This window comes from Anser anser, assembly GCF_964211835.1.
Source record: "Anser anser genome assembly, chromosome: 1".
Lineage (NCBI taxonomy): Eukaryota > Metazoa > Chordata > Aves > Anseriformes > Anatidae > Anser > Anser anser.
Window position 1 is genome coordinate 153,365,056 of NC_139720.1, and position 72,089 is coordinate 153,437,144.

At 36.9% G+C, this 72,089-nt stretch overlaps 1 long non-coding RNA gene across 1 annotated transcript; it reads right to left on the reverse strand.

Moving 5' to 3' along the window:
* Window positions 1–13,640: 13,640 nt before the first annotated feature.
* On the reverse strand, window positions 13,641–56,669 carry LOC310892446. The gene is made up of 3 exons (XR_014578141.1): window positions 56,415–56,669; window positions 42,730–42,832; window positions 13,641–13,655 (listed from the first exon to the last, which is right to left on the reverse strand). It is a non-coding gene; the product is annotated as an uncharacterized lncRNA (long non-coding RNA).
* Between the last annotated feature and the right edge of the window lie 15,420 nt (window positions 56,670–72,089).

Below are 72,089 nucleotides of genomic sequence, written 5' to 3' on the forward strand. Positions count from 1 at the left end.
TCAATGTCACATCATTTAAAATGAAAAATTTTGTTAGTCATATGTCAACTGTTAAGCTTTATATCTGTCATAGATACATAACATTTTAAGAAGCTCTTCAAGCAATGAGATACATATGTTGCTGGAAATGAAGGTTAAAAGTAGCCATCTCCTATATGATCAGATTAGAAATTCAGTGTATGAATCATGGTAATTCAAGGTTAAATATGCCTTGCAATACCAGACAATTGATCACTTTGCATTTCATTTTGGTAACTGTTCCAGAGGACTTAAAATAAGAAAGAAAAAAGTAATAAATAAAAAATGGACACAGACATGCTTTGACACTTTTTGACAAAAACAGAGATACAGGAAAGTTCCCTGTGTTTGTTTTGTTATTGTTGCTTTTAAAGTGTCAATGTTCATAGCCTTCCCAGGTCAATCTGTCTCTTAAATTCTCAGCTTGCTGCATAGATAGGGTCAAGCATCAAGTGGAGTCATTCGTAATTTTCTAAATTAAATGACCATCTCTGCAAGTGTTCTCACTCCTTTAACAGCACGTAGTTAATGGATTACTGGGGCATTACTGCAGTAGACAAGCAAAGTCTACGTATCAACTCCAATAGCAGAACCTTATGGAAATACTCGTTTCAGCAGTAAGCCGTACGGGTCACGTATCAGGTAAGTAAACCCAAAAAATCCTTTCAAGGCAAGTGTTTCCCTCAGCACTCTTCTACAGGTTCTGAAACTGAGATTAGTAAAATGGTGTATTTTATGGAATCCCTAGAGTGCCATCATTTAATAGTATTTCACAGCTACCGTATATCATCACATTACATTATACTCTCACTGTCACTGTGCAAACTACAATACCATGAAGTGATAACATAGTGTAATGAGACATACCATCCAGTGTAATGTGATATACAAGAAAGTCAATGCAGCATATCTCTAATATTACCCTCATTTAAAGGGAAACGCAGTAAATATTTCATTTAAATGTACAGGTTGTTCATTTTCTCTATTTTTTTAGTTTTTTTTAATCTCAGTGCATCTTGATATTTCCACAGAGAACTTTAACATTATAGTTACAGGTAAACATATTTTGCTAAGAAAGCTGAAATCATAAAATGAAAACCATTCCATTTGCAACTTTCTGAAAGGCCTTTAAAAGTCTTTGAAATAAATGCTTTTGCAAATAAAGAGCTAAAGCTATCATATAGGAAATTTGTGTCTTTAAGAGTTTGTGTAAGCACCAATTAAATGTGTTGTGTCTACAGAACTGAACCCAGATCTGAGCTTTGAGTTCTATATCCCCTCTCCAAGAACTGGTGGCACTGAATGTATCTTGCAATCCAAGTAGCACGGGCAGTGCAGCTCCTTGCGTTGTATGGCAACTATATTAAGACATGAATTGAGTCATATATGAAGACATATTAAATCAAGTTAAGATGCAACTTGAAGATGAAAAATCTGCTAGTTTCCTCCACAAACACGCACATGCTAATATCCCTTAAATTTTGTTATCCTATGAATGTGTTTAAGGACAGATTATCTTATCTCTCCTAACTGATGTCAGAGCTGTAAGAAAATGATTTTTTGTCTTTGTAACAGCAAGAGGTAGTAAAAGTAATAAATAATAATAATAATAATAATAATAATTAAAAAATAATAATCAAGAAATAACTAGTATGGAGAAACTTATTTTCAGATGCATTTCTCTATACTCAGCAACCTTCTCCAAAGGAAAACATTTAAGTATAGCCAAATTAGAGAAATATTTCACTAACATCATATTCTTATGGAAGTATAGTTATCACTTAAGAGAAAACATAGATGAGATGAGGCCCATATAACACTTACTCATCAGATCTCTCCAACAAATGGATAAGACAGAAAATTTTGTTGTATCAAAATGAATGATTTGCATTGGCACTTCTTAAAATCTGTAGTAAGACTGTCTGCCCAGTGATCTTGGAAAAAATGGTTTTCTCTCACATTCCTCCTCATTTCTCTTTGGGAATGTGTGAATCTGCAGCATATCCTTTTCCAGCTTACACAGCTAGGTGTTTGTCACCTTCTGTCAGCTGAGAAAGGAAGATATACATAGAAACAAGGAAAGAAATCTGTGCACCCATCCACCCTACAGCCGCCCCCCGACTTCACACATGTACACATAAGCAAAATTTCCTTTGGCAAGTGTTGTTTCAGTGAGAATCAGAAGGTCAACTGTAGGACAGCAGGAAATGGAAGTTAGCCTGAGGAAACTTGTTCTGTGCCTCTTGAAAACTTACTTAACGTTCATATTAAAATACAGATTAAGTTAGAATATGTTTCAGGCAAAATAAATAAATATAAAAATAAATATATGTATTTAAATAAAAACAAAAATCAAACATGCATCCAAATAGTCTTCAAACCCTGTAAAATAAATATTCATCGTCTTTGAACACACAAAGTAGTATTTTCATAGCATTTTCACATTTCAACTTAGTCTTTTAACAGCTCCTAATTATATTTTTCCTAATTTGAAATCATGACGTGATGTGCTAATTCTTACTGTTCTGCAAAACCTGTCTAAATAGAACTAAATTTAAACCAGATTTTATGAACCTTGGTGAAAATTATTAATGTTGTATTATTATTGTCAAGAGTGAAATGTGCTCTTAAACATACTGTATCACATCACAAAACTTCACAGCCGAACTGGCATTCCATAACATCAAACCAGAGAAGTTATCTGCAATTTAAAATGATCAGTAAAAATGACTATTTTTATGGAACCTAAAACTGCCTGTTCTCAATTAGAATCACCTCAGAACACTTGAAAAACCCTCCACGTGCCCTGCACCAGAAAATGCAGAGTGACTATAAACAGAATTTTCTCCTTTACTAATCATTTTTCAGAAGTCAGAAAGAGAATGCTATTTAAAAGAAAAATCCACTTACCAAAAAATTTTGATCCATTTATTTGCAGTTATTAGCAGGTTTTCTTTTTTCTTTTTTTTTTCCTTTTTTTTTTTTTTCCTTTCCTTCATAGGATAGCAGCCTAATAAAATGAAATTATTTGCATATGTAGGTATTCAAAATAAAATATATTGAAATATATTGATGAGAAGCTCAACATGAGCCAACAATGTGCGCTTGCAGCCCAGAAAGCCAACCATATCTTGGGCTACATCAAAAGCAGCCTGGCCGTCAGGTTGAGGGAGGTGATTCTCCCCCTCTACTCTGCTCTCATGAGACTCCACTTGGAGTACTGCATTCAGCTTTGGGGCCCCCAGCACGAGAAGGACATGGACCTATTAGAACAGGTCCAAAGATGGTCAGAGGTCTGGAGAATCTTTCCTAGGAAAAGAGGTTGAGGGAGTTGGGATTGCTCAGGAGGAAATTCTTTATTCAAAGATTAGTGAGGCACTGGAACTGGTTGCCCAGAGAAATGCGATGCCCCATTCCTGAACGTGTTCAAGGCTGGGTTGGAAGAGGCTTTGAGCAACCTGGTCTAGTAGGAGTTGTCCCTGCCAATGGCAGGAGGGTGGAATTAGATGGTGTTTAAGGTCCCTTCCAACCCAAACTATTCTATGATTCTATGAAATATAAAATTGTGGGGAAAAAAAATATATCAGCTGCCAGATGGTGCCACTCCAGGGCTCGCTCACCTGACACAGAGTTCACGGATAGTTCTCTGCCTTATGAAAAAGAGGTTCTCTAACACTCATAAAGACCTCGACATCAGTTCTGGAAATAAAAAAAAAATGCAAATAAATAATTAATTAAACTAAGAACAATCAACTTTATGCTGTCAATTTGAATGAATGAATGAATGAATGAATGAATAAATAAATAAATAAATAAAATGAGACATGTCTGTTGGAAGCTAATTCTACAGTGAGCAGGTTATTTCATCTTTCATTTTGGAGCTATTCATAAATGATCACTGTCCTAGGGTTTATGGAGCTTCATGTGCACACTGCCACTCCTGGTCTCAGGACATCTCATTTTATTGCAGATGGCCAAGTTTCTGAAGTGAAACTGAGGTGGAGAGCCTGTGGTCACTGTTCCTTGGGAGTTTTTTTCCACTGGCAGTGAAACAGTAGAAAGTTATTTCTATGAAAATATTCTGTATGAATGTTTCTAAAGCAAAAATTAGTAGTTTGTTAAAACAACAAACCTTAATGATTTTTAACACTACTAAAGGAACTGGTGCAGACAAACACAATACTGTTTACAAACTGGCAGGACCTCTACCATCATCATGAAACAGAAGAAGTTTTCTTTAGCTTTAGCTGTCCTTTATATCTCCCACAGGATTAATCCTCAGAGATGAACATGGCCAAAGACATTGGACAGAAAACATAGTTATTTTTTCTGTCAGGTTGTTAAACTCTTTATTTGTAATCTAACATTGTCTCTGTAGTTAGAAGGAAAACTGTTCAACATCCTTGTAGTATTTCTTCTGTTCCAGTTTCCTGGCATATAGCCCATTTGTAAGAACTTTAGAGGCTAGCGTCAGAGCTAAAAAAAAAAAAAAAAAAGGCTGTTTTATGTTTGCAATACGATCTTTCTGCCTAGAGATGTGCTAAGAAGGGGAAAGATATGCGCTGCAAAATTCTAGCAGTGCTAAGGGGGTTTATTCTTCTCTATATCCATATAGTTGGGTGGATTTTCCTCTGCATTTCTGTTTCCTTTGGAGGCACTCCCAATACATTTCCTGAAGGCAATCTAGGAGACCTGATAGTTATGTCTGTAGGGCAAACTGAAGTAGGAAGAAAAGAGGAAGGATGAGACTGTAGAAACATGAAAAAAATTTATTGATATGAAGTTATGCAATGTACTCAACTGTGGACATTCACATCCTTGAAGGCAATATTAAGTTACAATGAACAAATTAAAAAGCTATCTACTGGTTTACTTTTTAGTTTTCACAGAGAGAGCAGGACAACATTTCTTACATGGTCAGTGTAGGATGTCTTAGTCTGTACTTTTTAAACTAATACAGTTTTTGTTGTTTCCCTTTACTGTACTCTTTCATGCATGTGCTAAAAATCCTCCTGACAAAGTGGAAACAGAAATTTTAATATATAAACCATTACTAATTTCCAACATTTATATAAAACAAAGGTGTTCCTTTTTAAGCTGCAGGGTCTTTTATCGGATGAATGACAGCAGATGTGAAAAGAGTGGAACCTATCTTTGTCTGCCTGTCTGCAGCTGAAGTAATGGCATAGAGCATTAAACCAATGTCTCTTAAGAGACCAAATATATTTTCTTTCAGGATTAATGGTTCACTGTTAGTTTGAAGATTAAAACTAGAAGTGAAAAGAAAAGAGAGTCCAGGATAGGCCCTCTGTTCATTTCTGTGCGACTTGTTAGTGAACAGAGCCAAAAAGTCAAGCATTTGAATAAACGGTTCAACACAAAATTACTTACTGAATGCTATCTGATGTTATGGTCAAATACATCTGCTGCAGTTAGGCAGTAGATAGAGTGATTTAACACTGCATATAAATCACTGGGATTCAGTGAGTTGGTACCAACTGAAAGGCTGGCAACCATAAGAAGAATGCCAGTCTCCAAGTGTCACTTCTTCATTTACATCACATTGGTATTCAGACAGTGGCAAGCAACCCCAAAAGTGAATTTATTGCTACAAGAAAGTCAATATTTTACAATAACCGTAGGAATTTTGAAACAGTGATTTAAAAGACTATTTTGTGCAAACCATTTACTACTTTATACACATGTATATTGCTATTCATTCCCACAGATACCTACAACCATGGTAATTCTGCAAAGCTTCTTAATTTTAAACACTTGCTGTTTTATACAGTAAACTGCTAGTGTTTAGTTTAGTTAGTAAAACTGAGTTATTAGAGACCTCCTTGACTTTCCTAAAGCAATTATTTACTGTACATGGTTCATTTGTCTCTCTCTTTTTAATTTTCTTGGAACAACATTTCATTAGCTTTTTTTTCCCCTGAAATGTGCCATCAAGCACTCAAATCCAACCATCCTATTTTCTGTGAAAGTATCAGTCTTTCAAAGTACTACCCTTTTGAAAGTATAAGCAGGTTATACCAATAGAATGAAAAGGAAAGAACATTCAATTTTTTTTCCAGTTTCTTTGTAGTATGTGAAAAACAACAGATTTAAAATTTAAATACCTTTTTATACTTTCTAATTATCAGAATTAAGAAAGATTCTACTGAACACAAACACAAATTATATACAGAGGATTTCTTTACCATCAAGGTTTTTTTCTTCAGAAGAACCAGATTTCCTACATATGGCAAATACACTGATGATACTTAGCATTCTTGTAATTCAGACTTTACCAGATTATGTGTCTGTGACACTTAAACCATGATGAGTTGCCCTTATTTACTTAATTTGTCTTCTCAGGCTATGGATGGACCGAGCCTTCTACTGGCCTTTTGTATACATATCGATCAAATTTATTTAACTGTGTCCTTATAGATTTGTGACAGTATTCAGGACATGAGAACATATGCTTTTATTTGGTATTTGGGGAAAGAAAATCTTCATCAAAGGCACAAATCTATTCAGCAAAATTTGAACTCTATCCCATAGAAATATGTCTTACCTGACGGTATTTTTTGTCTTCGTTTTTTCTCAACCTATATTTCAGTAGATATTTCTGTAGCTGCAATATAGCAGCAGTAAAAGACAGCAATAATCCTTGTTTTTAGTAAAACAAAGTTTGCGATTTGTAAGAGGGTATATTAATTTTGGACAGAGAAGGGAGCATTTCTCAGCAGCTAATAATGGCAGCTCACAAGTCTGATTATGTCAGTGCTGGCTCCTTGAAAAGACCAACCAATATAATTGATCTTGTAACATTTAAAGGCTCTTCACTTCAAGCATATTTTATTGCTGTCTGGCTACAATTATGTTGACCAGAAGTGAGGCCAGCACTGGGGTTCAGAACTCTGAGGAAAATCAGTTCAGCATGTAACCACTTCACTCCTAATGGCAGAAGTTGCATGGGAAATTAATTTTCAGGATCACATTAAGTCAGACTGCAGAAACTATTGTGGGATTCACTTGGATAAAATTGCTTTAGCTACTGGAAAGATGAGTGTCAGTAATGATATTTATTAAGCAAAATGAATAGCGTTTGGAAGCCATGGAAACCAGAGGACTAAAATTGGGTAGGTGCACTAAGTGCAAGAGGGCACCAAGAGCTTTTAAGACAATCAAAGGATTTAAAGTACAAGGTCAGATTAGATAAATTAATAAGCATTTTTATCCATCTTCTTTCTCATAGAAGACAGCAAAGTAAAATTAACACAGAAAATACCATACTGTATAATCAAGGGGAAAAAAAAAAAAAAAAAAAAAACTCCAGTCCTACTATTTCCATCCTTTTAATATCAGAGTCAGTTAAGGTTCCAATATTTGTATGATTGAAAGCCCAAGTTATAATATAGATAGATACAGAAATATAGATATCAGAACAGAGACACAGAAGAAAAAAAAAAAAAAAGGTGAAAAAAAATGTGGAAAGGGAGAGGAGTGAGAGGGGGTAAATTAAAATAACCTGGCTAGAATTAGATTTTGGAAAAAAAAAAAAAAGTATAGAAATAGAACAAATATACAGAGCTACTTTATAGAGGTGTATAACATCTAAGTAAAAAAAAAACACTTGACAGAAATCAAATTAGCATAGATAATGGAATAAAAAAGATTTACAAAGACACTGGGCTTTGAATGACAGGTTTTTGTGTTGTTGGCTTTTTTTTATTATTTTCCTTTGGAAGACTACTTTACCCTAAATTTTTCAAAACTTATATCCATGTTTACCTTTATAACATGCTATTACTTCAGTTGACCATTGGAACTATTTGCACTGTGCAGTGTTAAAACCTTTAAAATACAAGTGAGAGAGATATAGAAGAAGGAAGAGACAAAAAAAAGTATATTTTTGAAAGGTCAACCAAGGCTACTGCTTTTGAAATGCAGCATTTTTTTATATTTTCTATTATGCTCAAATAATCATTTAACAACAACAACCACAAAGGCTGTATTACAATTGTTACTAAACAATTTTAAAATACATTTCATATACTTTGTACAGCGCAAAAGGAATAAATGGACAAATGCATGCACATAGCTTTTCTTCAAGCACTTGTATAGCATGTTTTAACTTGGAAATGAGTTATCAGTTTCTTTCACAGTGCATTTTATATTTTTTTATGGGCAATATAGTACTTACTGGATTCAATCTACTGTATTATTGGTCATATTATCTATAGGTATAATGGTGACATACCTTGCTTTCAAAATATGTGTTTAAATTCTACTTTATGAATTGATATGACTAAGTAGATAAGGAGCTTACAGATTTAAAAAAACAAACAAAAACAAATCAAAGTAAAAAAAAAAACAAACCAACTATTAATCCATTCAGATTTCCTCTGTAGCAAAAGAACAAAAAAAATAATCTTAATTCCAGCATGAGCAGTCAAAGTTAAAATGTCATTTACCTGTGTTTCATTTGAGGCCATATTACTCTATAAGGTGCAAATACAGTGAGAGTTAATCAAGCATACCTAGTATCTAATGCAGCTGACAGCTCTCTAAGATAATAGAAGTGGTTCATTTTACCCATTAGTGGGAACATTGTAAGGGTGAAATTGTCCTTTAATACTCAACTTCCATAAATAGGCCATCTGTTTTCCATTAGATCAATATGAATAAGTACTGAAATAAAGCCACACTCTTTCTCATTGGTTAACAAGAACATCCTTTACTATCCCCAGAATTTGTTAGCTAGTTCACCTTCAAAAACTCAGAGCATATCCCACTTTTATATGGCATATCCCCTTTCCTGGAACACCTGTATAGTGCAGCATATTCACATATTACCAGATTATAAACAACTCTGTTCAAAATGACAGCAAAAAATTAATATGTATGTGTGCATGCAGGTAGGGAAGAAAGATGCCTTCATCTGAGATATCCAATACTCATTAAAAAAATCACAGAATCACAGAATCATCTAGGTTGGAAGAAACCTCCAAGATCACCTAGTCCAACCTCTGACCTAACACTAACAAGTCCTCCACTTAACCATATCACTAAGCTCTACATCTAAACATCTTTTAAATAACACAGTACATTCTCAATGGCACAGTGACACTTTTCTCAACAGTTTGCCTCCAGGATTTTCTACCAGCTCCTAAAAGTCTTTAGATAATTTGGATGGGCAGGACTGGATAAGACATTTTTCTTCCATACCTTTCACACTATGACACCAGTAAGATTACACTATACAGAAGAGTCACCACTCCCATGACAGTTCATTAAGAGAACATATCTTGCAGTCAGAGTTGGCTGACTCTCTTCTCAAGCTCCCAAACTTTCAGTGCTCCCTGGACTAGTGTAAATGCTCCCATTAACTGGATATTATACTAATCAGGTCATTTATTGTTGTTGTTTTTTATATTTTTATTTATTTTCTTAATTTCTCTTTAAGGAATTGAACAGGTCCAGTGAACAAATTAGATCCCTGCGAGAAAGGTAGAAAAACATAGTTCTTATGTATGTATGTACGTACACATACATAAGTATAAATGCATATATATATATGTATAAGAGGTCACAAAGTATAATTAACTGTAGAGAAGAGGACTGGAAAAAAATAAAAAAGAGGAGATGGGGAGAATAAGGGAAGATATAAAATAAGTGGGTCTCTCTTCATTATTTGTGAAGGTATGTTCAGGTTTTGGCTGAGATAGAATTAATGTTCTTCATAGAGACTAATATGATGCTATGTTTTGGACTTACAATAAAAATAGTGTTGATAACATGCTGATGTTTTAGTTTTTGCAAAGCAGTTCTTGCACGGAGCCAAGGTCTTTTCATCTTCTCATGCCAGCGAGGAGGCTGGGGGCAGGAGGGGACAGAATCAGCACAGCTGACCCAAACTGGCCAAGGGGATATCCTGTACCATATGGCATCATGTTTAGCATTAAAATCTCAAGTAAACAAGGAGGAGGAAAAGGAGACATCTGGAGTGATGGCATTTGACTTCCCAAGTAACTGTTAATGCGATGTATCCTGCTTTCCTGGAACTGGCTGAACACCTGCCTGCCAATAGGTAGTAGTGAGTGAATTACTTGTTTTGTTTGCTTTCGTGCACTACTTTTACTTTATTTATTAAACTGTCTTTCTTTCAACCCATGGGTTTTCTCATTTACCTTTCCATTTCTTTCCCCCCATCCCGCTGTGGGGGAAGTGAGTAAATGGCTGTGTGTTGTGCACAGCTGCCTGCCGTGGTTAACTCACAACAAGATGTATTCAGACACATTGTCTTTTTCTTCTCCTATGGAGGAGAATCCTCGTGAACTAATGAAAGAAGTAATTAATTTTGTAATTTGTTTTAGCCACAAACCAGCACTGTGACCTCCAATGTCCTTTTCCACTGGCCAAGTTATGAAGGCTTCATCTGATTCATTCTGTGGTAACCTTCCAGACTGGCATCTACCTTTGTGACAATGAAGCCTGATTATTGCCACTGCCTGCTCTCAACCTTGCAGCTTGTTCAGGGTGCTATAATGTGATCGCTAAGTGACTTAGGCAAACCTGAATCTAATGCCAGCATCCCTTGCTCTTACTACTATTTCTCTGAAGATTTATTGACATTTGTTAATGTCAAATAAAACCCATACTGCAGCACTCTGTAAAGCCCTTGCTGCACAGAATAAGGAAGAGCTTGTCTTCCCTTCCATCTCAAAAGTACACAAATTCTACTTTTTCTAATTTGCCTTTCCTCCCCACTCTAGCTTCCTTCTTGGATACTTTGAATGAGGCAGACCTTAGATACAACACACAGCTTTAAACTTTGTCTGACAGGAAGCAGCTGAAGTAATTATTATACATGCCTTCTAATTATATTTCAATATGGAACTGATAAATTTCGTGGGGCAGCTCTTCAGCTGGTATAAGTCATCATAGCATCTTTAGTTTCAATGAACATTTTTAATTTTACAGTAGATGGCTCTTCTGTTATTTACCATATTTAGTACTGCTATTCAGCAACTCAAGTACTGCTTTTGAAGCTCTGATTGAAATTACTGCTCATTACAGTCTCTGCCATTTCTTAAATACAATCATCCACATAAAATGCACAAACAGTAACATGCACAAATATTTTATCATTTTATCTCTTTCAATATTATTATTTTTTTTTTCCCCAGTAAGATTCCATATGACCTGGTGCATCTAATTCTATATGGTTTAGCTATTTGGCCAATTCTCCTCACTGTTCTGCATTTCACAGCTCAGGTTTCTGTGTTTTTAGAGGAACTTTTTCCTCCTTTTCATTCTTGTAATTTTTAACCTCAGGAAGATCAATTCAGAAATATTAAATTATACCCATCTTACTACCCATCTTTATTCAGATAAAACTGATATTTTCCCTAGATTGCTGTCCTTTAGTGTGAGAACCATCTCAGTTAACTTTGCCAACTGAAGTTTAGATGTCCACTCTAATTAAGGCATCCAGCTCCTCTTGTCACCAATGGAAGGAGACAAATTGACATAAATAACCTTTCAGAGCCATCTTTCCCTCTCCATAGATTACAGGGCAAAGAGATCTAGGCAAAGGTACAATTTATAATAATAATAATTATTATTATTATTATTATTAATAATATAATAAACCACAGCGAAAGAACGGAGTAAATGTCTCTACTGTTGCCCTGCAGCACAATGGTCAGTGTTTTTAATCAGGAGGGCTTTGTTCTCATCTCTCCAAATCCACTCAGCTGAAGTACTCCATTTTACATAGAAGACTTCAATTCAAGTTGGAGAAGGTGATACACACTGCCTCATTCAACAGCCCTAATCAGTCAGTATCTGAGACACTCTCATTTTCATTAGTGCAGCCTTAAGGGAGTACTTAAATATGCTAAGCAAAACAAGAGAACTTCACCTGAACAGATTTTAACCTTTAATACAGTATTCCATAAGATTCAGTCCTTTCAGGGAGCAAATACAACAAAGCCGTGTGTCATCAGTCATGACTGCTGCATTCACTGGTACAGGGGAGAAAAACGATACGACATTTTGTGAATGAAGCATTTTTCTAAACTGAGGCTGCATGGCTATTTCGTAACAAGCTACAAAATAATCTAAAGTATTATCTTTATGAATATACATTTAAAAATACATAAAACAAAGGATCCACTTCTAATGTCTTTCTATCATTGGTGAGAATCCCTCCCTTTGATCAATAAAAGTAAAATCCATTCCCACTGAAATGACAGTGGGAAATCTCCAAAATAAACAACATTACATGCAAATGAATTCTGAAGAAAATGTAGTCAGTAACTGCTCAAAAAGTTGACCTGTTGATCAGCAACATCATTTTTCTAATTTGACTTTTCATATGGTTTCAGATTGCCTTTATCCACTGTAAAATGCTTTTGCCAGAAGAATGTAGATTTTGATAGACAGTAGAAACTCAGTGCTACAATAGATATTATGATTTTAATAAGCTAGTCCTTTTCAAAGCAAACAAAATAACCAAGTTCTTTCTGACAACTGAAAAAAATGTCAGATGCAAAAAGGAATCTCCAGCTTCAGAACACACCAGCTAGAGATCTAGCCTCACTTAACAAAAAATCAGCACCATTACCACAGAATAGGCTCATAATTGTAAATTTAATTCATTTTCTTTCTACTTTCTAGACCAATGTGTTTATCAGATAGTAGGGAGAAAATACAGCTAAATTTAAAATACAGCATAAGGAGAAGGCAAAGAGAAAGCAGAAGGTCTTAGTACAAAAAGTAATGCCTTACAACAGTTCTTGGCCTAGCTTTTTAATCTGTTATTCAGTTCTGACCATATATAATCTTACATTTTAATATATTTAATTTAAATAATTTAATATAAAATATCTGTACTTTTCGTATAATATAAAGATAAGTATGGAAAATACAAAAATGGAATGTTTTAAATTAAATTCTGCAAATACAATTTGTCTAGTAGTGATACCAGATAGCTCACATTTGTATCATATCTCTTCTTAGATAACTACCACACATTTAATATCCTATGGCCATAGACAACAAAAAATTAAAGGCTCAATCTTTATGTAATTAAATAACAAAATCCCTATACATATCAGAACAGAAACTCCTAGGCCTGAAAGGACATTTATCCTACTTACTGCAGGTCCTACTTACCTTGTCATGGTATGATATGAATTACTGTTATCCCTGCAGTAAGCTGAATTTGTGTTAGTAAGATAGAAAGTTTGTATCAATTACACAACCAACTCCGTACAGTGCATTACAGGATCAAGGCTTCAGCATTTTAGTGTGTAGGATAGATAAACATTACTCTTTTTAAACATGCAGCACAAGCATTTATGACCCTAAGAATTTTTCATCATGACTGCAGATAGCCAGTTAAAACAGCAATGGTGCTAGAAGGAGAATTTTGTCTTTCCTTTACCATAAATTCTAGATTTGTACAGCAAATTGAGATGACATCTGCCCAGATCCCTAATGCAAAGACTCTTTTTCTACCAAGACAGCTTGTAGATGGTTCCTTGTTTTGCTTCCATCAGACACCTCACAGGCTACTTCCTTAGCCTCCTCCAAGGCAGGATCTTTGCCATTTCCTGTTTTGTCCTTCTTCACCCCTGTTTCAAAAAAGAACAACACAAGCTCATTATTAGCCTTTCTCACAAAAGAGAAATGCCTGCAGCCCATTTCCAGCCTTGCTCTCAATCTTATAATACTTAGCTTTACATCTGAAAACTGCTTCAGCAGCATCCTGGGCATGTACTGTAACAGCAAGAAGGCTCAGAAACACTCGGTTGAGAAACACTCAACCGAGAAACACGCTATCAGAAACACTCCTTACTATGAGCTCTTTTTCACAGAGCTTATGAAATATAGCATTTGCAATTATCTTGTGCCTTCTGTTTCTGAAGTAACTCAACAGAAATATGAAAGAAAGAGTGCCACTGATTTAGTTGTGTGATTTTTTTTGTTTGTTTGTTTTAACTACATTTTCACTGAGATACTAGACATGGTCCTGTTCTCCATCACATTTTAGCATATACATCTATTTTCTGATACTTTTGTTTTGTTTTGTTTTGTTTTGTTTTGTTTTGTTTTGGCAGACACTGAAACTAAATTCTTTCTAATATGTCATCCATGTAGTGTGGAATACAATATGCATGTCCCAGTGTTTTGGTCCCTCTTCAACTTTCTGCTGTCACAGAGGCATTGTACATATTTAGAGATTTTCTTCTACACTACTAGTTCTGTCTTCTTGACATAAAATTGATTTTTGTCATCCTGATACATGAACCAGAATAGTTCTCTTGCTCCACTGCTCTAGAGTTTACAATGCCATCAGCCACAGTTTCAGAAGAGCATGACTTTTAGGGACATTAGAATAACCATGACAGAAGCAGTTTCATTATATAATAATAATATTTAATAATAATATTTAATAATAATAATAATAAATAATTCTGCTAAGTTACAGATATCTATTCTTTGCTGCATTTAGTGTACACTGTCCAAGGAAGTATAAACCTTATAAACCTTATTGCTGTTTGTAATAAATAGATTTCTGCTAAGTTACAGATATTACAGACATCTTTTTTTTTTTTTTAGCCCTTCTTGCGTACACCAAATTTTGGTTTATATAACAAAATAGATCAATTCCTGTGAATAAACCTTTTTCCTTATTTCTCAAAATCCCAAGTCAACAATCAATCTCTATTAACCTTTTTTTTTTTTTTTTGTATACAAAAATATTTAGGATATCTAAAGCAATCGAGAAGAAAACAATGTTGATTCACCTAATAGGTGTAGTTTCATAGCTATTTGCCTTGTTTTTAATCACTAAATGGGGAAAATTTGGTTTAATATTGTCTCCTATGTCTGTTTTAATCTACATATTTTTTCCAACAATATACATTAATGTTGTGATAAAGTCTGTGTTTAATGTCCAAAAACATCTGAAAGCTAGAAAACACATTACTGAGTCCAACATAATTCTCCACTTTAAAGACGGTTATGAGGAATGGGGTAGGGATATCACACTATTTTTTCTGTAGTTTTTTCAGCCCAGAAATTTTTTGAAGTAACATTGGTCATGTCTTTATAAGGAGAAAAAAAAAAAAAAAAAAAAAAGTAACCCAGTACACTGGTTCTTTGCTTGAAGTTGGTACCTAAGGAAGAGTAAAATTCTAAAAACCAACACAGTTCTCATGGCTGTGCCCAAATGAAAATTTACTAATCTCAGATGAACTCCACTCCAAGTATGTAATTGGAGAACCATATACACTGAATGCTGTTTAGATGCATAAACAGTTAAACACTCGAATAAACATTTACCAGCATCTAAATGTTTGGAATGACAAAAATAGTTTTACAATTATAAAAAATAACTCAGGTTGCCCATTTAATGTCATGTGCTAACAAGGTTATTTTTTAGAAGGTAGCACTGTTTACAGATATTGTCCCAGATTAAAAATCTGCCCAACAAATCTGGTGGCCTTTTGTGATGGGGTTACAACATTGGTGGATAGGAGGAGAGCAACTGACATCACCTACCTGGACTTGTGAAAAACTTTTGACACTCTCCCCCATATAATATCTTTGTCTCTAAACTGGAGAGGCACATATTTGATGGATGGACCACTCGATGGATAAGGAATTGTCTGAATGATTGCACTCTGAGATGTGGTCAACAGCTCAATGTCCAAGTGGAGATCAGTGATGAGTGGTGTTCTTCAGGGGTTGATATTGGGACCCTCAGCAAATTTTCCAATGACAGCAATCTGTATGGTGCAGTCAACACACTGAAAGGAAGGGATGCCATCCAGAGGGATGTGGACAGGGACAGGCTTGAGAGGTGGGCCTGTGCAAACTTGATGAGGTTCTGGGTGATGAGGCATCAGGGTCAGCACAATCCTGAGCACAAATACAGGCTGGGTGGAGAACATGTTGAGAGTAGCCCTGAGGAGGACCTGTGAGTGTTGGTTGATGAGAAGTTCAACATGAGCTTGCAAAGTGCGCTTGCAGCTCACAAAGCCAACTGTATCCTGGATTACATCAAAAGAAGCATGGCCAGCAATGCAAGGGAGGTGATTCTCCTCCTCTACTCTGCTCTCATGAGACCCGACCTGGAGTGTTGCATTGAGCTCTGGGGCCCCCAGCACAAGAAGGACATGAACAAGTCCAGAGGAGGGCTATGAGCATGATCACATGGTTGGAGTACCTCTCCTATGGAGACATGAGTTATTCAACTTGGAGAAGAGAAGTAGGGAGTGTAGTGATAGGAGAAACAGTAATGATTTTAAACTAAAAGAGGTTAGATTTAGATTAGGTATAAGGAAGAAATTGGTTACTGTGAGGGTGGTGAGACACTTGGACAGATTGCTTATAGAAGCTGTGGATGCCACACCCTTGGAAGTGTTCAAGACCAGTTTGGATGGGCCTTTGAGCAATCTGGTCTAGTGGGAGGTGTCCCTGCCCATGGCAGAGGGGTTGGAATTAGACGTTCTTTAAGGTCCCTTCCAACCCAAGCCATTCTATGATTCTATGATTCTGTAAGACTAATCACATTTACTCAGCTCTTTTATGTTATCAATTATTTTAGTATCTTTACCCCTGAAACCATGTTAGACCTGACTATAATATTCGATCTTGTAAATGGAAGATGAAGTCTGTTTTCTTCTAGTAAAGTCTATCCAAATAGGACTGGCTTTTCTTTAGAGAACAAGTACAAACCTTGCCCCAGGTGTTCCTTGACCACAAACATCTATGGGATTTTAATTTGAGTTATTTATGCATCGTTCTATTTTCCTAGTATAACATAAACCAGCAATAGAACATTTAATTTATACTGCATATCCATACATGTAGAATTGCAGTGTATTTTTTGATTCAGAGTTCTGATGAAGATTTAGCAGTCAAAATATTTCTTACACATTTCTAGACAAAAACTGCACATCTGCATATATAACACAGGAACAACTCCAATGAGTTTTATGTATAAATCAGGACAGCAAAACAGGTCTTGCAACAGGAACACGTTTGCAGCCTCATTTTAACAAGGCAATAAGACCATTATTAATTAATATGGTTGCTAAGTGTTTTTTCTGAGGAAGAGAAGCAAAGTGATGTAAAAGGTTTGGTAATACTGGGGAGGCATACACCTTATCTGGGCATATTTAAACAACAATGAAGACTAGTTTAGTCAATTGTCCTGGCTGATCAACAAACAGATGAGGCCTTGAAAGCTAAAAGACAGGGCATGCATGCCCTTTTTGAACTGATCTGCAAAGCCATTACTGTCTTCTTAGGCATATTTCTCTTACAGGCCCACATCAAGCAAGACACATATCAGATGTCAATCAAACAGGATCCTTCTATATGTAAAAGAGTGCTGGCAGGGCATTCTCAGTGAAGTGTCCTTAATCTGAAACAGCCCAAATCTAATGCCCTTGAGGGCATGCTGCAGACATATCTTTTTCATAGACCTGCTGAAGCAGCAAACTTGAGCCAGGGGTGATATATTGTGAAAATGGAGAAACTTTCATCTTCATTATTTTCTTCTTAAATGGTGATTGAATATTACGAGATGTTGTAGATTGCCATTAAGTTCAGCACACTGATTGACTGTGGTTGTTTTTTTGTTGGGGGTGGTGGTGGTTGGTTGGTTGGTTGGTTTTTCACTTATCAAGAATATCTAATATGTTAAATTGAAGTTTTTTGTCATTTTATAATTTTAAATCAGTGATAAATGTGTACTTTCTTGGAAGATTATGGTTGAAGTGTTGGTATAGGAAAATAAATTATATACCTGTAACATGAAAAAAAATGTTACTAGCATATCATACAGCACAATGTGGCAATATAAAATATATTTTTATTTTCCATTTCATTTTCTGTCCTTTACCTATCTTTTGATACTGCAAATATCAAAACTTTTTACAAATATCAAAACTTTTTGCAAATATCGAAACAAAGCTACTTTTCTAAAGCTATGTTTATTCTACTAAATTGAGAAACATTCCCGGGTTCCCTTGTGAGTGTACAATTTAGCCTCCTCAAAGTCCATGTTGTGAGAAGGGAAGAGAGCAGTAGCATGAGCAGTCACACATACAGAGTAGCTACCACAGTAAGAAAACATGAATGAACTTGACTTGCAGTCACTCTGTACTCTTCCTGGCTACTGTGCTGTGAAAATGAGGTCACACAGCAAATGAGGATGGACTCAGCCTGGAAGTGTTTGCATGACCAGAGTTAAGCACATATGTTTTCTGTGTTTTCGGAACTAGAGGTTTAGTTTGTGAACATTAGGCTGTTACAGTCTTTAAAGCCATTAGTGTTCTTTTCCCACTTTCACCCTAAGGCAAATTTTGCATGAGAACCACAATTTCCTTTCTCTTGGTATAGTGAGTTAGTGCCCAACATATTGAGAGTTACCATAAAGAAATAATAACATAACTTTCAACTACAGATACTCATAAAGATTTTCTTTAAAAAGTCCACTTTCACCTTTCCCCAAAAAACTTTCCCAGAGGACTGCAGTAGGATTTGGCAAATTATTTTTGTGAAAAGGAAAATTAAATAAATTATTCAGAGAAGGTATCAGAATGGTATGTTACATGTTTAAGACATTGCTGTCAAAAAGTAATGTACATCTGTACATAGAGCTTATTTCTGCCTGATTATCTGTTTTACTAAAAATCCCACTGAAAGTGATATTTGAAAAGAGGAGAGGAGAGGAGAGGAGAGGAGAGGAGAGGAGAGGAGAGGAGAGGAGAGGAGAGGAGAGGAGAGGAGAGGAGAGGAGAGGAGAGGAGAGGAGAGGAGAGGAGAGGAGAGGAGAGGAGAGGAGAGGAGAGGAGAGGAGAGGAGAGGAGAGGAGAGGAGAGGAGAGGAGAGGAGAGGAGAGGAGAGGAGAGGAGAGGAGAGGAGAGGAGAGGAGAGGAGAGGAGAGAAAAAAGAAAAGAAAAGAAAGGAAAAGAAAAGAAAGGAAAAAAGAAAGGAAAAGAAAGGAAAAAAGAAAGGAAAAAAAGGAAAAGAAAGGAAAAGAAAGGAAAAGAAAGGAAAGGAAAAGAAAGGAAAAGGAAAGGAAAGGAAAGGAAAGGAAAGGAAAGGAAAGGAAAGGAAAGGAAAGGAAAGGAAAGGAAAGGAAAGGAAAGGAAAGGAAAGGAAAGGAAAGGAAAGGAAAGGAAAGGAAAGGAAAGGAAAGGAAAGGAAAGGAAAGGAAAGGAAAGGAAAGGAAAGGAAAGGAAAGGAAAGGAAAGGAAAGGAAAGGAAAGGAAAGGAAAGGAAAGGAAAGGAAAGGAAAGGAAAGGAAAGGAAAGGAAAGGAAAGGAAAGGAAAGGAAAGAAAAGAAAGAAAAGAAAAGAAAAGAAAAGAAAAGAAAAGAAAAGAAAAGAAAAGAAAAGAAAAGAAAAGAAAAGAAAAGAAAAGAAAAGAAAAGAAAAGAAAAGAAAAGAAAAGAAAAGAAAAGAAAAGAAAAGAAAAGAAAAGAAAAGGAAAGGAAAGGAAAGGAAAGGAAAGGAAAGGAAAGGAAAGGAAAGGAAAGGAAAGGAAAGGAAAGGAAAGGAAAGGAAAGGAAAGGAAAGGAAAGGAAAGGAAAGGAAAGGAAAAGAAAAGAAAAGAAAAGAAAAGAAAAGAAAAGAAAAGAAAAGAAAAGAAAAGAAAAGAAAAGAAAAGAAAAGAAAAGAAAAGAAAAGAAAAGAAAAGAAAAGAAAAGAAAAGAAAAGAAAAGAAAAGAAAAGAAAAGAAAAGAAAAGAAAAGAAAAGAAAAGAAAAGAAAAGAAAAGAAAAGAAAAGAAAAGAAAAGAAAAGAAAAGAAAAGAAAAGAAAAGAAAAGAAAAGAAAAGAAAAGAAAAGAAAAGAAAAGAAAAGAAAAGAAAAAAGAAAGCATATTCCTTAATATTGCAAAACTACTTAGCCATTTTTGCTGTTATTTTCCAAAATGATTCAACCCAGAGTAGACATCTGGCATGGAGCACATCAGCATGAACAGTTTAAATATGGCAATTACAAGGAATTCAAAACAGGGTCTCAAAGGGAAAGTTTTTGGTCAACCTTAGCTAAAAGCATTTAGTGGAACTAAAATAATAAGAATCTGTAAAATTAAAATCTGTATCACATATAGTTGAAGAGACCCGTACGGTTTCCTCAAGGCCTATTCATGTGTACATAATTAGAGTACTCGTTTAGAAAAATCTTTGAAAAAAAAATAAATCTTTAGGCAAAAGGTTTAAAAAAAAACAACTGTGAAAGCTGTCACTTTTTAGAGCATAGCATATCTACTCCTTCTAAACTTATTTTCAGAGTTCAAAAGACTATCTTTGGCTAATTACCTGCCAAATGCAATACTATTGTTTGAATTGTAGTTATCTTTATTTAGTTGAAAAAAAACTTTTTTTTTTCTAAATGGTTTCTCTAAACTTCATTATTTTGTGACATTTTGTAACATGCTACATAAGAGCTCCTGGATACAATTAGAAAAAAAAAAAAAATTCCATTTATCTTAGGAGTCAAAAGAATTTTAAACTTTAACACAGGAATGCTATGAACTAATTTCCGATGGAGGGAATTTTTCTCTGAATTTTTATTAATTGTAAAAGCTGAGAGTAAGGATTTGGAGCCATAATGCACATCATTTTCAAGGCAATCTCATTCCCTTTCATTGAGTTATTTCCAAAATCTCTTCATAAGGACACAGAGATATCTTCTGGACATTTAGACTGCACCTGCAAGCACTCTTCTGGCAAGGAGCATCAACATTTGCATGAACTTACTTCATTAATGTTATTGTTATTTTCAGAACCTTCACAAAATGGTCATTTTTGCAAACTTGAAACATTTGCAGTTACAAGCGGCCTTCAATTCCCCTGTGTCTCTTTCTGTCATACTAATCACACGTATTTAGGCTTTGGGAATGTCTTTTAGATCAGTTCTGGAATAGATGTAATCTTTTACCCTTTCTAACTTCATATTTTTTAGAAAAATATAAAGCTACTAAACAGCTGCTGTTTATTTTGATATCCAGTTCTTGTAGACTTGGAATAATGCATGTGTTTGTTCAGCCCAGAAGATTTATTTGGAATGCCACAGATAATTTGTCAATTTGCAATATATTGATCTGCAGCTGAAGCTGGTTACTTCTAGTGTCCAGGATAATGTCTTTTTCACAATATATTGAGACAATCCCGAAAGACAGACTAAAAAGCTCCAGCAGTATTATCATCTTAACCAGAAAAACACTATTAAAAATAATAACTGATTTGTCCACACCTAAGGTCTCTTGGCAAAAAAATAAAAAAAGAAATATTAATAATAATTAATAATAATAATAATAATAAATCAGTACTTTTTTTTTTTTACCCTGGATTAGAAAGAAAATATTTGTAAAGAAAAGTGGGGCTTTCTGTTTTGGTTTGATTTGGTTTTACCTTGTAGATACTTATGAAATATTTTCACTATGAAATAATTACCTAAATGTGTCTCTCAAGTCCTCAGCACTTTTGCTCAGTTGGTATTAGGGCTCTTAAAATGAAAGAACTAGGATGACTGCTTCTCCCAATTTAAAAATGGGAAACATCAACAGAAAAAGCTATTTACTGGGCTATACTAAACCAGCACACTATACTGTGCAGAAAATGAATTTTAATTTTCACAAAATTGCTTAGTAGGTTGGTTTGCTCAGCCAAGTAATTCTCTTGGTTAATAGCTTTTGGGGAGATTTTGCCATTACAGATATATTGGAATTCATATTCTGCAATAAAAATACAAATGTTTTTTAATTCAAGACCTGGTTAAAGCAATTTTGTTATAGACATAACTATTGCAGCTCTTTTTTCAGTGTTAAGGTGTTAGTTGGATCCCTTAAGATTTAAAATAGATCCAAAATATTCAAGATACAATTCCACAAGAAAAGTAGTTAGGCATTTTCCATCTTAATCCATTGATATTTAAATATTTCATGACATCCTCTACTTTTCACAGAAGTACATTATATTTTCAAGGTGCTATTAAATCATCTGTGAAACATTCTAGTGGAAGGCTTTGCAGAATCTTAACTATGGAAAACTAAGAAATAATTGTTGTGGCAAATTTTCACCTTTAAGTGAGTATAAAAAGAAACAATTTATTATTAATTATTATTACACATCAAGACATCTGAACAGCTTTCATACCAGCATCTGAATTTTTGAATGCTAACTTCCCAAAACTTTCTTAATAACTTTAAGCATTGGGAAAATTTTCTGTCTTCCAGGGATATAATCACAGTGTGCACTTACATCTTCAAATGCTTTTTTGGATTTAGGTTCAGATTTCTTTTCATTGTAAATAGACATCTAATATGGGTCAGATAAATGTTAAATGTGCCTAAGGTCATTTTCTCAGATGTGGACTTCGGTGCTATAAATGTTTAAAGTTAGATGAGATGAATACTTCCCTGCAACAGGCTTTCTGGTTTCTCAGATTCGATTAAGAATTTTTTTTTTCCTGTGATTTCTGGCTACTTAAACAATTACAGAATTACTTCATCTGACCTTTGTGATATACCATTATAAGTATGTATATATATATAATGCACGTATTAGCATATGCTGGTTTTCTGCAGTAAAATTAAAGCATCCAAGATATTTTTACCTTATGTTTTAAATTAGAACACTACATGTATACATATATTTATTCCTTCATCTTCATTATGCTGACAGTGATGTCAATAGTATTTTGGAATGTAAGAATTTTTTAAGCAAATTGTGATAACCCATATTTTATAGGAATTCAAACTATTTACGAATCTGTCCCAGCAAAATGGCCTTTAAAAGATGCACAAGCTGGCAAAACTTCCCTTGCTTTTCCTAGAACATTTTAATATGCCTTCAATTTTCCCAGCTCCTTCTCCCGTCCCATGCATTTCTGATTAAATTTAAACCATTCAGTAATTATAAATGACTGAAGTCAGGTGTTCTCTATTCATACATTTCTTCATAAATTTGCTGATCTGGGCACTTCTGGGTTATTAATGCCTGTTTTCTTTCCATGTACATGAAATGAGTGGTCTTTTTTTCCTACCAATTTCTTTAATATTTTTTGCTTCAAAAGTCTGAGCTTACCTTTCTCACTTTCTCAATATATATATATATATATTTATAATGCTGTCCTTCTTTATAACATTTTTCCTCATATTCTGTCATTTTCACTTGTAAAAAGTCTTGAACAATATTTCACTGTTTTCCCATTTCAGTAGTACAGTAAAATTTCAGTCAATCTGTTTGCATGAATTATTGCTTACCAAGGGAACAGAAAATCAGTCACTTACTAACTGCTGAAATCACTCAGGTTATGTAATATAATTTTATTATGACTAGGAGACACAAAGTGTTTCAAGACATAGATGCCCTACCAAAAACGTCTCCAAACTTTTTCAAGATTTTGTAATTTCCCTAGTGATCATTATTGTAACCTTGTTTGACTTCAGCTAATGCACTTCAAATCAGGTTTCAGTTTTTCTATCCGTGTGATGACAAAAACGTCTCCCCTTGTAAAGCATTCTACACGCAATTTGTTGAAAGTCAGCCAAGAAAGCTAACTAGCTAACTAGCAGGCATGAATTGTTATCAACAGTTGTCTTCCCCACAAATTGATAAAAAAAATAAAATAATAAAAAAAAACTATGATTTTTTTCACAGAAAAAAAATTCAGAAGGGTTGATTTAGAAATTTCTAAATGCTTTGTTAGAACAAAATAAAGCAAATTGTCTGGCAATAGGTTTTCTCTCTTGGAACTGCTACAGCACCTCAGGTATCCTTGATATTTAATGATGTCCCTTTTAACACAATTTTACTGGCCAGGATTACATCTTCCCAGAAAATGTTCTCATTAATCCATTATGAGCCTGAAGGTCCAATTCAGCCTGAAGGTCCTCAGGTATATCTATATTGAAATGCCTGCAGTTCATCTGCAGGGGCAGTGGCAAACAACTCCTTCATCTCCTTCCCCAAACCGTGTGAGGTCTACCAGTCTATATTGTTCAGTTAGACACAGCCTGAAATGAAGAATTCTATACTTTTCTTCTTCCAATGTGAACTAAAAAAGCTGTTTAGGAAATTGTATTTTTTATAACTATTCCCTAATTTACTCTTGTACTTTCCAAAGTCCATAGAAGGGCTACTGAAATTCTGCAACAAAAATTGCTATCAGAATGCTAAGGTTGAATTTCCAATTTATGCAGTCCTACTTCAGAGCATTTTTAAAATGTTAGGTACTGTGAGAGAATTAGGTGAATGAATACCTGGTTGCTAATCCTTGGTTTATTAATTTTAAGTGAAGAATTAGATGTCTATTACTACCAAGAATGGCAGAATTTTGTCTTCTACAGAGCTTTCCTACAGAATTTAGTCTCCTCTTTGCCTTAACGATACTCCAACAGGACTTTGTATATGTAAAATGACCCACCTAAAATGACAGTCTTGCAACCTAATTTTGGGCATCTAACTTATGCACTAACTCATCTGCCCCAGCTTTTGTCATTTAAAAGATGTCCATCTAAATGATCCACTGCATCAGCAGGTGGGGAGGAGGAACTGAAGTGATGCATCTAAAACTATCTAAAGCATTTGTCTGAGGGTGGGGAATAACTAGCCTAGACTAAGAACAGTTAGATTGCATATAAAATTAGGTCCTTAGTTGTTCCAGTTCAGGCATTCTGAATCATCCTCTGAATCACGATGTTTTTCAACATTGGCCATGTACCGTTTTATAGAGAAAATAGCTAAAAATTAAGTGTTCAGCTTTTAAATGCCTGAAGTCATGGCAAATAAGTCCACATTTGAGTAATCTCTTGTAAAGAGCATTTAGTCATGTTGATTAACTGCCAAAATTTGCAAAAAAAAATCTTTTGTTACAAAAAAAATTCTTTTGAAGTGTAATTCTTATCCTATACCACATGTTATTCCCTCTGATATGAAAGTGCTTTTACTTACTTTCCCATAGAGGTCATGGCTTTGACAGTATTGGCAAGGAAGGATGTGACTAGGAGTAAAGGAAACATAATGCTACTTCACATCTATTTGAGGTCCCTAACAGATTTGCACCTTCCAGGCAGAGGACATCTGAGAGGTGGTTTCAGCCTGCCAGTGGTACCCGTGACTCTAGGGCTATAGTGACAGGAACAATCCACAAAAAGATACAGGACTAGCTGCATGGATTTACTGTGACTACACAGTGCATTCCTGTGGCACTGACACCTGCACTGTTTTTGTAAGCACTTAAGTGATGACATTAACACTTAAGTGGATGACATAATTGCATTTTTTTTCATATTTTCAGTGTCATTGGCTGCATTTTAGCTTTTCATAAAGCATGAGTTTCAGTCCATTATGCATATTTGCAGTAAAAAAGGAATAAACCTCAGTCACGAATACTATCAATAACTAAAATATCTAGCTAGTGAGGCTTCCCTATGTGAAACATCTGAAACAAATCAGCTCTTTGATTACTACTGTGTTAGCAATCCATTATGAAAAAGATGAAACTCTCTTTAGCACCATCACTTCAAAGGCACTGTGAACTGAGTATGCTATAGAGAATTACTTAATTTTCCTTTTGTTCAAGTGGCATAGCTAATATGACAAGAACTGCATCCTAATAAAATCCACAGAACTGAATTCAGATAAATCATTATGAAAATAAAAACTTTCTATTCATACTGGACAAAGCTCTTAAGTCTTGAAGCTGTTTGAAACATTGATGGACATTGAATTTTAAAAGCCCGTAGCAGTGAGTCAATTAAAATAAAAGTTAGATATGTGTATGTGTGATTTCATGGCTGCATTAGATGCAAGTCTTATTAATGATTTAGACTTTTTTTTTTTAATAGTAGATGTCATGCATAGTTAATTGGAAATAGAAAACAAAAATTGGAATAATAATAATAGGTTGTTCATTACATTGTCAATTTTGTTGGCCTCAGCAAGTCTCTCACTCACATGGATGCACTGTCTATTCTGTGGCACATGCATATAGTCTTTTGTTATCTCTCATAATATTAGTCGGTGGAAAACTATGAACAATCCTATCCCGTGGGAAAAAAAAAAACTGTTTTAAATGGAAGAAAAGCATAAAAGTATGTTTTAGGTAAGAATTTTAGAACATTGCCAAATGACCATGTATCTGTATCTAGGACAGCACTGAAATCCCTTATTTGCTCAGAAAAATGGGCAGGGAGACAAGGGTGAAATTCAGTAGTATATCTTTCCGCTTCAGTTTGAAGATGTTTAGAAAATAGTTCATGCTATAAACAATGAACATCAAAGCATCGAAGTATTTTAACACAATAGGCCTTTTTTTACATCCTGGGAGACTAACATTCACTTCTGATTTATGATACACATTAAATTAGTCTGGTAGTGATCTCAATTTATTCCCTTATCTATAAATGTCCACATCCCAAAACCACTAAGTAATTTTGTGTGATTGGCAAGCTTTGCTCAAGGGAAACTCCGGACAGGAAAAGTGCATTCCGGGTCACTACTAGCCTGAACTGGAAGGACTTAATAGAGAAAGCTCAGAGTTTGCTTGTACTTAACATGAGACTAAGCATAAACACTAGTCACTTATCAGAAGCCCCTGAGTTCAACACAGGGCTTTTTGACCATAACTCACTATATTTTTTCCTATTTTTCATCTTCTGTTCCAGTAGATTTCAGTAAACTCATGCTAACATAATAACACAGTCAGAAAATCAGTGTACTTCTACTCTTTTTTCAGTTTTGTAACTTTTGATACTGGCATAGATTTTATTTTGCCATTTATAAAATAAATACAGCAGAAGTTACCTAGTGTTATAGTGAGGCTGTTTTCTTATTTTTATTCTTGATTGTAACCATTATATCTTTAATGTATCTGTAGTCTTCCAAGTTTTATTTCATTTTCCAGTACTAGGAAAGCATGCTCTGAAGAGTTGCAAGTTTTCTCTTGCAAGCTTATGACAGAGCTCAGGAGAACAGAGTTTCTGTCTCCATTACCTGAGACTTTTTGAAATAGTTTCTCTTGACTTAAAATTTTAAGTTCAACTAAGTTTAAATATGAACTATTTACTAGTTTGTAAAGTTCAAGCAGCTTTTGCAAACAGCAAATGACCTCTGAATGACCTCAGAAGAAATCAAGAACTCAGGGCTACTTACAATCTAAAGAACTTGGGCCAGTTCTACTTTTCTGTATGTCTTGTTCATCTTTCTGAAAAGGTTTGTCTCTTTTAAGTGTTTGCCAGTATAAAAGATGTTAATCTCTAGACTGGCAGAGCTTTTCTGTTCTTCGAGCAGATCCCTTAATCTTATTACACAGGTGAAGAAGCCATTACCAGAGAAGTGGCAGTTTCAGGAAATGCGTGCTTGAGCAGTGTGTTCAAAGCAGCTACTGAGCATGCAGGCTTTCTCATTGCAATGTGCTGCTGATTGGCAGACAACTTGCATGGTTTGAATGTCTTTCTCTTAATTACATGGCCATAGTCAACCTCTGATCTTGAGTATGTTTTAACTGTATAAAATATTGCATTCTCTGCATTAAAATATATATATAATAAATTACAGAATACATTAAGCTAGTCTCACAGTCAATTTATGACACAGAAAACATCTGTCTTTTATATTTTATTTTATTTTATTTATTTTTTCTGTTAGGACAGTAGTTAATTTATGCAACATCATCACGTTGTTTTGTATACTGGGAATATGACTCTAAGGGAATACCAGTCAAGATTCTCCTTTAAGACTAACTAAAAATATCTTGTCAGAAAGATCTGGTTGGGTTACCTGTTTGGGCTTTGTCACAAGCAGGCAATATAGCAGAGGGTGCAATAATGTAACAAGCACTTCCTTCACTCTCTTCTCTTGGAGGTGAGGTTATCATTAAAGGAGTGTGCAGAACAAAGGCTTTGAGGAATACTAAATGTGAGAAATAATGTGAGAAATACTTATTTGTATATGAGAAAAACCTGCCTTCTATATTTCTTTTTTATTATTAAGCAGTCAAAAGACCTTTTCAAAAGACTGAATGATATTTTCTGGAGCATCTACAACTTTGTGCTGTACAAAATGGGTAATTTTTAAGGTAAGATTTTTTTTTTCTATTTACTTAATTTAAAGAAGAAGGTCTTGTTAGCCAGCAAAAACTTCCAGTCATATTACATAAAAGAAAAAAAAAAGTTTTTTATGTATACAAATTAAACATTTGTCAAAGAATGAAGATTTAGAATAATGTGAATTACCATGATTCTTCAAAATACTTATAGGTGAAGTAAAACAAAAAACAAAGGTAAAACTCTTTAACAGGTAGCAGTATGGGGATAGCTTAAAGCTCTATAAAGTACACAGACATACCTACAACAGTTGAAAATATGTCCCTTTTCACATATCTTTATAATATAATCAACTGCAATTCTCTTCTTAAGTCAGTTTAATCAGAAATGATTTTTCATAGCCTAAAGTATAAAAGAAATCATCATACCAACTGCTGAGTTTTCTAAAGTGCAACTGGACAGCCTAAGGGGTGGAAGAATAATGTGCTCCAGTGGAGCAAGTTCTAAAATATTCTGTAGCAGATGGAGCTTTCTTTTCTGACACATCTAGATTACCAATTACATTTTATTTTCAATGTGTGTTGTGCCTTTTTTATTTTTTTTTAATGTCTGAAATCCTCCCTTATAAAAAAAAGGATGTTGAAAAAATTTTAACTGGATGTTAGAAAGCACAATATAACATCACTTATTACAGGTAGAGAAAGCAGCAATTTCTAGAGTTAAGACTACCTGATGATTTCTATTTTAAAACCTCATTTTCTATTCCATTTCATAGATCTCTGGCAAAATATAGCCTTGGGCTGAAAACATCATTATTATCAGAATTTCTAGCAGCATTATTATTATCAATATTATGAGAAAAAGAATTTCAGGAGTTCAGCCCTTTGTTTTTTTTGGAAGAGGGGGCACATGTTGCTAAGATGTTTCAGTGTCTGCCTCTACAACAAGAAGATCACCTTATTCCATTCCCATCAAAATCTTCCTAGAAATGATTTCCTTCTCTGTGCTAAATATACCATGAGGTAACATCAAAAATATTGGTTTGCACATTTGCAGAGTTTTGGGTCAGTCTTCACTGTAACAGTTCCTGGAATTTAAATGCTTAAATATGAAAACAGTCATGAAATATACTTTCTTGCATATAATTACACAAAATAGCCTAGGGAAAAAAAAAAAAGTAAATGATCTTGTAATATTTTCACCTTGTACATAGTTTTTGCTTTTCTACTCTATGGGTTAACTTTCTCCAGTGACTTATGGTCTGGATTTATTGAAATGCACTTTATTTATTCATATTGCATACCAACATTCTTCACACCATTGTAAACGAGGATTTAATAGAGTTGTGGGACCACCAGTTCAGATAGCCTATTCCCAAGGATACGAGGCCAGAGAATACCCTATCCAGAGAATTACTGCAGAAACAGCTAAGCACAGCCTGCCAACTGCCCAGTGGGGTTCCCACAGGAAGGAAGCATAGGAGCTTCAAGGCACCATGGTGTCAGTGTTTCTCCATAGGACTTGGAGAGGCAGAAAACACCCATGCAGGATTTCCGCTGTGTGATTCAGATTAGTGTAATCATGTACTTTGTAATGTAATATTACCACTAGTAGTCATAAGCAGTAGGATTTCTACTGATTTTGTGAGGCCTTGGTGCTGATGCTTGTCACATCTTCTATGTCTCAGCTTTCATTGACCTGCTTGCTGATCTGTCAGACTTGATTTAACTGTGACAACAATTTTTCTAGTTGACCAAATGCCAAAGACTAATTTGTTTTACTTTTGTCTATCTTTGTGTGTTACAAAACTCATAATTGTATACAGATAGCAGCAATGTGCAAATGTTCTATGTAGAATGAGGTGTTTACATGATGCAGCATAGACAAAGGCAAGCCTGGCACAACAACAGAGGCCTTCAGAAGTAAAGAATAGGGGAGTAGAGGCAAGGGATCATAAAAAGGGGTGCACAGGCTTGGCATGGGAAACCCCTCAGGTGTAAAAAACTAACCAAAGTTCAGTTAAAGAAATGCAGATCTACAGGTGAACAAAACTGGTTTTAGAGGTAATAAAGAAGGCAAAGAAATTGTATCTATCGAGCATGAAAAGAACCATACAAAACAAGGTGTAATTTAACTTATATAACACCCTGATGCCAGCACCCCGTTCTCATTGCATGCTCAGACATGGCACTGAGCACCCTGGAGTGCAAGGGGTTGGGGAAGGGATGGGCCAAGAGGACCAGAGAAATGAGAGGTCTCCACCCAACGCCCCCATCCCACTGCAGGCCAAGCGGAGCTGGAGCGTGGGAAGGGAGCGGGACAGAAGAAGGCAAAGAAATGGTATCTATTGAGCATGAAAAGAACCACAAAAAACAAGTTAAGGTGTAATTTACAAATGTAAGTCTTCAGACCAGTGATCAAAGAAAAAGATATAAAAACATGTTAGCAAACAAACAAACAAACAAAGTAAGCTGGTGATGATGACAAGGAAACCATTGACATGGACATCATATTCCTCACACCAAAGGCCTCCAGCTGCTGACAAATCATTGTGACACCTCCCACTGCCACCACCAGAGTGAAACTGTGAAACCACCTACCTTAGGACCTGTAGTAGCATGGGAAGGATAAGAAAAACACTAGTAAAAGGTGAATAAATTTAGTGTATGCATAACAAATTTTACTCAATTATTATCTTTTACTTTTCTATAACAAATAGATTTGGACTAATAATGATCAGACACTTGAAATTTCACTTTTGATAACAAATTATTGGTTTACTTGTATATAAAGTGACCAATATTCAGAGTGCAGCTCTAGAGACATATTGAATGTGGTGATGGATACATGAAAAATAGTCTAATTTCTCTTATTCAAATGTCCAATAGCTGCTCCTCGAACTCTATGCTATATGTAGTTTCTTGCCTTTCATATGCTTGTGAAAAGGAAAAAATTGGACACGAGTCCATCCTGGTACACTTCTAGTAAACTATACAAGAAATGTAATTTAGGATGGTAATGAAATTAATATTTTCTTTACTGTTTCTCAGCTTGAGCGCAAATCAAAAGTAAAATGGAGTCCTCCAGGTTAGTGATCCTTCCCAGGGACAAAATTCACTATAGGTACTTAACAGCCAGGTAATTATGCTTGAAAAAGTATTAAATGAATTTCAATCCTCAGTTCAACAGTAAGTCCCAGAGCAAAACTACAGCCCTGGTGCTATCTTAATCTATAGCCCAAGGAGCTCTTGCAGTCTCTTCCATGGCACTTAAGAAGTTTTTCCTTTTCTTGTCCTTTCCTGTGAAACTACAAAATTGGCAATTTCCTCTCTTTCTCCTAGTAAGCCCAAAACTAGCTATGAACTAGCATGATAAAATATGTACTACGTCTGATGTTTGAATGTAAATTTTCTGAATAAATACAACATCTTGTAAGAGGGGGGATAATGTTCCAATGAAACTGAATCTAAAATGTTCTAGGTGGGATTTATTAAACAAAACTGCAAAACTGGAGAAAAAAAAAAAAAAGAAAAAAGAGTGGCTTTTTTTTTGTTGGTGGTAGTGTTGTGTTTTTTTTTTTTTGAGATAAGACTGTTTTTTGGTTTTTGTTTTTTTAATAAAGCTCTGCCATATTGGGCAGTATTTTGATTAATTTTAATCAATGCTCTCTAATTTGGCTCCTGTTGCCACTTCTCTTGATTGACTTGATTGACTGTATTGGAACTCCAAATCCATCAGCCCTAGATAGAAGGCAGTCTGAAGCAATCATCCTCCTCTCAAACTTTTGTGAATAACATATTTGACATAAATAACAACTAAGCTGAATATAAGCCAAAGTGACTACCTTTGAGATTTTTATGAATAGCAATAAATAAATGTCTGTAAATTTAAAAATATTAAAAGGTATTAAGTGTGCTGAAAAAAGAGAGGAAATATATGTTACTGTTGAATTATTGTGTCAATATTTCTACAGAACACAGTTTTTTAAGTCATAAAATTCATTTAGAATAATTGCCCCTAAGTAGGTTATCAAAGAGTAATAATTATTCTCTCACCAGTGCCATATGTTAGACTTCTAACTATCCACAATGCAGCAGGCTGAAAATAGACAGTTATAAATATCCTGCAGAGTATCTCATTTCTTTGTTGCCTCTCTAAATGAAGGACAGAACTCTTATAATTGGGGAAAGTAACCTCTAGAAAAAGAAGTAAAACACATCTCCTCAGGTGACTCTGACCCCTTTATTCAATCACTGAAATGAGGCAATATAAATTTCTAAGCACCTTTGCACCTGGCAACCACAGTATCAGCTTCTATCTGGAAAAATGCTTTAAAATGTAATCACAGAATCGTAGAATATCCAAGTTGGAAGGGACCCACAAGGATTACTGCGTCCAACTCCTTGGTCCCCAAATGTCATATAGATGGACAAATTAGCATGAAATGAAGCTTGTGAAAGAGATGATAGTAACTTGAAAGACATGGCCATTTTTAATACAAACTTATCACACTGCCTCCATAACACCAGACCTTGTGAAATGATGCCATTTTCCTATACAGATCACAACAGAGAAATACAAACTAATTCCTTTTGCAGAGAAAAGCTGTCACCTCTGAACTGGAAAAGCAGACATATTTACCACTGAAATAACGAGAAATCAAGGACAGAAATGCTTTGTTTCGACTAAACTAAACAAGGGGATATCTCAAACAGTGAGATAGCCATCTATATCTATGCCTTGATGTGGCCAATGAAGGTCAGCTTTGTATGTCCTTCTTCAGCTTTATCTCAGACAGTGCTGAGGTTAAAACAAGCTGTACCTTGTCTTTGTTAGGATTTTACATGGAGATCACAATCTTGATTTAGTTTCCTTGAAGTAAAAGCATCACCATTTTTTCACTAAACACTCTGAAGCGGTATTTTTCATTTACAGGAGACGCCTATTAAATCTTTAATAGCCACGCAGAAAACTGGCACTATGAATTGTAGTTCTTCATCTAATGGCCATAGATTAGATTGCATTAGTCACATCAAATCACTCAGCAGTAGGAAGATCAGATCCCAAACCAGGGATCATGCTTAGTGCCAGATGACTGAAGACTCTAAATGATAGGGAATGGCAGGGACATATATTCTTTCCCTGATCATATAGAATCACAGAATCATAGAATTGTTTGTATGGGAAGGGACCTTAAAGATCCAAACACCCTCATGGGCAGGGACATCTACCACTAGACCAGCTTGCTCAAAGCCCCATCCAACTTGGTCTTAAACATTTCCAAGGACGAGGCATTCACAGCTTCTCTGGGCAACCTTTTCCAGTGCCTCTCTACCCTCATAGCAAAGAATTTCTTCCTAATATCTAATTTAAATCTATCTTTTTTTTAAGTTTAAAACCCTTACTCTTTGTCTTATCACTTCGCTTCCTGACAAAGAATCCCTCTCCTAAAATATGTTCTTTCCTAGGCAAGCACTACTGGCCATTGATTGAAGACCTACAGTATAAACCAGAATAGTCATTCTTACTTTTCTTCTTACAAAGAAGAAAATGCACAAAGTTAGGTATGGACTTAATCTGATCTGAATCTAGCCATTTGAAAGTTAGGCTTATAGGTGGCTGTCTAGACTTCCTCTACAGTCAGTGGGAAGAGAGAATCAACTCCAGAAGTGCCTTATTATGAATATTGAGGATAAATGGGCCCAGACTTGTGCATGAGTGTCCTTTTCTCCATCTCTTCCTCCATCTTTCTTCCCACTAGCCACAGAGGATTATTTTTTATCTCAATTTCAACCATTGATTTCAATAGAAGATGCATTAGACCTAATTCACAAAAAAAAACCAAAAAACTGTATGTGTGTATGTATATATTCATGCACACATTTCATCCCTATTCCGGGAATCACTTTTAAAATGCAAAAGGTACTATGTAAAGATTTGTGTCAAGTTTTTAGCTCTTTTGTGTTAGTGATGTTTCTTTTTTGTGGGAGATTTGTTCTTTTTGTTGTTGTTATTATTATTATTTATATAAAACAATGTAAAATCAATAGCTAGCTGGATACTGCATACTTTATTCACAGTCTCGAAAAGTGATATATAGTGCAGTGTAACAACCTTGCAGTTCAGAACTTCATACTTAGTAGATTAACTTTAGTATGCTTACTATTTCAAGGACTTCATTTCTATTTATTATGATCATCAAATTAAAATTATTCTTTCTGGTATCTAAATTGAGAACAAATAAGCGACAATTTTATTTTGTTATAGCTTTCTCTATTTAGATGATACTCGTAAGGGTCTGTCTCTGTAGTCCACAAACACAAGCTTTTCACAGAAAGCCTATGAGACATCAAACAGATTTTGTAGATCAGATAAAAATAAAATAAAATAAATAAATAAAAAACAGGCTTCCATCAGAGTACAAAAGAGAGTTTTTTAAGAGTTTTTAAAGGTCTTTCCTGATTGCTGTGAAATAAACATTTCAAGATGCGTATTATATATAAACAGAATTTCAAAAACAATTGGAAGCTATAAAGCAGATAGCAGAGGGTTATTAAAGTGATAATTAGACAGAGTTGGAGATGAGTCCAGGCTTAGAGAATTTATACTTGGAATGATCTTGCAGAAAGCTTCAGGGTTAGCAAACGCCTAGTAGGCTTAAAATATCTAATAGGTTTAAATAGACCAAAATGTAACATGTAGGTTCCTCAGTATGAAAATCCCTAAGTGTGAAGTATTTCTTAGATCTGACGCTATGCATCCACAGTGCTTCTCTAGGCAGGATTACTTTAACCTGCATTCAAGCTGTTTGCAGACACCGCATATCATGTTTCAGGCTTCTAAGAAAGGACTTCCAACCATCTCCCTGTCTTACAGTGGACACATGAAAGCACTGAGAAGGAAAATGGGATATGTAGTGGTGACAGTTAAAGTACAAAATTGGGACACCTCCATTGTATCTGCAGCCACTCAACTGCAGTTTATTGTCACCTTTACAGAGAATATGAAGGCATAGGGCTACTCCAGGGCTGCACTTGACAACTTCCCACCAAGCTAGCAGCAACTGCACACCATAAAGACAGTAAGTAAAAATGGCCTCTCCTTGGGGCTGCTTCCAAATTTCACTGTAGCAGTTACCTTGGGATCTTGATCAGTGACAGCAAACTGTGGCTTTATCTTACATCAGACAGCCTGAACACCTGGACTTTATAGTATGTTGAAAGAAACAAGCTCTTCCAGATGTATTTTGGTTGCAAACAGAGCTCAAAGCCTGCCTTCCAGTCCAGCTGTGGATTGTATTTTGCTACCTATCTTGGAATCTTCTCAAGGAAATGATATATCATCCAAAATCCTCCAATTTTCACAACGTAGTGGTTGTTGAGGTTTTTTTTTTTAATATATAGGAATCATCTTGTACCTAGAAACACTCTGAATTATTTAAAATTATAAGCACCACTTCTTCAACATCTTTAAAAAAAAAAAAAAAAAAAAAAAAAAAACACCACTACATCCAAGTTATTTTCTTGAAATTATGCATCAATAAAATTATTAGATAAAACTAGAAGACCCATAGTATAAGTGGAGGTATTCTTAGATCATCACTGGGATTCCTTCTTATTTTATAATTTATGAGGGGATTAAAAGAAAAAAAAAAAACACCAAACTAACAATAAAATGCCATACATCTTGGTAGAACTCTACATATAAAATAGGTGGAGTTTGTCATAGAACCCCATTTCTATCTGACCTAATTTAATTCTAACTTGACTTGGACTGAATACTATGGGTGAAACTACAGGAATACGATGCTCCCACAGTTTTCCAGCACTGTCTCTCCAGCCTACACTCAAAGGGGTGAAGGTCTCTAGGAAGAGATTTATTGAGAGGACGTTCTAACCAAGAACTTTTAAGCTCCAGAACACATCATTCTTCTGTGGACGTGTACTTTCCACTCAACATTCCCAGCAGTCTGAACAAACTGCAGTTTGTGCAGTTTGACTACACAAGTATTGGGTCTATGCCTCCAACCTAAGCAAATCACCTGCTTTGATGGAGCACGTCAAGAGACATTGCATAGGAGGATTACAGTTCATGCAAATATGTTGTGAAATAACATTGCACTGTTATCAAATAGTACATGAGAAAAGGGATGAATGAAGATCAAAGTCTTTTTTCATGAACCTCCTGGACATAACACCAGACAATTCAATAACTATAGGATGATGCTTGGAGCTGTTAATGTACAGCACCCAAACACCAGAGCTCCCAGTTGTGATTCAGTTGCAGGACTTCACAGAGTAAACACACTGCCTACACCCAGCTTTGATAGTGGTTCAGGTTCCAGTTCAAATAAGTTAGTTCAAATGGCAGACCAAATATGCAGGTCTGTGCATTGGGTTTATGCAGCAAGGTCTTGGTACCAGGGAGGCTGCAGGTGTGACCTCTGCAAGCCTGTGGAGAGGAGCCCATGCAAAAGCCAGGGATCTGGGGGGAGCTGCCGCACATGGGAGACACATGTTGGAGCTATTTGCTCCTGATGGATGGACCCCGTGGTACGGAGCCACGTGGGAGGAGTTTTTGAAGAGCTGCTGCCTGTGGGAAGCCCCCTCAGGATCAGTTTGGGAAAAACGTCATCCCATGGGAGGGACCTCACATGGAGTAGGGGCAGAGAGTGACGGTGAAGGAGCAGCAGAGATGAAGCATCAGGGACTGACCACAGCCCCCATTCCCTGTTTCCCTTGCACCACGCAGGGGAAGGACATGGAAGAAGTGGATGGGGGGAAGGTGTTTTTAGTTTGCTTCTAGTTTCTCACTGCTCTAGTCTGTTAGTGATAGGTAATAAACTATACTAATCTCCCTGTGCTGAGTCTGTTTTGCCCATGATGATAAATGGTGAGTGATCTCTCTGTCCTTATCTCAACCCTTTAGCCCTTTTTGTTGTATGTTGTCCCCTTTTTCCTGTGAGGAGAGGGAGTGAGAGAGCAGTTGTGGTGGAGCTCAGCTGACAAGCAGGGTAAAACCACCAGTCTGAAAATATTTTTATTACATATTTAATCACAAATCTTTAAATATTAACCTATATATACAAGACTTCTGTTATGTTCAGTGCCAAGTACATTTTCAGGAAATAATTCTCTATTACAAATGTATACTTGTTGCAAAATTTAAACCAATGTAATTCTGTTCAGGTACAGATACATATGTAATTTTGTGCCTCGCTGTGCCTGTTCATATTACTATTTATTCGATACTTGTGGTACTTGATGTTCAATTAATACTATAGTGAATATAGAATAAATGTTAATGTATTTATGCATGTAATACATGCATAGATTTTACTGACTTAATTTATGTGAACATCTTTAAATATAGAGTCTTCTAAGTTGAAGTCTGTCACACATGATTGGCAGAATAAAGTATAAAGAATGAAATCTTTAAGTGTGAAGTTTTGCAGTGCATTTCAAGGAAGAAAAGCAACTAATGCAATAAAAAAACTCTCACTTTGAGAATGATTTCATTGCTGACATTCTGTTAAAAGTTCAGTCAGTTAGAAGACTGAAAAAGCATTTGAAAATTAACTACTAAAATAGCTTATAACGATATCTGGCACCCTATTTTCTACAACTTTGATGTCATAACATTAAAAATGCTTTATAAAACTAACAAAAGTATATATAATGAAGAGATCTTATGTAGTAATTTTCAGAGTTTGGCATTTACACTTTTATGATGAAGCTGACTGCTTTTTTAGGGGGAAAAAATCAGTTAAATTAGTTTTTTTCATGAGTTTTTTTAAGCTTTAAAAAAACAGTGTAGTCTTCCGGAGTATGTTTCTCTTCACATTTGTCTGACAAGCTTTAATTTGTAGGGATATGCGTTTGTATATAGCTTAGTTTCTTGTATGCATTTACATTGTAGTGCCTCACTTGCATATTCTACCAATAAAACAGTTTAGAGTATTCCATCTTTTGTTCTTGAAATGAATCAGAATGAAAAAGTTCCCGAAACTTTTCATTCTGAAATCAGAAGTCAGTAAACATATCTATTTCAAATTCATGAAATAAATGACCTTTTAAATATATACATAAAATGCTAATAAACTAAATAAATCAGTATCTTGGAAAGGAGCAGCAAGTATTTTTTCTATAGCAGCATAAAATCTCCAGTTTCTACATAGGGGCCATGCTTACATGAATTTCAAAATAATTGGAAGTTATCTAGACAGCATTTAATACAAAATTATCTTGACCTTTTTTTGAAAAAGAAAAAAAAAAGAATCAAATTTGGTATTTTAATTGTTTTCCTTTGGTATAAACGTTTTGTTTGTTTGTTTGCATGCTTTGTTGTTGTTTGTTTATATTAATCTCCCTATGCTGTCTATTTTCCTGCTCCTTTCACTTAAGTGTCTTGATTGATGTTTAAATGAAAAGATTGTAGGATCTCTGGAATCATATTTTCTGACTCTAGATAATGTTGCCTTTTAAACAAAAAAAAAATAATAAAAAGTATTGAATAAAATACAAATATTAGCTGTAACAAGAATTGGTGGTTGCTCTTGAAAATTAATCTAATTTAGATATTATGGAATGAGAATTGAGATTTTTAAACACTTTAAAAAATTGTCTTAGAACCCCATGACACATAGTTTTTACTTCTGACCAAAATATAGTTTGTAGATGCAGTTATGCCTCTACTTAGTTTCCCCTTTGTTTCAGAAACTTATGATGCCATCAGCAAATTATAGAGCTAGGAGTATGATCTTAAAGAAGTATGAGCAGAGGAGAGAAACTAACAGAATAAGGTCAAGGGAGATGATGAGACCCCACCTGGATTAAAGTATGCATCTCTGGAGTGACTAGTAGTGGAAAGATGTGCACCTGTGAGAACAGGTCCAGAGGAGGGTCATGAAAATGACTAGAACACCTCGAACACCTCTCGTATGAAGGTTGAGAGACTTGCGGTTGTTCAGCCTGGAAAAGAGAAGGTTCCAGGAAGACCTTATTGTGTTCTTTCAGTATATAAAGGACAAAGACTTTTACTAGATCCCGCAGTGGCAGGACAAAGAACAATGGCTTTAAACTGAAAGAATGTAGATTTAGATTGGATATAAAGAAGAAGCTTTTTATGATGAGAGTAGTGAGACACTGGAAAAGGTGGCCCAAAGAAGCTGTGGCTATCCCAACATTGGAAGTGTTCAAAGTCAGGCTAGATGGGGCTTGAGCAACTTGATCTGGTGAAAGCTATCCCTGTCCAAGGCAGGGATGTTGGACTAGATGGTCTGTATTCAAATTCAAACCATTCTATGATTCTATGACAAAATGAAGGCATGAAAGTCTAAATGAACAGGTAGTGGCAAGTCAGTAATACTTTTATTGTTTAAAATTGTATTAGAAGATCTAAATGCACATTTCTAACTGCTCAGATTAAGATATATTTGTTGTAATATGATCGTGTGATTTCGGTACAGAACAAGAAAAATCAAGCTGAACAGTTTAACTTATATCCGTACCTAAGTCAATGTCTACAAATTTGACAGGAGTGAAAACAGAGGGAAAAAAATTATCTATTTGATTTCTCTTTTAACCAGTTTATTTCATTTATGTGTGCCACAGGACATGCTTTTCCAAGAATATACCCATACATCTATAGGAGGTAAATTATTTCTTGTTATCAGCTGATTATCAATCTATATCATGGGGAAAGTTAGTAGTCTTTAAAATTTTGTCTTAAAAGCTGCATATCACATTCCTATGGATGAAAAAAACATCTAACTAGGATTAAAACTCTACAGGAACCTAAGGCACAAATTAAGGACTGTCTGACTTTCAATTTTATTCTTTTAACATTTGGCTAATCAATTGAGACAGAAAAAAATATTTCATGTGGAGAGCTTTGGAATATTTCTGATTAGGTCATACTAAAAATCACAAAAGCATTTATCTGTTATTCTAAAAAAGTGTTTTGATTTGAGAAAGTACCACTGTTCTTCTGAATAACACATTTTAGCCTGTTCCTCTCAAAATCGTGGTTGATGAGTCAGATTTCTGCCTGTCTGTTCATCTGTCTGTTCATCAGCCACATTCTAGCAACTTTTGAACCCTCAGATCATTTTCAACAAACTCAGAATCCCATAAAACTTCAGGATAATTTAGGTGTGAAGAAAAGAGTATTTACATGGTTGTTGTCCAATGAACTTCTCAGGCTAGCATAAGCTAGCACTGAAAATAAGAACAGAAACTCTGTTTTTTTGGCCACTCTGGACATCTGTTTTCACCCTAGCAATACTCACCATTGTGCCAACTTGTATGTATCATGTGTCCCTTCAAGCATGCCATATGTTGGTTTTTTTTGTTGTTGATTTGTGTTGTTTTTTTTTTTCCAGTCTCCAGGATCAAGTTATGTAGAATATCTCACATCTATACTATTCAGAATTTGCTCTCTCTAAAGCTGACTGGGCGATCTATGCCATTTGATGCTTGGCTCTGGATCCCAAAGACCACTTGGGATACAGAAGGAACTAAATGTGTTGCAAGACTTCCCCATAGTCTTTCATCCTTGAAACAAACTAAATCCTGAAGGATACTCAGGATACTCAGATTTTTTCCCAGTTAATTTTGCCTTGACAACCTCAAACCCATTTTTTGCACAGGTATTATCCTACAGTCTCCAGCTGGGTGACTACATAATTAACTACAGTCCAGACATTCAATCCTTCGCACTAGGAAATTGATAGTTCCATATGTATAAATGAACAGTCTACTCCCGTGCATGTGTGTATGAGAAACAGACCACAAGATCTAGCTGTATGCACAGGTACAGTGGGCAATCGCTTTATGCAAAATATTTATGGAAAGAAGAAATAGCCTTGTTTCTGATTCCTACTCTTTTTCTTGCATCCCAATAAATATGAATTTTGTTGTTACTAGCAAAAGACCATGGAATTTTTGTTTGTTGAGAATACAAGGCCATGGGACTTGTTTGCATTTGTCCCAGTCTATGTTTATTTTAGCTATGATGGCAACTTTCTAGTAGTCAGATTTGGTTTAAGTTAATTACACTCTATAGTGGTAACAAGTAGTTATTCTTTATATACTGAACTATATATAGAATAAAAAGTGTTTTGCAAGTGTGTAAATAAAGGATGATATAGGAAGTCTCAAACTGCAAATGTAAACCAGGATGGTCTTTACAGGAGTACAATCTTGTTAAACCAATGTAGATGTAACAGAAAGAACAGAAAACTGAACAATCAATGAAGAGAAAGATAATGCATGCAGATAGTGTTAAGAAAATGCATACAAATAAACCCAAGCAAACTCCAAGACCAAGAAGGGACCCCTACCAGCATCAAAATTCTTCTGGAGAAGAGCTCAGGTAGCTGACAACTCCCACCAGCCTTTCTCATAGAAGGTTGGCACTGTTACCCTTAAGACTCTGGAAGGGTGAGCACAGTACCAGACAAAAGGGGCAGCTACTACAAAGGATTTTCTTTATTTTAATGTGTTATTCAGGGTTTTCTGTATTAACTTGGGCTATGAATGGGAAGTGTACAGTGTACAGTAACTGGATTAACAATTACTCTTAGCTGTATTTTGATTAGACTGTGAAATTAAACCAATGGTGAATTATTGGATCTGCATATGTATGGTGTGTTCCCTTTTGCCAATGATAAGACTTTGAGTGCAATAGCTGAAAATTTGAGCAGCTGTGGCTGTTGACGTGTATATTTCCTTTGCTTGATGGTTCAGAGTCTGTGGAGAAACAACTGCTTCTAGGAAGCTGCAGGAGGTGTGGTTAATATCCCTTGGACTGTCCATCCCAGCTCTATCTGTTTCTTACTGGCCTTCCTTTGACATACATGGCCACAGTAAGACCGTAGCCACTGAGCCTCTAGGCAGCACACACTGCTGGGAAGTTGGGAGCCATCTCTGTTAATTGTTCGAAAACAAAACAGTAATCAGTGTATTACAAAATGACAACATCTTTAAAAGACTAACTCCACAGCATGCTCATTCAAAACAAAATTGTAGGGTGTTTTGACTTTGCTTTTTCAATGCCTTTCTTCCCCATCTGTAATACCCGTAAATTTCTTACCTATGCGTTTGAACTTCAGAAGCTATAAGGCTTAGCATTATAGAAAAGCATTTGAGAAAATTAATATTGTACAATAAATAAGATCTACAGCCACAAACAAAGCAATGTAAAACCAAATTATTGAGAGCCTTATAGGGAATTATGCTGGAATCCTTTAGAATAATATATATATATATATATTATTCCATTATTATAAGGTAAATCAACACTATCAGCTATTAGTTGATATTATCTGATTGCTATCACAAGGCTATTTTTACAAGGGAATTCATTTATACAAGGTTAGCAAATGAAACCAATCTTAGATCTCATGAAGATTGACTTTGTAATCTTCATCTTTTTTTTTAATGAAAGGGTTTGTTTTTGAATCCACTTTTATCTTAAGTGAAACAAACCTGTGCGTCTTCTCTGGGCTACAACATTACAATTCTTTTATACTTCTTGATTTTATTGTTAATGTCACTGACACATTTTGCAGTGCAAATCTGTGACTGGTTTGACTTGAAATACATGTGAACATTTTCAGAATATCTTACCATGTGCATTTTGTTTGTGTCTCCCACAGCATAATTATTAATTCAGTGGGTGTTTTTCTGATTAGTGTCAAGTGATCTTTCCATGAGATGCAAACTGTAAAATCTAAATAAATAAATAGATAAATACATTAATTAATAATAAAAACATATCAGGTATCAACACACTCTAAGTACTGTTACAAATACAAATCATATTCTTTCTGTGTTATCAAGCTAGGTCCTGTAGGATAAATTCAGTCTCTCACAAATGACAAGAAGTCTTCCTGCTCAGAAATTTTAGATGGGCCTCTAAGGTTTATGACCTCTGAAAATATTTGTTTTTGAAGCCTGGCAAAGACAAAAAGGACTCCTGGTCTAATGTTGGAGAAACACTACAGACAATTATTGATTTTTACAATACTTCTGATGCATGCTGTTTTGTTCTACAGACTCAAGAAGTCAAGCCTTCTTTTCTGTTCTTATTTTGGGTGATCATTAACCATAATAGGTTTGCCTATCCTGTTCTTTTGCTTCATAATACAATTCTGCAAATGGCTCTTGTTGGCAAGTCCCACTGCTTCATATGCCAGGATGCTGTTTTTTGCTGTTTTTGCTTTTGCCATGTAATTCAAGTTATCAAGCACTTGGGTTCATAAATTATTCATGATTGCTGTAGTAAGCCACAGGCAGAACATTGCCACAATAACAAACCTCCTTTTTCAGGGGGTGAGTGCAATTCCTTGAGACAATAGCTGGAAATATAAAGATGAAAATACCCATGTCGACAGGTCTCTAAGCAGTGGACACAGAGCTGGGCATAGAATTCAGGGGGAACCCAAGAGCCAGAGAAGTGTGTCCATAACTGTCAAATGAGATATATCTTAGTGGAACAACACTGATTGGAGGAACAGAATTGAAAACTGAACATGAAAACTGCCATTAGGCAGGGTAAATAGGACCCTGCCCACTCTACAAAGAAGTGGGCTTTCTCACCTGAGTGAGAAAAACAATATTCTCATCCATTTTTCCTTCTAAAGCCCTCCCAAACAGAGTAACTTTAACTTTCAAACTAAAGAACTAAAGGTAGAGCACTCCTACCCTGCCCAGCCCAACAAGGTATCAACATTCTGTAACAGCCACAAGAATTCCGACAACATTTTTATGGAGAGACAGGTTCTAGTACCTTTTACATATGGTTAAAAATTTACTAAATTTGAAAAACACAGCCCTTCACAAATAGGTCTTTTTTTTTCAGACCTGCTTACTTCTCTAGCTCTCTCATGTACTGAATAAAGAAGGGGCTCTGTGGAAAATGTGATACTAGTTGTGCAATTAAAAAACTCATTACATGCACATCTGCAGAAAACCCAAAGAACTTATGAGATCAAAACCTTTTATTTCCAACTGAAGTGACTGTTTAAATAAAATACATTTTTCTTCCCTTACTATATGTTAAACAAATACAACACTCAGAGTTAAGGTTCCATAAACAAATTTAATTTTGACTTTTTTGTGTTCCCAAGAACTATATTTTAACCAAATTAAATAAGGTTAAAGGAACCATCTCTCTCTCTGTGTCAAAAATAAAACAAACAAATAAAAAAATAAATCAGAATTACATAACTAAAACTTCACCATGAGGATTTGAAACCTGAACCCTCAGCAATATTGAGACATAGGACTGAATATATTAGCTAACAGCAAGCGAAGACTTGGTTAAGAAAGAGAGAAACCTCAAATACTATATGTGCCTGGGGAGAACAGTGAAGAAAACCAATTTGAATCTTCTGCTTTCCACCTTCAAAAGCTAAAAGAAGTCAACAGTGAGTCAAAGGGTCTGGAGGAGGCTGGAGGAGCAAGACAGGGAAGAGGAGCACATACTGAAGACCTGACAGCTCCCATTGTCAGATGCCCTAGGAGCTTTCCTGCTTCAGCAGGGAATGGGATTGGTGGCCTTGGTCCAGATCTTTGTCTGGCACACAGCTAACACCTGCATGGTGCATGTCAATGACAGAACATAAATGACTATCCCCTGGAGTTTATATCTCTGAGGAAAAGCCTGACCTAAATTTTGTGGCACAAGGAAAAGGTACTAGTATAAGTAAGTTCTCTCTGAAGAACATCACAAGGCCTGCTGTCTTCAACAGAGGAACCTCAGCTTCTCAAAATAACTGATGTACAAATGTTTACAATGAAGAATTTTATATAAAATAAATATGTGACTCACTACTTGGTACTCATTCTGCCTCCTTCAAAAAAAAAAAAAAAAAAAAAAGGTTCTGTATTCTATATTTCTATATTTTCCCATTTGTTTTCTGGTTTGGTTTCGTTTTTCTCATTAAGCTATTTTCCAGAGTGACCCTCCCTCCCCCATTCTCTTCTCCTCAGCTCGCAACTGCACTTTTAAGTGAAACAGAAGTAGCAGTTCAATTATATAAGTAGAAAAGACTTATTCAAGGAAGTCTTGAACTTCTCTCAAATCTTTTTCTTTCACTTACATATACACATACTAAGTTTTAGTTTAATAAAAAAAAAAAGGCAAAACAAACAAACAAAAAACCCTCTTCAGACAAATTAATGATTCTTAGAGTTTTAAGGAAAAGCTTCAGAGTTTCATCATGTTTCAATTTAGCTGAAAAGCTTTCTGTGTTATTTTACATTAAGTAAATCTTGTCTTCTTTCAGAAAATCACAATAAAATGCTATAGTTTTCAAGTATTCACATATGACTGTTTTCACTGAGTAAAACAGTACTGTATTATTCTGACACAACCTTTTTTTCCTCAGGGACTCAGAGACGATGCATCTCTGGGTGCAACTCAAACCTCAACTCTCCTGTGAAAGAGAAACAAGTGCTACAAGATAGAATCATAGAATGGCATGGGTTGGAAAGGACCTTAAAGGCTATCTAGTTCTAACCCCACTGCCATCCCACTAGACCAGGTTGCTGAAAGCCCTGGCTTTGAACACTTCGAGAGATGGGGCATCCACAATTTCTCTGGGCAACCTGTTTCAGTGCCTCACCACCCAAATAGTGAAGAATTTATTTCTTATAGCTAAATCAAAGCTACCCTCTTTCAGTAAAAAAACATTGCACCTTGTCTACACCCCCTGGTAAAGAGTTGTCCTCATTTTTTCTGTAGGCCCTCTTAGGTACTGGAAGGCTGGTATAAGGTACAGAACTATAAGGCTGCTATAAGAATAGAACCTTCTCTTCTCTAGGCTGAACAACCCCAGCTCCCTCAGCCTGTCTTCATAGGAGAGGTGCTACAGCCTTTTGATCGTTTTCGTGGCCCTCCTCTGGACTCACTCCAACACTCTCATGTCTTTCTTTTGCTGGAGGCCCCAGAGCCCCAGAGCTGAACACAGTACTCGAGGTGGAGTCTCATGAGAGCAGAGAAGAGGGCGAGAATCACTTCCCTTGACCATGCTTTTTTTTGATGCAGCCCAGGACGTGGTTGGCTTTCTGGGCTATAAGTGCACATTGCTGGCTCAGGTTGAGCTTCTCATCAACCACCACCTCCAAGTCCTTCTCCACAGAGCTGCTCTCAATCCATTCTCCATTCAGTCTATATTTATCCTTGGATACATGAAAACCGTTTTTTTGCTTTAGTTACACCCAAGTACCAGTCTTGGATAGGATAGGATAGGATAGGATAGGATAGGATAGGATAGGATAGGATAGGATAGGATAGGATAGGATAGGATAGGATAGGATAGGATAGGATAGGATAGGATAGGATAGGATAGGATAGGATAGGATCTTCCCCATGGAAACTCATCCAGAGCATATGAGCAGTTACCAGAAATCATCCCTGTCTCCACTGCAGTCAACTGGAGCCACAGGCAGGTTGAAATCCCTTGGCTCTTGCAGCTTGGTTCCTCTCCATGACTTTTTGAGGTACAAAGCAGGCATGACTCAGAGTTAATGGTCCCAAATCATGTCTTCATTATTGCAAAACAAACTCTTTCAGTGAGGGAAGAACAGCTTCAGCAAAATCTGGCTATTTTGATCAAGTACCATAAAAATTATTCTCAAGCTCCACCTGGTGGTATGAAACTGGTTCTTAAGGTCCAGCCCTTAGCACAAAGGGTGAACCTTCTAGGTTCAGTTGGTCTAATTTGTAATTCTTTGCAAGTGTCTGATCTTTGTGGGAACAGAGCAAATTACTGAGTTGTAAACATTATCAATATGAGATGTCAATAGTGATTCTACGTACTATACACACAAGGCTGACCATATTCTTTTCCTTCTAACTAACATGTATGCTCCCATAACATAAAATGTATGCCAATTTACAGAATGATGGTGTATGCTCTACAGCTAACAGCAACACAATAATTTCCATGCTACTTTGTGGAAAAATATAACAGTACTTGCATAGTGTAACATGGTAACTTATCTCAACTTCCCTGCACATATTGATGCCTTAGTCCTCTGAGACTTACGACAACTACCTATAGCCTTGTGGAACCAAAACTCCTAAGTCCTCTGAGGTAGATTAAGTTAATTTTGAACACTGTGAGATATGTGCTGTCTTTAAAAATTAAAATTTAAAAAAATAATAATAATTAAAAGGAAGATTTTTTTTTTTTTTGCGTTTCAAAAATTACAAGGCAACATTTGTAACTGCAAAAATCTCCCATGATTACTGTTCTCTGTAGTACGCTACTTTTTCAAAACATGTTGCTTTTCAATAATAAGGCAAAAATCTCAATTTGGTCTTGAAAAGTACAGAAGGTTTTTCCTTTTTTCCCCTTAAGTCTAGCTGAGCTTCTTTTGTTCTTTTGTTGTTGTTAGTTTTTTGTTGATATTGTTTTCTTTGTTTGTTTTTCAATCCTGTAAGATGACTGTGCCTTTTTTCCCCTCCCAAGATCATATTATTATTTATTTGTATCGGCAAACTATCTGCACTGCAGACTGAGCAAGCTAATGCTTTAGTAAATTGTTGCTGCCTCCTGTTACATCTGTTCTGCTCTGTTCACTAATTGCCTGTCACAACCACTGAGCCATGGTGCCAGCCATGCTGCCACTTCCTCTTTGGTCAGTTTGTCGTCTCCTATTAAGCTGAGTCCTGTTGCTTTTTCTATAGCCAGTGTTTTTGCACTCAGAATATAATGAAAATCTATTACATTGCAGTTATATGAAAGTGCCAAAATTATAATTCAAAAGAGAAAAAAAAAATTAATGACTTTTTTGTGTGAAAGTTGACAGTCTCTTACCATAGCAGCAAATTATTTTCCTTGATACTGCTTCACTTCCAGGATTTTACATATCTATATGTATCATTCAATCTGTTCATTACTATTATTATTATTATATTTTATGGAAAAGAGATTCTAGAATCAAACTCTGTGAATGATATAAAATCTGAAGTGATATCTCAAATATTACAATTTTAAAGGCAAGTCAGGAGTGGACTACTGATTTTAATGCTGAACTTTGGTGTTTTATTTTTCCCTTTTTCCTAAAGCAATTTTATTTTCCACATTCTAATTCAGTAGCTCAAAGGAAAGAAATGAAAGAGCATGCCATTACAGACATATATATACATGTACACACACACGTATTGCTGGCATACATATACATTTGTATACAGACATTTCCTCATTTATCAAACACAGCAACAACAGTAAGAACCATTCCAGCTTTACCTTCAATATCTGTTGTCAGTCATGGCTCCCAGATCATAGTGAGATGAGGATACCCCTTCTCACTCCAAGTTCTAGAAAATTAGGTCAATAAAGCTCCTTTATGCAGAATTTCCTAAGCCTGTCTCCTTAGTGTGCAGAAGAATATTTAATCTACAAAAAGCAAAGTTCAAAAATTCACAGAGCCATAGGATACCCTGAGCTGAAAGGGACCCACAGGGGTGATCGACTCCAACGCCTGGCTCCTCACAGGACCACCCAAAAATCAGACCATATGTCTGAAAGCACTGTATAAATGCTACTTGAACTCCAACAGGCTTGATGCTGTGACCATTTTCATGGTGAGCCTGTTTCAGTGCCTGAGGCAGATGTAGACAGATACTTCGTACTCTGCAGTCCTGAAGGGAGCAGAGAATCTGCGCAGTTTTTAAAATAAAGTTTCTTTATACGAGCTGGTCGTTAGCATGTGACCTGAGATTCTGGAAATAAGTATTGCTGTGCACACTGCCATCGACATTGTTTAATATCTTTATTAATGACATAGACAGTGGGACTGAGTACACCCTCAGCAAGTTTGCAGATGACACCAAGCTGAGTAGTTCAGTTGATACAACAGAAAGAAGGGATGCCATACAAAGGGACCTGGACAGGCTTGAGAAGTGGACCCAAGTGAACCTAATGAGGTTCAGCAAGTCTAAGTGCAAGGTGCTGCACCAGATCAGGGCAATCCTAGCCATGAGGACAGACTGGGAGAAGAACTCATAGACAGCAGCTCTGCAGAGAAGGACTTGGAAGTTCTGGAGTATGAAAAGTTCAACATGAGCCTCCAGTGCACGTTTGCAGCCCAGAAGGCCATCTGCATCCTGGGCTGCATCAATAGAGGTGTGGCCAGGAGGCTGAGGGAGGTGATTGTCCCCCTCTTCTCTGCCCTTATGAGGCCCCACCTGCAGTACTGCATCCAGGTCTGGGGTCCCCAGCACAAGAAAGACATAAACATATTAGAGCTGGTGTATTGGGTCTGGCTGGGATGGAGTTAACTTTCCCTGCAGCAGCCCATGCAGGGCTGTGCTCTGCACTTGTAGCTAGAATAGCATTGGTATCACACCAGTGTTTTGTCTATTGCTGAGCAATGCTGGCACTGCATCAGGACTCCCTTCACGCCTCCCACCCACCCCGAACAAGTGGGCTGGGTGTGGGCAAGAGGTGGGGAGAAGACATCACCAGGGCAGCTGATCTAAACCAGCCGGAGGGATACTCCATACCATATGATGTCACACTCATCAATAAAAGGTGGAAAAGGGGAAGGAGGGGTCTTGTTATGAAGACATCTGTCCTTCCAAACAACTGCTATGCATATTGAGGCCCTTCTTCCTGGGACATGGCCGAACATCACTCATTGATGGGAAGTAGGGAATATTTTTTTTCTCTCTCTTTCTGTGTTTCTACACAGCCTTTGCTTTTTTTTTCCCTCTTCCTTTTCCCTTTTCCGTTTAATTAAATTATCCTTATCTCAACCCATAAGCTTTTTTGTTGTTGTTGTTGTTTTCTTTCTAGCATACTTTCTTCTCCCCCTCTTCAACAGTGGTTGTGGTGGAGTTTAGCTGCCCAGTAGGGTAAAACCACCACAGCTGGTCCAGAGGAGGGTCACAAAGATGATCAGAGGGCTGAAGTACCTCTCCTATGAAGAAAGACTGAAAGATCTGGGGATGTTCATCTTGGAGAATAAAAGGCTCCAGAGAGACCTCATTGCAGCTTTTGGTGACGCACTGGACCAAGTTGCCCAGAGAAGCTGTGGATGCCCTATCCCTGGAGGTGTTCAAGGCCAGGTTGGATGGGGCTTTGAGCAACCTGGTCTGGTGGGAGGTGTCCCTGCCCATAACAGTGCGGGTGGAACTACTTGATCCCTTCCAACACATGCCATTCTATGATTCAATAATTCGATGATTTTGTGATTCTGCAGAACTTTGTGTTTTTTCATGCACATATGGAAATAAAAGAAGTAATGGTTCAGTGATACTGTTATTGTTTTACATGCTGTATGAACACAGAACAAAAATACCATCCCTGTTCAGTAATATTCACAGTCTAGTTTGACACACACAGCTAGATAACTACATTCTAGCCAAGCAGGGGGGAGACACAAAGAAAAGCTAAGACCATCATGATATATAAATTATCCCAGTGCAGAACAGTCCTTGGCTGATGTAGTTTTTCATGGGCACCACAGAACATGAAAATAATATTTTTAAAGAGGGTTTTGAGTTTTGCTATTGCAAAAGCACCCAAACAAAGAAACAAAATTGAACTGTGCTAATATTTACAGAAAGCTCCTTAATGATTTCCAAGAATGTGACCACAGTAAGCCAATCAGACACACAAGTTGACGACAGTGTCAGATAGATGATAGATAGGACTGAGATAGCTTTGGAGAGTCTCAAAGGAGGAGAAATTTAGCTATGCAATAGAGAAGGAGACCACAGAACAGAATATAAGACAGAAGAGATTCTGGACAAGAGCGTATAGGAGAATATGGAGAGTTAATTTCATAGGTATCAAACACATGAAAAAAAATTTCCACAAGGCAAGAAGTTACCAAGAATCAGCTTTTCCATCATACTGTCTGTACACATTTTATTCTCCATCAAGCTCTACAATAAATATGAACTATTTGCCTGTGTTTCAGGGAAGAGTATACTCACCTGAATAACCTCTGATTCCCAACAGGGTTCCACAAGGCAAGGCATGGACCATTGCCTCAGAGCAGCTCAAATGAAGCACTGTGCTCCCCTGCAAATGTTTGTCGTGTGTTAAGCTTTTAACAAAATGTAGCCATAATCTGTCCCTTAGGAAATGTGGGCTGAAGGTGACACAAAAGTTACAAAATTAAAGACAGAGTGATGATATTCTCTTAGTAGTTGAGTAACTGAGTGACTATAGCAGATCTTCCGTTTTTAGAATTAAACGCACTTTTATTTTGTGAATTATGCACAGGGAAAAACATTAGAAACACAATTTTAAAATAAAATCATTTTGCTTCACAAGTTTCTAAGCATGACTCCATATGGGAGTCAAAGTGCTAAAGCTTCAGGACTAAGCATATAGACTTTGCAGACTGGGGAACATCTGTCCCTTGGCATTGTTGACAAGGTCAGCACAGATTTCTACACTCTACAAAAATGAAAAAGAAACAAATCCAAACCCAACAGCATTTATATAAATCAAGTACAAAAATCTTTACATCTGCATAATTATTATGTCAGAAAAACTTCTGTTTAAACTTCTGATACAAAGCACATAAACATACACAGAAAAAGCAAGCTGCAAAAAATGAGCATTTTTCACAGACTTAGGATAAAGTAAGGCTCATTATATAAGTAATACATTTTCAAGAAAAGAAGCCCATGTGAATGAAAACATGATGGAATAGCAAAGAAGAACAAGCTGAAAGACATGACACTTCATTTCTGGAGAACTTGAGAGATCGATACCTTAGTCCGTGCAATATTATACACATCTATTCAGAAAGTACGTCCTGAAGAATGAGTTGATGTGCATGACATTTTCTTTCAAGTAACTAGAATGTAATGCAAAATCTGTAGACAAGATTATTGATTTTTTTCCTACTTTAAAAAATGTGATATTATGATCAAATTTATCTGAAATGTAACTTCATTGAAGTTATAGTTGGGATGAATTCCTGCCTGTACATTTATTTATTTAAATTGACGTGTATATTCTTTTAAATCCTTTCTACATTCTGCTTTTAAAGCTAAAAAAGGATTGCATTATTCAGGAGTAATTTGATTATTTCAGTTACTCTATTTTTGTGCATTTTGAAAGGTAGAATCCCCAAATATTGTCTCTCCTATTTTGCTGCTTAAGTGCTTAGATTGCCACAGGGCTGGACTAAAATTGTTCAGGATATGATGAGACTGGATGTCCAAGAGGTTTATCAGCCAGTCAGAATTCAGGCAAGGCAGCCAATACATTAGAATGAAATAACAATTACAATGCTCTTCACTGTTATAAGTTTTCAAGGGTGACTGGGAAGAAAATGCATGATGATTGGAGAAATTACTTTCTTTGTAGTTTGGCTTTAATACTGGCAACCATCAAAGGGAGAAATCTTATTTTCTGTTCAATTTATTTATGGGTCTGCACATCTGTGCAAAGCTCAAAGAAAATGACATGCTTCTTTAACCAGGCCAAGGTACCCAACCAATTCCTATAGTAACATACCTTCTACTATTTTCAATAGGATGTCTTTCCTTGCAAGAACTACTTCCTTTTGTGAAAAGAGAGCAATGTCTTTAACATTCATTTCTCTTACACAAATTGCTTCCACAATATTTATTCTCCTATTGAATTAACATTACCTTGGGTAGAAATCAGAATTTCTCTCTATTTTAATGAGATCTTTGCAAAGACAAGGTTTTAATCTGGAATGACCTTACCACAACATGTCTTAATTGTTGATGGCAGCAAATGAAATGTGAGTGGACACAGAACAAATTGCTTCATTAGTGATACAGTCTGTAATAACTAAGGAACTATAACCCTCTTTTCCAAGCTGATAGGCTATTTCATCTCATCATTTAACTCCCATGGTGAGACTGCTCTATCCATGTTAGCTAACAATATACTTGCCTATCAGATTATGAGGATATGCTCTTTAGCAGCATATTAAAAAAAAAAAAATTGTCAATGATAAACAAGATATTAGCTACAAAACTTATCTAATCATTGGAAAAGAAGTAGCGTTTCTTTCAAAGTCTGCTATTTACATAATTGTTGTTGAAGTGCGCAGAATTGTAATAGTAAAGCTCTTCCAGGGAGATATTTTGTTCAGCAATTTTGACAATTAAATGTATTTATGTGTATGTGGCACAGTGCAGCTTTGCATAATTAACTTTCTTTTAAATATAATTATTAAATGAAATATTTCATGGCTCACCACAGCCACAAAGGCAAGCACATAGAAAATAGGAAACAACAGGACCAAGTTGCCTTTGCAACTTCAATTCAGCATCCTTGCATTTATAATAAGCTCTTAAATAGAATTATGTAGAAAATGGTGACAAATCCATAAAGGCTAGTCAATTTTCCTCTCAACTACATATCATATTTACTTTTACTACTCTTCTGCCTTTCCTTCAGCATCCAGGCTGTGCATGGAATAAATGAGATATAAAAATATAATGAGAAAAATTAATAGATCGTCAACATTTACATATACAAAGGCTGAAATAAGATGGTATATTTAATCTCAGCTGTGGAGGTAAAATCTCCCTTAAAACAGAGGAAGAGAAAGGAAAAAAGAAGCCCCAAAAGAGAAATACTTCCTGCAAATAAGCCAATAATACCATATTTCAGCATGACATTGGAAGTCAATAGATTTTAATCCAGGTCCTTTAAGCCAGCACCCTAGAACAAGAGCTTTGGATGAAAAGCACAGCTGATGAAGATAAATTATTCTTTGTGTAAATTAACTACTAGGGAATGGGGAGTGAGGAGAGGAGAGAACAAATATTGGTGAAACTGCTTAATTGTCCCATCTAAGAAGGTATATGAGGTCTTGCAGCAGTGAATCCAGAATTATTAGCAAAACCACCAGAAAGACCTGAATACTCCAATCCAGTGTCAAAAATATGGTGTCAGCTGCTCTGTTTCATCAATACATCTATGGTCTGTGAGGTCTGAATTTGCTTTGCACCTGAGGGTGCAGAAAGTTCAACAGCAGGCTTTTGATGACTTTTCAGCATCTAATAATTTGCTCCAAACTAACTACATTTTCACGACTATGGAATAAAAGCACCCTGACAAATGTAGTGTTTCTGCTCCTAAACCCAAAGGCACTACAGCACTTCAAAGAAGCAAACTGTAATATTATTTGTTAAAGCTTTTTTTTTTTTCCTCCTAAATTAATTTTCATTTTAAACGAATGAGGCATTTTTTACTGAAGCTGTAAAATAAAATCTCTACTAAGATGTAGAAAAACAAGCCAAAATGATCAGTGTTTGGGGAAGTTATAAGCTTAAAATAACAATAAATGTATATATATATACAACAAACTTTACCCATAATAAAGGTGTTGTTTCTGTTATCCAAGATCAAGATGTGAAGCAGTTCTGAGAGCCCCTTATGGGGCTATACCTTTTCTTAAGACACTATGATGTAGCATTTACAATAACAAAGGGTGCTCTCAGACTTACGGTTTAGCACTCCAGTTCACTGCTGACTCTCACTGACAGTCAATAGTACCTTTGAGACAAAACTAGGTATGGTTCAGGGATAGTTTGCTCTAGTCAACAAGACTGCAGATTACTGGGAAAAGGCAACTGAAAGTTTGTCTCATTCGACACCTTCCTCAGTTCTCCAGGACTATCCCAGACATTTCGCTATTCACGACCTCTAAAAGCCATCATAACACATTGTGAGACTTATGACACATATCCTTACCGTCTATCTCTTCTTAAAAAAAACTTTGTAAGCAGACTGTGACATCTCTGTCTTTATGTATTCCACAATGAAATGTCACTAGTGTCTTATATGTTGGGTCACAGAGGAGAGCTGGAACAGCTTTGTCCATCCCACTGGCAGGTTGCATTAGGAGGTGCAGATGCAAATCATTCTGCCCCACCCAGCCTGGGAGCCAAGAAAATCGATTCCTGAGCAGGGCCTTTAGTAAAGTGGTCAGTATCAAGCTTCCATTGATTTAAGGGATGTAAGGATAGATAAAATATTCATTTTTCATTTGAACTACCCTATGTACTTTGATTCTCAAAGCAATCATTTTAAAGTGGCTACCGCCCTTTAAAACAATACTGTTAATAAGATAAAAGCAGCAAAAGTAATAAAGGTTAGCAGGAAAAACGTAGATGAGTAATTACACAAAAAATCTATACACCTCCATGCAATCTCATTTGAAAACACAGTAGACAATTTCTTGCAATGGACACACTCTCTCTCTCTACTAAGGGTAATAAACCTTGGAGATTAAATGAAGAAAAGAGAGAAATGAGCCATTTAGCTCTGTTAACTATTCTAACCTGACATGTATGGAATTATACAATAATTACCATTGAAAGGTTTAACTTACCGTTTGGATGGGGCAAAAATGTTCAGGTAATATCAAATTACTTTTTGTTAATTTCAAAACTGACTGTAATCTCTTAGCTCTGCCAATTTTAAGAATTTTTCCAAATCACTGAGGAAGCTGAATCAACAAAAATGAGTTTTTGGTTGATTAGGAGTACGTCATGGTATTCCATTCCTTCAAACACAGAGATATTGAGGTTATTTAAAGGTTATTAAATATTTTCTTTTGTGTACATTTAGGTGTCACCTTAATCTCATCAACACTAATCAAGAAAAAGTTTCCTACTACAACTCATGAAGATTTTGAATCTTTGTGTATTTGAAGCTTTGAAGCTTTGTGTATTTGAATGATCAGTTTACATTATGAAGGTTGAAAATCAAGGTTAATTTCAAACTGCCACCATTTTCAGTTGAATATGCGTCTCTTCTGCCATTGCTACTCAGACTACTAGTAAACACTGTAAACTCCAGATCTATCATATAAAGACAAAGAACCAAAAATTTCATAAGTGTAATGCAAAGTGTCTCAATCAACTTTAAAAAAAAGAGGGACTGTTCACTGCAGGAAGTCAAAATTTGGCCCTAAGTGATCCTCAGGTTGGTTAAGCCAGTTTCAAATAAATACTCATCTCTGTGCAAGGTTATAAAAATCCTATTAAATATCACCCTGATTGTCAGGTACAATAGCAAATTAATAAAAATAAAAGTCAGAATTGAGAATGTAGATGAGAAAATATCCTGTAAATGAAAAATGCACCAGAACTTATGGGCCTTGAATCATTTCTCTAGCAGCTGCAAAAATGTCAACAGCAGTAAAACATAAAGAACCAGCAGTGATTTCATTAATAGTACTCCTCTACACTGCAGTGGGGATCATGCTAGCATACGCTCAAAGGACAGACATTCCCTTTAAAATTCAAATATGTGAACTGGAACTTTTGCTCAGTTTCAGCTTACCTGCTGTTACCTACACAAGTGAAACTGGCCAACTGGAGATCATTAATTCGCAGTCTCTTCGAATCCTTCATTTTCTCAATGAGTGGAACATAGCACGCTGGGGCACATTCTGCTCACAGCAAGAGCATCAAAGAGTTCAGAGACTCTGGAGTAATGACTGCCGTTATGCTAATTCTGCACTTCCAGTATCAGTCGAAAAACATCCCCCATGCTATTGCAGGTTGAGAACTACTGTATGTGTGTCCTTGAGCCTTTTGTTTTCCCAACGTTAGCGCCTCCAGTTAATAATTTATCCTGTCTTTAAAGCAGTCTCTGAAAAATGGAAAGCAAATAGGCTGGCAGTGAGAGGAAAAAAATAGCACTGTGGTTAAGATACTAAACAAGGACTCAGCAAATCTGGGTTCAATATTTAGCTCTTCTCTCAGAAGCGCTGTCTGACCTTGGGCAAACCAATAGAAGAAGCGTGAGAAAAGCATTTAACCGAAGCATAAGGAAACTGCCTCGTCTATTTAATAGCAAGTTGCTTGGGCTAAAAGGTTGTCTGTTATTTCCTGCAGGTATAACACTCTCATACAACGGGGCAGCAGTAGGGACTTCCAGACATTACTTTAATACAGCTTTACACTAAGCAAAGGTCAAGTGATATTTTGGGATGCAATAAATTTAACATTGTAAAATCCAGACTGCCTTAAAGTAGTAGAAAGCTCAAAGCTGATTATTCATATGATGAAGAAGTTGCTGAGAACTGAGACTGATGATGATGGTGTTTTGTCCATATCTTTTCCTTGCCAAGAAGCTCTCCCATGTAACACCAAAAATCCAATATGCTTATAGAAGCTAAAGTAATCAAAAAAAGTTGAATGCCTGAAGAACTGAAATCCTAGCACAACCTGGAAGGATTTCTAATAGTTAAGATCTCATTAAAAGATAGTGTTTGCATGTAAAGCCAAACAGTGAGACAGGCCTCATAGGTTAAGTGATTGACAATGCACCTGCACTCTCCTTCCACTAGAGACCTACAAGTTTATGGATCAATGGCCAAGGACATGACACTCCTTAATTTTAAACTGCAGAAATGCAGCACAAGTACTACTGTTTCATTCTCTTGTTTTTCTTCCCGCACAGGTGACCTTATTCCATTAGTATATTGACAATGAATACAGCTGCTTCAGACATTCTTATTGAAGTTAATTTCTAGTGAAAAACTACCCGAGTCCTTCTATGCAGCAAAAATTGTTTAAAGTCAGCCTAGGTCTGTACTAAATATTGTACTATATTGTGAAAGTCAAGAGACTTGTAGTGACAGTTTGACAGGCAGAAGGTACATTTCATTTTTCTCTCTTTTCTTCCGTGTGATATGTCAAAAGAGGATAAAGACATCATACAAAAAAATAAAAAATAAAAAAATCTGTATTCAGATTATCTACTATAGTTGCCTAATTTAGGCAGAGAGGCTGCTCTCTACTGTCTGCACATGAAGTGAGTACAGCAATCCTAAATAGCAGATTGTCTGAATTTCTCATCTTCTGGTCTTAGACCCCACAATATTTTGGAAAGTCATTTAAACACCTGTTATAACTTAGGTTAATAAAACCTCAAGTTAAATTTAAGAGTTTTCTTTTCAAGGTCACAAGAAATAGTACAATACGAATCTACAAAGAGATTAAAGTAAACAACCATATTAATTCTAGAGCATTCATAGAATCATAGAATGGTTAGGTTTGGATGGGACCTTAAAGACCACCCAGTTCCAGTCCCCCGGCCATGGGCAGGGACACCTCCCACTAGACCAAGTTGCCCAAAGCCCCATCCAACTTGGCCTTGAACACTTCCAGGGATGGGACATCCACGGCTTCTCTAGGCAACCTGTTTCAGTGCCTCACCACCTAAATAGTGAAGAATTTCTGTCTTATATCTAAACTAAAGCTACCCTCTTTCAGTTTAAAACCATTGCCCTTTGTCTACAATCCCTGGTAAAGAGTCCCTCCCCATGTTTTCTGTAGGCCCCCTTTAGCTACTGGAAGGCCGCTGTAAAGTCTCCCCAGAGCTTTCTCTCCTCTAGGCTAAGCAACCCCAATTGTCTCAGCCTGTCTTCAAAGGAGAAGTGCTCCAGCCTTCTGATGATTTTCATGCCCCTCCTCTAGACCTGCTTTAACTGGTGCAAGTCTTTCTTGTGCTGGAGGCCGAAAGCTGAACACAGTACTCCTGGATGGGTCTCACAAGAACTGAACAGAGGAGGAGGATCACCTCCTTTGACCTGCTGGCCACGCTTCTTTTGATGCAGCCCAGGATATGGCTGGCTTTCTGGGTTGCAAGCGCTCACTGCTGGCTCATGTCAAGATTCTCATCAACCAACACCCCCAGGTCCTTCTCCTCGGGGCTGCTCTCAATCCATTCTCCCACCAAGTCTGTATTTGTGCTTGGAATTGCCCTGGCCCAGGTGCAGGACCTTGCACTTGGCCTTGTTGAACCTCACGAGGTTTGCACAGGCCCCTCTCAAGCCTGTCCAGGTCCCTCTGGATGGCATCCTTTCCCTCCAATGTGTTGACCACAAAACACAGCTTGGTGTTATTGGCAGACTAGTTGAGGTTGCACTTGATCCCACTGTACGTCACCAACAAAAATGTCAAACAGTGCTGGTCCCAATCCTGACCCCTAAGAAACACCACTCATCACTGATCTCCACTTGGACGTTGAGCCATTGACTGCAACTCTTTGAGTGTGACCACCCAGCCAATTCTTAGTGGTCCAACCATCAAATCAATGTCTCTCTAATTTAGGGACAAGGATATCGTGTGGGACAGTGCCAAATGCTTTGCACAAGTCCGGGTAGATCATGTCAGTTGCTCCTCCCCTATCTTGCAGCTCCATTGTAGAAGGCCACCAGATTTGTCAGGCACAATTTGCCCTTAGTAAAGTCATGTTGGCTGTCACCAATCACCCCCATATTTTCCATGTGCCTTAGCTTACTTTCCAGGAGGATCTGCTCCATTCTCTCTGATCAACAAAACATCAAAATATGAACACTGCTTTAAGACAAAACAAGAATGTTTCAGATTCTTTCAAGGAAAGACACCAAAGCCACTAGGAAGGACATTCCATGTCCCATATAAATGGTAGTTGACACTATCAGACCTTTGACTGTACTTGAATGGACATGCATCCCCTTTCACCTCCCCTCCCCTCCAAATATACTATTGAGACTTCAAAATGGAACAAACAAATCAAGTAGCTGAATAACAGGAAAGCACACATCTTTCTTACTCCTGGCTTTTAAAGTTGAAAATTTTGATTTCTGGGAATTTCCATAGACGAGGAATCCAGGGTTCACTTGCCAATCCTTTTCTGAATTTTCTGGCAATGATAACAATACTTTACGAAAAACATGAAGTTAGAACAGCATAGAATAGAACAGCTTGTTTGGAAGGGAACTTCAAAGATCATGTAGTCCAATTGCCTGACTTTTTCAGGACAAACCGAAAATTAAAACATTTTATTGAGGGTGTTGTCCAAATTCCTCTTGAACACTCACAGGCATGGGGAATCAGCCACCTCTCTAGGAAGCCTGTTCCAGTATTTGACCACCCTCACAGGAAAAAAAATAAATAAATTCCTTATGTCCAGTCTGAACCTCCCCTGGTGAAGCTTTGTGCCATTTTCACACATCTTATCATCAATAAAATCTGTGGCATTAACTGTAAGAGTGTCAGAAACAAATTCTACAAATGCCAAGATTTTTAGTTATGCAAGAGTGCTGAATATTACAAAAGCAAAGAGCACCATCAAGAAGATACTTGCACACCCTGTCTCTAACCCTTCCATAACTGACAAACGGGTGATGGATGAGGTACAGGCTACATAACTCAGCTACCTCTTTCCACTAAGGTGGCTTATTTTCTGCTATGGTCAGCAAAGAAAAACAGAGGGAGACCTTATCTACCAAACATAAGTGTTAAGATGACTACTTCTTTACAAAGTTGTATTTCTTGCTCCAAAGCATCTGGAGTAACTCCAACTCTTTAATAAAAGAATCTGCAAAGGGAGGATACACATATGTCACCCAAATGCAAAATGTGAGAGGAAAGTGTTTAATTAGCATCCCCTTTACTGCCAAAGTCAAAGCTCATCTATTCCACTTCAACACTTTTACCTGGCAGAAAAAAGAAATAAATAAATAAAAAAAAAAAGCTTCTCCCAGGTCAGACACTGAATCATCTTTGAAAATCAATAGGTCCTAAGAAAACAAACAATCCTACCCCACCCCCTCCACAAAAGGTTCATCTGATCTGTAAGGCCTTTGGAGTTGTGTAGGAGTATCCCAATCAACACCCTGATGTCATGCATTTACTCACCATTGCTTTTTCTCTGTACAATCTATCAATGTTAATGTCAAAAAATGATATATATATATACACATACGTATACATCTACATATATACATAGATTTGACTACCTTGCATAACATACAAGTATCATAACATCATTTGTAAATGTGACAACTTTCAGGGACATTACAAAATTACTACATCTCCCTTCTGCTAAGCAACAAAACACTGAAATCCTCTTAAATCATTTCTTCCCATGCAACAAAGGAATCAAAGAAAAACACCAAAAATGTGATGAAACACATTTCATTATCCATGAGGTACTTGCAATGCAAGTTAACACACTATAGAACAGTACAGTCTTGAGATATGTAAGATAATTTTCACTCTATCTAAAACCCTTGGCTAGATTCAAGGCTAGTACAATTTTGTCTTCTGCAATTTCAAATAATTCCCACAAACTGCACAAAGTGCTTGCCAGTATGTGACCTTCAAAGATATTACAGAGACTGAGACATAATAATTTCCTTGCTATTTTCCAGTCTCTTAGCTGAAATAGAATAAAAATTTTGTAATCAGTTTCAAAAAGACGGTAAGTCTCCAGTCTCTGGTACTCTCTAAATCTTAACTTTTACCACAGGAAGAAAGCAATGCAAAGAACTTTATATGGCAAAGATCCTAACGTTCCTTCACTCAAGACATCATTGAAAGTCCTTGAAAACACCACAGAAAGGGAATCAATGAACCGCTGATAAAATTCTTCAGTCATCCTCCCAGCCCCAGGGGAAGTTCCCTTTCTCACTGCAGAATATCCCATATTCTGCAGGTCTCTCAAACAAGTCCTGTTTCTCATTTGCCAAAGCTTGAAAACCTGCATGTAGTTCTTTTAAAAAGCTGCTGAACAAGAAGAATGATTTATTCCTAAAAGAGCTTTTTTTTATCTTTCCTGAGCTACCTGTAATTTGCCAGCAGGCCCTCACCAGGCCTACCCCCAGCTGTGATGGCATAGCCCTACTATGTCCCTCTTTGTTCTCCTTGCTTTATATCCCACAAATAACAAAGAGAAGCTGCACAGCTTTTTATCATCAAGGACTTTGTAAATTTAGTTTTATCCTTCATTTGCTTTTAAGTTTCCCCTGAATTCCACATATTCCATATTTCTCAGGCAGCTATGGAGATTACTCAAAGGAGTAAATACTAATGTATTCCCCAAAAGGAATATGGAAAGGCCACCAGGATCTCCTTAGAAAGCCTCCACTTTTCTCCCAGGAATCATAAAATTCTGAATCTATTTCTTCCATAAAACAATGTTTTCTTCTTCTAACTGGAGTTGTATGACTGAGAAACCATTTGAGGGGCTACCAGTAACCCATTCAGAAATCAGTATCTCTATATTAGTCTAAGAAGAAGTCAAAGAAAATGTTTGTCCTTTGGCAAAATTTTCTCAATTTTTGCTCAATTTTCACTCAATTTCCCACTACAGAACTCAAAGCTTTTATTGTTTGATTGGGATAGCCACATTTTTCCTGTTGACTGACTCCACATCTCTAAAGGTAAGATGTTTCTCCACTGGTCCATACAGCTTAAAAACTGTGATTTCTATCAAAAATATCTGTAATTTGTTCATAAAAAAGGGCATACCTTTAAAAGCCCTTGATCCTCCACTTATTAACAGGTTTCAGTTTCTAAGTTGCTCCATAAAATATAATCAAGTGTTTTCGTCCAAGTTTTTACACGTACTTAAAAGTCCCAGACTATATGCTAAAACTGTCTATGTTAATAAACTTTCTGATCATCATTCTTGTGCTTTGGAACACTTTCTGATTTTGATCACTTCATTACTGACCCCAAACAGAACTGATCAATGCATTCCACCAGGAGACATTTTCTTTGAAAATGTGTTTGATGAGCACAAACTCTTTCATAAATGCTATCTTTGGTTCAAGAAAATATTGTGAAATAGAAGGCAGGATCTGAAGGGATAAAGCCACTGACAGTTGATTCCACGTATGTCTCCCTTAAACACAAAGACCTCAGGAGTAAGGGTGTTCCCAGGAGTTTTATCCCAAAGCTGTTTTCTAGCAGAAAGCTTTTCTGTCCACAAACTGAGAATCCTGCTATGGAGACATAAGACCGGGAACAAGAATTTAAAGCAAAATTATTTTCTCCAACCATAACCCAAGGTTCTCCTTGTTCCTGGGCACCTTACACAAACTTAATATAAATATAAAAATTAGAAAAAAACTTATGTAATCCCTTATTAACTTGACTGAGCAACTGAACCCCTAAGACAGACTGCAGCTCAGGTATTCTCTAATACAAGTGCCTGTCATTCATACACATGTCCCTCTTTCTGGTCCCCTTTGTTCAAGATAGTGAGATATTTTTCTGTTGCAAGAACTGCAAAAACATTATGCAGTTCAAATGTCTGCAGGCCACCTTTAACTACTACATCCTTATTTTTCACTATTTAAAAAAAAACTCTGCTTTCTTATTTATGGTTCTTTTACTGCACAACTCAAATCTTACCTTTGTCTAAAGATTGTGCCATAATCTGTTTGCCAGCTTGATGTTTCAGAGGTTTCCACATTAGTAATTGTAGCAAGTGCTTCCACCCTCTTTCTTTTCATCCCCTCTCCTTTCCTCTTGTAATTAATCAGACCTTCTTCTGCAGACTTTTTTAACGCTCATGCACCATGCTCCTGGAATATCCTGTCTCTCTGTCTTTCCACTCTGCTTAACACATACACAGTTCGGTATCAGCAAAGGATTACATGCCTTTTTCCCTCCCTGAAAGATGAAATGACCTTGCCATTCAAAATGTGATCCTGCGCAGGACATCTCCAGCTGCTGTCTCCAGGGTATAAGGCAGAACCCTGTGATTGAAAACTAAACTCTCCCTAATATGCCATGCCCCCCCTTTAGGCCTATGAATTGGTCACATGCTTTTTTCTCAATATCTTAATTTCTCATGCTTGAGAAATACAAGTGTGTATTTCTTCAACCTTAAGGGTTTGCATCTTGGGACTGCTGTATACTAAAGACTATCAAGACTATATGAACTTCTACTGTTTGTGGCTTGACCACATTTGCCTAACTAGTTAAAGATGACTTTCACACATATCTTTGCTCAGAAACCAAATCCCCATTCCCTTCTCTTTATCTTTCTCCTTCACTTCATTATTGAGCAGCCCCATAACAGACAAAACAGCTAAGTGACCCATGTTAGATAAGCGCCAGTTTCAGCTGGCTCCAAAAGCGATCCACTGCCACTGGCCTGGGCAAAGCCAGTAAGCAATGTTGTTTGTACCTCTGTGAGAGCCTATTTAGGGAAAAACCTGCTGTGCAACAGCAACTGGGAGAGCGAAGACTGAGACCCAGCCCTGCAGCCCCCAAGGTCAGTGCAGCAGGAGGGCAGGAGGTGCTCCAGGCACGCAGCAGCAGTTCCCCTGCGGCCTGTGGAGAGGCCCCTGGTGGAGCAGGCTGTCCCCCTGCAGCCCACGGGTCCCACACGGAGCAGATCTCCACGCTGCAGCCCATGGAGGAGCCCCCGGTGGAGCAGGTGGATGTGGCCTGGAGGAGGCCGCGGCCCATGGAGAGTCGCCGCAGGAGCAGGCCCCAGGCCGGAGCTGCAGCCCGTGGAGAGGAGCCCACGCAGGAGCAGGGGGTCTGGGGGGAGCTGCCGCCCGTGGGGGACCCGTGCTGGAGCAGTTTGCTCCTGATGGATGGACCCCGTGGTACGGAGCCATGTGGGAGCAGTGCTGGAAGAGCTGCAAAGTGGTAGAGACGAAGCATTAGGGATTGACCCCAGCCCCATTTCCCTGTTCCCCTGTGCTGCTCAGGGGGAGAATGTAGAGGAGGGTGGATGGGGGAAGCTGTTTTTAGTATGCGTCTAGTTTCTCACTGTTCTAGTCTGCTAGTGATAGGTAATAAATTATATTAATCTCCCTATGCTGAGTCTGTTTTGCCCATGACAATAAATGTTGAGTGATCTCCCTGTCCTTATCTTAACCTCTGAGCCCTTCTCATCTTATTTTCTCCCCCTTTCTCTTTGAGGAGGGGGAGTGAGGGAGCAGTTGTGGTGGAGCTCAACTGCCTAGCTGAGTAAAACCACCACAATTGTTTAAACTCCAACAGCTGTGCCTGAAATCATCCTGAAGGGAGAACTAAGAAAGAAAAAGAGATGAGATGATGCCTCTTTCCCCACCATGCAGATTCACACAGAGTGGCTGAGATTGGAAGGAACGGAATTTCCTATATTTTAGTTCGCGTTTATTTCCCCTTGTTCTGTCACTGGTCACAGCTAAGTCAGTCTGGCTCCAACTTCTTTGCTCTCCCCCATCAGATATTTGTGCACATTGTTAACATCCCCCCGAGCCATCTTTTCTCCAGGTTGAACAGTCCCACTTCTCTCAGTCTTGCATGACAGATGCTCCAGTCCCTTCATCATCTTCACCGTACTTCACTAGACTCAAATGTGTATGTCCATTTCTCTCTTGTACTGAGAAGCTCAGACATGGACCCAAATCTCCAAGTGTGTCTCACCAGTGCTGAGTAAAGGGGAAGGCTCACCTCCCTTGACCTGCTGGCAAGACTCTGCCTAACATAACCCAGGATATTATTGTCTTTTTTTACCACAAGGGCACATTGCTTGCACATGCTCAAATTGTTGATGACCAGGACCCTCAGGTCTTTCTCTGCCAAACTGCTTTTCAGCCAGTCAGCCCCCATTCTGCACTGGTGCCTGGAGTTTTTCCTCCCCAGGTGTGGGTTTTGACATTTGCCTTTGGTGAATTTCATGATGTTCTGGTTAACCCATTTCTCCAGCCAGTTGAGGTCTCTCTGAATGGCAGCACAACCATCTAGTTTACTAGCTATTCCTCCCACTTCTGTTTCACCCGCATACTTGCTAAGGGTGTTCTCTTTCCCACTGTCCAGACCAGTAAAGAGTATAATAAAGAGTATTGGCACCAGCCTTGACCCCTAGGCTATGCCACTAGTGACTGGTGTCCAGTGGACTCCATAGGATTGATCATAACCAGAGCCCAGCAATTCAGTCTATTTTTTAATCCACTTCCCTATCCACTCATTTAACCTTCATCAACTTTTCTGTGAGGTTATGTCAGACATATGTGAGGTTATGTGAGTTATGTGACGTTATGTTTCCCCTTCATAAATCCATGTTGACTAATCCCAATTACCTTCTTCTCTTCTATATGTTTGAAAATTGTTTCCAGATTAGTTGTTTTATCAGTTTCACTAGGTGAGGCTGACCAGCTTGTAGTTCCCTGAGTCCTTCCTGAGTATAGTGTTGTTTGCTTTCTTCCCATCCTCAGGAACTCTTCTGAACACTGTGAGCTTTCAGAGGTACTTGAGAGTAGACTTGCAATGACACTAGCCAGCTCCCTTGGCACTTGTGGGTGTACCCAATTGTATCCCATGAATTTGAGTATGTCTAGTTTGTTTAAGTGGTCTGGGGATGAGCCTTCATTGCCCCAGATTTTACCACTGGTCTCAGGGACCTAGGATTGCTGAAGGCCAATTTCACACTGCTGTGACTGAATCAAAGAAGGCATGGAGTATTTCAGACTTTCTATGCTCTTTGCTACTAGGTACCTTTCCCCATTCAGCAGCAGGCCTGCATTTACTCTAGTCTTCCCTTTTTTTGCCTTACATGTAGCTGTAGAAGCCCTTCTTATTGTCCTTCACATCCCTTGCCAGATTCATCTCCAGGTGGGCTTTATTCTGCACCTGAAAATGTCTTCTCAATAAAACTGAGAATATGTCAGTTTCAAGAGACTTTTAACAGTAAACGTTCCATCAGACAAGTTGGCTGCCAATACATTTGTAATTATATAATGACAGCATTCCCAGGCCCCAAGACCTGTCAGTGTAACGTGGCTTCATCCATACCATCAAGGTCTCCTAATCTTCAGAAAAAAATATTACCATATGACGTAAATAGTGTATTCCAAGTGATTCACTGGGATAACACCAAAAATATGCCTGGGAATTGTTCTTGATGGCAATGGTAACACTAAGCAAAAGTGTGGCAGAGAATATTCTAACATCACAACAGAATGTGTGAAAGGTTTACAGTGCCTGGAAATATTTCCTGGCATCGTTTAATCTCTAGTTCTAGCATAGCTTTTTGTGACTCGATGTGACACAATAAGTACCTTAAGGTATTATATCACCAAAGTGATATTCACGGGATTCGTACCGAGTTGCATCATAGCAGACACAAGACTACTCAACATTTCATTAAAAATGAGTTAGAGTATGTCTGTATATGTTCCTCTGGTTTGGTTACAGTTCCCAGTTAGGATGATTTTTTTATTCTATAGGGTTTTCTTCGAGTCCCTTTGAACCTACTGGGAGGCACTGTATGAAATCTATTAACCCTCATTGATAAAGGTTTATGATTACAAGTAAAAGGAGGTGTTTATCAACACTACACACCTATACTAAGGCTGAAGCAAGGATTCTTACCCCAGCATACAGATTGTCATGCTCACCACTTAAGATATTTACTTGAGTTACCTCTAGTTTTGGCCTTGCATACCTGTCCTGGTCCAAGGTTTGCTCTAAGCTGTGTAAGATCACAAAATTTTCTACAGAAAGAAAAAGACAGATACCTGCTTATATATATATATATATATATATATATATATATATTTACCATTAGTTTAAGTGTTGAAGGTAGAGAGGTGCTAGCCTTTTATGCTGTGTTTGGATCTTCTAGTATAGCCAGTGAGCTCTTGGTAAAAGATGACAGCACTGACTGAATATTCTAACACGTTCAAACAAACTCATGGCATTCAAAGCTGTAGCACAGACAATAAAAACATACACACACAAAAATACCATGTCCTCCTGAGTTAAGAATCTTTCAAATAAAAACTGCAAGGGTTGAGCTATCTGTTACTGTGTGCCCTGCATGACCTTTTGGAAAATCAAATGTGGCACTGAGGAAATGTGAGCATAAGTGCCAAGCTGGACCTGGCATATCTAAAGAGGTACACATTACTTCTGCCCATGGGTCAGCCACAGATCTGCTGTAATTTCAGCTCTGTATCAGCTTCATCTCCTCTGCTTCACAAGCAGTAACAAGAGTGAACAAGAGCAAGAGTAATTTTCTCTGCATCCCCTGTGTGGTTCTTCCAGAGCATCAGAGCATTTGGAAGGCAAACTTCAGTGTGCATCCAGATTGCTTCAGCTGGTAACAGCATGCATTTTAAAATTATGAAACAAAGACATGGCTCCATTCCTGTGAAACACGGATGGCACACTGCTGATACTTGTTCATCTCCAGCACCTATGTGTATTATGATATGTGATGGCATTTTCTTGAAGAAACCTATTTATTTATGTAAAGAGTAAATTCTAATTCCTTGTTATTTTTATTCAAATAGACTTCAAATTATTTTACACGTTAATAATAATTATTAATATTTTAATATTGTACATTTTTACAACTATCATCTACAACTAACTATCATCTTCAAAATATGATGAGACTTACTATCTGAGAGTTAAGGTTGGTTAGGTTAGAATTAGTCGAAATAGGCATTAGGAATTTTGATTCCATATTCCCCCTTGCACATAACCTACAGAGCTTTTTATTGCTTTAGGTCACACACTTATTATTTCCAAAGTCTTTCAAGACAGCATATTAAAGGTCATTCTTGGGTATAAAGTTATGAGTGAGGACAGAATAGAAAGAAAATATTTTTAACTGATGAGCAGACCTGGTTTGCTCAAGGGAAAAAAATAAATACCAAGAAGGATAAAAAAAAAAAAGAATGATCAAGAATGATATCTTTGTCACTACTCCATGTACGCAAGATAATTCAAACTATCTCATAAGATAAATGCTTCCTAGCTGCACTTCTGTGGCTCAACAGAAACATCATTCCTTCCTCACTTGCAGATGTATAATACAACCCTATTATTTTCATTAAAGTTGAAGAAATAATATGGAAGAACTTTCGTCCTTTAGATGTTGCATAGATACACAGAGAACATACATTTACCTAGATCTAAGCACTGCAGGGCTTCTATTTATGAGAACTTGTGCAAAAGAAAGAAAGTGCTTGCTTTTTAAACTCAGTGAGGGCTAACGAAACCTATCCTGTCCTCAGGAAAAGCCAAAAATTGTTCTTTCCATACTCTTCCAAGAGAATAGGGAGGGAGGGTCTCTCTTCCAGGATTAACAGTTTGAGGAAGTGATCTGTTTAGAGGCACGAGGTAGCCAGAAATCCCTTTTAGTTTTAACCACTTGTCTGAAAGATATAACCTTTCCCCCAAGCTCTCCTACGACAGAACATTTTCTTTTTTCCCTCATTTAGACAAGCAGACTATCACTCACCCACAGAAGCACTTCTGGGTTTCCTGGTGTTGGTGTAAACTCTAGACATATCTCAATCCCACAAATGAAAGGGAAGCCTTTAGCTACCACAGCCACACATCATTTCAGCAAAAAATAAAAAAATAATTTAAAAAAATGTTAATAATAATAATGATTAAAAAAAAGAGAGATACAGAGAGGACCATGGTATGCGCCAACAGGTAAGTGCAGTTGCAGGCAAGGCTAACACCATGGGATGAGTTTCTGCAGTGAAGTCCAACATGTTAGGAAATCTTACTCGTTTTCCACTCACAAACTCTTTCCTGATGTCTTTATCATAACAAATCACAGCATATCATAATTTTCTTGCCTGGTTACATGAATTAGCTATGAGCAAATGTACTGTGACTGAGCAGCCAGAACAGCAGCATGAAGACAAAGTCAGTGGTGAATCAGATGCACCTTCATTCTTACAAAAAATTCTGTATTTCTAAAATGCCCTCCTCCAAAGGATCATAATATCACACAACATCCTTGGAAATTAAAAATGGTAGAACACCTTGTTTAGAGGAAAACAACAATTTGATGTTGGGTTGGAGATTCTTGCTACTCCAAGATTATCCTTGTAAACTCACCTGCAAAACCATGACCGTTTCTGCAGTTTAATGACTTTTTTTTCCACCTGAACATTACAAACCATCTTCAGTTAAAGAAATCTATCCTATATCATTTCCTCATCTGTGGTTTGCTCTGAATCTAATTAAAAATATGAGAGATACTAGAAACAGTGAGTCTGTCCTCTCAGATTATCATGTTCTCTATGGGAGTCACTGCTATATCTGTATTCAGGGCAGTTACACACAGAATCTGCAATGTTCAGTAGCTCTTCCATGTGCCAGTATACAATTGTGCGTTAAGGCCAATTAAGAAGGAAAGCTACAAAAATATTATATATATATATATATATAATTTTGCAGACTTTCATACAATGCTAATTATAATTTTCCTAGGGAGTTCTGCACTCAGAGTAATGAAGCTATATCAAATAATTAGCAAAACAGTTTGTGGTGGTTTTTTGTTTGTTTGTTTCACCAGATGATGCAGAACCCATTTTTCCTTTGCGGAGGTTTGGTACAACCTTTCAGAATATCCTGTCTGAAAGTAATCTCCTGAACTTTACTAGTTTCTACTTGAAAATATTTCACAGTCCTTTAACACACTGCACATAACAGATTCACACCATTCTAACTAGCTGCACTTGCAGTTTACATGGGTGCACAAGTTGTCCAGTCCCAGAAAAGATTCTGCCATGATACGGATAAAAATGTTCTGCTGTGGCCATTCCCCTTTCGCAGGTCCAAAGCATATGTGCTGTCAAATGTTAAGCCAAAGGGGAATTATGGCTACAAGGACACTGATGTGCCTTCCTGTCCCAGCCCATCTGCTTTGATTCCTTTGTAAAATGAAGGGATTAGTTTGGACTGTCTATTTACTATGATAGGATAATAGGCTTGCTTGTGGCAAAGAAGGAAAAGACTCCATTAGCATATATACGCAAGCCTGAGTTGCTCTAACTTATTTAAGATGAAGAGTTAATATTCATACAAGCTATTCTGTCATTGATAGTGGTGTGTTTTCATGCAATCTGACATTACTGGAGGGCAAAGGCATCTCTATCAGCCTATGGAAACATTATATATAGTACACATTCTTATATTTCCCTTTTACTATTTTGCCGACTGTATAATAAAAATAATTTTCAATTCCATCCTATATGACATGTTAAAAAAATGTTATCATGCATAAAATCTATTTGGCATTGGGAATCCTAACTCACCAGGATCACCTCTGGTAGTTATTTCTAGTTATTTCTCTCAATTGACTGATTGTAATGACAGCAGGACATTCACAATTAATTTAATTCCTGTACTGCATTTCCTGGGGGGGGGGGGGAGGGGGAGGAGGAGAAGGAGAGTTGGGGAGAGAGACAGAGAGAGAGAGGAGAGAGATGGAGAGAGAGAGAGACTTTGCTAATGAATTTCTTGTTTCTCACCTGCTCTTATGAGAAGCACTTGAGAACATTCAGACAGCAGGATTTCCTAGAAACATGGGACAGGGTCTATCTTAGGACCTGGCTGCTTCCAACACAGTACGGCAAACTTTATCCTCTCAGCTTCAAATGATGCAGCAATTTCCAGCTTCTCTGTGGTTTGCTCTTGTGAAGACTTGTTAACCACTGGCCTTGGGAATCTCTTGAATGAAACTTCACACTTTCACTTTACAAAATAAGATATGGCTGGAAATTTTGGGAGAGATCTTCCTACAGGCTAATTACATGTTTATCTTTCATATGACTTGATAATTCAGAAAATCAATCTAAGAGTTCTGTATGTATTGTTTATTGTTTGTTTTTTATAACAATCCTTTATCCGCAGTTAACCCACTCTGAATGTCTACAAACTTTATGGTAGTTCCTGGTCTCCATCATTATCTCCTTTGATATGTTCTTCTTATGGCTCCAGATTTACACACAGGCAGCTCAGGCAAACTAGTATAACTCAGGAGAAGCCAACAGATTTGATCCGAATTGAATCCCACTCTAAATTTCTCACTCATTAATGTAGCTTGATATACTCTCCAAAATATGGTTTATCTTTTCCTAGATGAATGGTATCTATGTGTTTCTAAACAGAATGCCTTTCCCCAAAAGGAAAAATCCAAAACACCCTTACTTTCCAGCATAACGCCTATTTCTTCACTTCATTGCAATTCACATGCAACATGGCCAGTGACAGGACAAGGGGTAATGGGTATAAATTGAACCACAGGAGGTTTCATTGCCATATGAGGAAGAACTTCTTTACGATTCAGGTGACAGAGTACTGGACCTGGCTGCCCAGAGAGATTGTGGAGTCTCCTTCTTTGGAGATATTCAAAACCCACCTGGATGTGATCCTGTGTAACATGCTCTAAGTGATCCTGCTTGAGCAGGGGGGTTGG